The sequence below is a fragment of the Cryptomeria japonica genome, chromosome 6, assembly GCF_030272615.1.
Source record: "Cryptomeria japonica chromosome 6, Sugi_1.0, whole genome shotgun sequence".
Classification (NCBI taxonomy): Eukaryota; Viridiplantae; Streptophyta; class Pinopsida; order Cupressales; family Cupressaceae; genus Cryptomeria; species Cryptomeria japonica.
The window spans coordinates 170,664,160-170,732,327 of NC_081410.1; the positions used below are offsets into that span (position 1 = coordinate 170,664,160).

Sequence of the window (68,168 nt, forward strand, 5' to 3'; positions counted from 1 at the left end):
GCTTATAGAATTAGATAAGCAAAAGTATTTCTTCATGCTACCTAGTAAAGGAGTCAGGATCCCTACAGATTTTGACATAGACAATTTAAGGAATACTAATGAGAGAAACTCACGAACAAGGGCAAGGACCTATACTTACAATACCCAAAATCAAGAGCATTTGAGAGAGGAAGAGACACATGATCAAGACAATACACACAACCAAGACAATACCCATGATCATGACAAGCTTAGTGAACAAGGGGATGTTCCTCATCGAAGGTCCGGAAAAGGAAATATGGCCCTAGCTCTTCTTACACAACAACTCCAAAAACTCCAATGACAAATGCAAGATATGCAACAAGGGTATACAATGAGGTATTCTTTGGAGGATATTTGTCCTCGCCCTTTTGATAGGAGACTAAACATGATACCTTTCCTGCCAAATTCAAATATACCAAAGTATGATAAATATAATGGTAAAAGTGATCCCCATGATCACGTTAGGGAATTTTATACTATGAGTCTGGAGTTTGCTCACAATGATACGTACATGATGAGGCTATTCCCAATAAGTTTGGGAGGGCAAATAATGGAGTGGTTGTTAAAACTCACACCTCCCATTAGATCATTTGATGAGTTGGTAAACAAATTCATTACACAATACTCCTACAACATCCAACATGAAATCACCATGCTTGACATTTGCAACAGAAAGAAAAAGAACAATGAAACGTTCATGGTCTTCTTGCAATGATGGAGACGTGTGGTCTCAAGGTACCCATGTGACATACCTAAAAAACAAAAGATGGAGATCTTCATAGACAACTTAAATAGTGAAATGAGTTATCAACTCAAACTAAAATGTCTTCCTACTTTTGCAAAGTTGATCAAAAATGGCATCCAAGTAGAGGAAGCCTCCATCAAGAAAGGGACCTTGAATTTCTTCAAGGAAGGTGTTAGTTCATCAAATAATAACACCTACAACAACCAAAATAACAACAACAATTCAGACAAGTCAAAATTTTGGACAAGGAATAAATATATTGTTAATGATGGTGTGGTAGACAACATTAAAACAAAACTACCAGTGTTAAACCACAAAGTTCATACAAAATAAAAACCAGACATAAACTAGACATTTCACACCTCGAAAAATGGGCAATCAAAAAAGGGAATTTGCAGTTGTATCATCCCCTGCGAGAGGAGATCGCCATACCACCGGGACCAAATCCAACCTTTGACTCCCTCGGATGAAGAACATGCCTTCTGCTTCCGTCTCCTCTACCTTCGCTTGCTTGATCACCACTTCCAACTCCTTAATCTCAACCAACAACTTTAGGGCTTCCTAGCCCTGTTGCGCCTCCAAACTATGGTGCTATTTACATTGTCCTCATGCCCATATCATCAATGGTTTGATGAAATTTTTGAGGATTTGTTGGTGGAGTAATGCCAGATAGGTTTACAATCAATGTGAACCAACAATCCAGGAAAAAACAATCAATGTAATATCAACCAAGAGAATAACAATAACACTAATCTGAAACCAACACCATATCGATGAAAGTTTGCACCTTTGGGACAAACCCTTGAATCTGTGTTTCGAGAGCTATTGGCAAATAAGGTCATTACATTACCAAATGCAAGAGATTTTGACCCTCTAATCAAACCACCATGGTGGAACGATACACACTATTGTGATTATCATAGAAACAAAGGGCATTGCACAAATGATTTCCTAAGATTGAAGAACTTGGTTTAAGATCTAATTGATAATGGTGACATAACGATAGATGGTCATAAAATCAATGATGATCATGAAGCCTTAAAAAATCCTCTTCCTAATTATGACAAGGGAGGAGCATCAACGTCAAACAAAGGAGCTCGTATCAATCACATATACAAAAACAACATCAATCACATATCGACATATGACAATCAAATAAATATCATAAAGATCAAAGATAAACAAGAACATGCATCGATAAATGTGACAACAAGGGCTCAGAAATATGTCTTGAAGGGGAACACATCAACGGCAACAACTCTCCCCAAGACTCAATATAACTTAGTCGATCAACTATGAAGAACACCCGCTCAGATATCAATACTTGAGTTTCTCAAACTCTCACCAAAACACAAAGATATTTTGGAGCAAGCTCTTGTCAAAACAATTGTTCCAAATGATCCGGATGTCAATTTATTCCAAGCCATGGTGGTCCATATGACGATGCCACATAACATATCCTTTTCTGAACATGATGACGTCTCTTTGAGTCATCCACATAACACCCCACTCCATATTGAAGTCCTAGTCTATAAACATTGGGTGAAAAGAGTACTCATAGATGGAGGAGATGGTCTCAATATATGTACCCTAAAGATTATGCATGCATTGGGCTTCTACAAGCAAGCTATTGATCCCAAAAAGAAGATCACCATCAAAGCCTATGATGATGAAGAAAGGTCATCTAAAGGAACAATGGTACTACCCATTTAGGTAGGGCCTATGCAAAGAGACATATTATGCCAAGTCTTGGACTAGGACTTGACATACAACATACTATTGGGTCATCCATGGATCCATGAAATGCAAGCGGTACCTTCCACGTACCATCAATGTCTCAAGTTCCCCTACAATGGACAAGAAATTTCAAGATCTACAGATAATAACCCTTTTTAGTACTACAATGCTATGGGGGCATCTCAAGATAGCCTGGTTCCACAGAACAGGGAGGCCCAAGCTTCCTCATCATTCAAGATCAAGAAAAACTCAAATCATTGTCCATAAACTTTGAGAAAAAGATGAAAATAAAAGACCAAGGCATAGGGGATTACTCTTTTGAACCCCTATGTCTATCTAAGTTACCAACTTCACCAAGGTCTCATGGACAACCTTCCACATCAAGACATTAGGCAACACAACCCATCAAGAAGTTTGATGGTAGATTTATACAAATAGGAACACTAGCAGAAGAGTTAGAAGACAAAGACATCCTCAGTTGGCTATACAAAGACGAGGAATAAATCAAAGTTGTTTCCCTAGAAGTGGTCATTCCAATCGAACAGTATGTCAATGGGTTCAATTTCATGCAATGCATGGGGTACAAAGGAAAAGGTCCTATTGGCAAGTGTTAAGAAGGCATCATAGAACTCATACAACACCATTCATAATTTGCAAAAGATAAAACAAGACTTGGGTATGGCCAACATGTTCCACCTGTGCAAAAGCGAGATCAACATCAAAAACCTCAATGGAAAGAAAAGATAAAACATAACGAAGATTCATGGCAAGAAGCACTACATCAAGCAGCTACAAAGACAATAAAAGACCAACAGCATGAAGAAAAAGAAAAGCAACAAGAAGAACTCGCTATCCAAAGGGAGGAAGCTTCTAATAAAAAAATACATCATATATCCTGACCTCATAGAGTGGGAAGAACCTGAACCTGATATATCCATATTCCAAAATGATGAGGCCATTGTTCAATACCTCTACTCTATTAATCCGAAAACTTGCTCCAGCAGTGAATCACATGACGATATCTGCAATCAATGGAGTGCCAAGTCTCTCAGTTGAAAAAGGAACAAAATTGAAAATCAATCTAATAGTGAAAACCATCTAATGACATTATTAGATCGCAAAAAAATAAAAACAAATGACACATCTAATGATGAAAACCTCTTTGAAGCACATGAGGATGGGAGACTTGACACTCTTCCTGAATATTACTAGGAGTGGTCACCAATATTGATTGAGCCAACTCAATCAATAAACATTAGCATTGAAGCAGTAGCCAAAGTCATACATCTGGCAAAATCACTCACAAAACAAGAAAGATTGAACTACATCCAGTTCTTCAAGGAGAAGCAAATAAATTTTGCTTGCTCTTATGCAGACATGCCAAGGGTAGATCCATTTCTCCTAGAGCTAAACCTATAAAATAGAAATTAAGAAAGATGAACCCGCATGTGGCCATCTTGGTAAAAGCAAAGCTAAAGAAATTACTTGATGTAGGATTCATTCGACCCATTGATTATGCAGAATGGATTTCTAACATCGTGCTAGTGTTCAAACCGGACAAAAGCATCAGAATTTGTACAAACTTCAAAGATATCAACAAAGCTTGTCCAAAGGATGATTTTCCTTTGCCAAGCATCGACACCATTGTGGATCTAACAGCGGGACATGCTATGTTATCCCTCATGGATGGATTTTCTGGCTATAACCAAATCAAGATAGCTCTTGAAGATCAAGATAAAACTGCATTCACATGTTTGTGGGGTACATACTGCTGGAACGCCATGCCTTTTGGCTTGAAAAATGTTGGGGTAACTAATCAGAGGGCCATGACAACAATCTTCCACGACATGATGCACACTTTTATGGAAGATTGCATGGATGATTTGCTAGCCAAATCATTCACAAGAACAAAACACCTGGACATCTTGGATAAAATCTTTCAAAGACTGGAACAATTCAATGTCAAATTGAACAATATGAAGTGTGTCTTTGGGGTAACATCTAACAAACGTTTGGGATACATAGTATCAGAAAAAGGCGTCAAGGTGGATCCAGCAAAGGTTCAAGCTATCATGGAAATGCCACCTCCTAAAAATATCAGCCAATTGAGATCTCTACAGGGACGACTACAATCTATCCGACGATTCATTGCTCAGTTAGCAGATAAATGTCTTCCATTCAACCACCTACTTCATAAGAATGTACATTTCAAGTGGGAAGACAAATGTGCAGAACCATTCCACTAGCTCAAACAACATCTAATGAATCCACCAGCTTTGGTACCACTAATAGCAAGAAAGCCACTCATCCTCTAACCCTCTGGGAGGGCCCCCCTTTAGATTATTGCAAATTTTCATCTGTTCAAATGGATATGAACTCAACTATACATTCTGTTGTACCCTTCCTCATTTGAACTTATTAGACTCATATTTTATTATTGTTTACTTTCGGTGGATACATTACCATGACATGTTATTCAGACTTATATGACATTATTTCATGCTTTATTTGGATATGAGATGCATAATTTATTTACAGTATTTCAGTACTTGTGATTTATGGTATTTTATGGATTATTGCTATGTACTGACACTTTACTTTATCTATGCAATGTGGAATTATATGTTGTGTGTTTGAGAGTGTATTGGATGTAAGGGGACAATTTTTCTTCACTCATTTTGGTGAGATAGGGAACGTCAAGATTCTCCTTCATTGGTGTGTATGCCGTGTTTTCTATATTGTATATATGCATGTGTGGTTCGGTGATGCAGGATATTGCAGGTATAAGTACCGAGTAGGTACATGGTATCATCTCCACCTGGCTTCACAGGTCTAAGCGTACCTTATATTTTCCGATGGAAGTGGAGGAGATAGTAGTTGACCCTATTTTACTCAGTTACACTCGTGTGAGTGTCGTCAGTTGGTCATCCTGTCAGTTTGTTCGACCTTCGTATTTTGTCGTTTGATCTTTTATGAGTATTTGCTTGAGGTTTGTTTAGTTGTGTGTTTAGTGTTTTTAATTAATTAATTAAATTTATGGATTTATCTCATAGTTGGTATTCTTGGGAATTATGTATTTTATGCATTGAGATTATAAATTTAGTTAATTAAAAGAAAATTATTAAATTAAGTTGCAAACTGCATGATATTAGAAATATATTTTATTTAAATTTAGTGGAAAAATAAATTAGATTAATTGCATTTATTGTTTCCTAGAATTTTAAATAAATAAAAGAATAAATAAATGAATAAAAGAATTCATTAAAATTATAGCATTGCTTTAATTTCTTTATTTAGAAAATTAATTAGAGTTGCATGAGAAAAGAAAAGAAAGAATAATGATTTTTAATTATTGCATGTTAACTTATCCTTGATTAGAATATTAGAAAAGAAAAAAAAATGCTTTTATTCTAAATTTAGGTTTTTGGAGAAAAGATATTCAACCTAGAATTTTAGTTTAAAAAGGGGAATAGGTCATTATTTTAGGATAGAAAGGAAACATGTGAGGGATTTAGGTGAAGAGAAATTTATTTGGAAGCTTGTTGAAGGATTGGTTCTCTTCTACAAATTTCTTCCAGGAAAGCTATACCAGGTTGGGTGGCTTCATTTGATTGTTTGTTTTAAAGAAAATATTTCATTTCTTTCATCTTTCTAAATGATGTGTGTATTAAGATTTTTGTCAAATCTAAAATCCTATTTGATTATTTCTTGTTCTTGGCTAAAGTCCATTCCTGAAGTTAATTTTTAGTTATGGAAAGAAGTTATTTTTTGGGTGTTTTAGATTAAATTTGGAAAAAATTGTGAAAAGTTAATATGGCAAATTTTGCCAAGATTTTTATTGTGCATGGAAATTGCAAGATTTGGGAGGAATGAGATTTACCAAAGAAATCATTCCCTCTTGTAGTCCTTTTTAATATTTGTGTATCTTTGTGGAATTATTTAGTTATTTTAGAAATAAATTTAATCATTAATTAAATTTATTGTGTTATTAAAAGTTAAGGGAAATTGTTTTATTATATTATTTTGGAGAAATTATGTATTAATTAATTTCCCTTTTAATAAATTTGATTGGAAATAAATTTTGGTTGAAAATATAGTTTACTGGTTTTTAGGTTATTGTGTGTTAAAAATTAAAATCAAAATTAAATTAAAAACAAAAAAAAACAAAAAACAAAACAAAACAATAATATTAATAATATTATATATATGTATATAGTATTTTCTGTGGTTTTAATTATGTTATTTTGGAAATGAAAGATATTTCAAAATTAAATCTTCTTTTTATTATATATTTTAATGTCATATAATTATATAATATTATATTCATAGAATATATATATATATTTATGTAATTATATTATATTATTATATATAATTTTTAATTTGGAGTTTAATTTAGATTTTTTGATATAATCTAATCGGGTTTATTTGTAAATTAATCATGAATATATAATTAGAGGGTTAATTTTTATGTGATTTTATTTAACTTTATTGGACAAATGACAGATTGATTTCTTTGTATTAAAATAGTTGTATTTTCTTATTGTCTCGAAAATCTTTAATTGCAAGTTATTTATGCTTTTGGTTGTTTTAAGAAAAGATTGTCGGTATTAGGATCTTGTGTAAAGGGTGTTTGTAGTCAAGCTTAATTTCGTTGCAATTCTGGTTGAGTTGTCATTGTGTCCTATGTTATTTTATCTCCTTGGTTAGGTGTTGTTGTATAACCTTATTGATGTGAGTCATTGTGTGTTTTGTCCAAATGGTCAATCTTGGGTTAGCGATTGTGTATCCTTCACCTATGGTTTGTCTAGATTAGTTATGGTTGTTTGTTTCGCCATAGATTTCTCGTAGAGAGACCTTTCCTGTTAGTGGCCTATGAGAGAGAGTGGCTTTCGAGCGGGGGCCGTGCCCGAAGTGGATGATAGGATAACCTATTGAAAGTCAGTTAAAAAATGATAACCTAATAATATATTGGGGGGAGAGATAAATATTAATTAAGATAATGTACCTCGTGCATAGGTGTAGTGCTAGTACAGGGCTCATAATGCTACGAGAAGGCCTGGAATGACAAACTTACCACCTTGTCTTCACGAAAGGATTGGTAGGGTCCGCATGAGACTTAGTTGGAGTCGAGAGTCGGGAGAGGTTACCAGGACAGAGAGCCAGGACCTAGGAGGCCTACCATGGTAACCATCAAGCTATGCGATGACACTCTCTCCTTAGAGTCACTAGTGTTTGTGAGTTGAGTCACATGGATGTTTGCGGAGTCTTGTAGTTCTTTTGTACTTGTCTTACTTTGCTTGCTTGAGGGTTTTCTACTATCTCCTAGCACGGTGGGGTGGTTCCATTTCGGGATCACATGGTCGGGTGGTAGTGCCACTTCCCATCGGATGTTCTGGATTGTACCTTCAGGCGAGGAAAGGCTTCACTAGTGTTTCTTGGTTCGTGGTTCATGTACCAGCTCATGTTCGAGATCATTGTTCAGTTGAGACCTTATGGTCATTGTATCAGACTTTTATGTAACCTTGATATTGTAACTTTTGGATTCAGTGGTATTTTTGGAAGACATGTAATTATGGATATTGTAATATTATGTCAGTGGAATGAATGTTATTTTAGTTGCTTTGAACTTATGTTTAAATGTTTTATGGAAATTGGATACATTGGAATACTTTAATTTCTTCATTATGGAATTTAGATGTATGTGTAGTTTTGAACTTAAGCATTTATTTTATCTAATTAAATGGACAATTGGATTAACCATGATGTTAATATAGTCTACGATTAATCTTCGTTGGTAACCCTTAGGAAATCATGTGTTAATTTTCTGCTGTGTTATTAGACGTGCAATGGTTATAATTAATGCACTTAATCTTTAAAAAAAAAATTATTTCACCCTTTAGTTGCCTAGTTGTGTTGTTTTCCTTTAGGGTTCCTGGCAGGGCATTACACATTCATTGAAAAAGCTTGTTTGGCTGTGGTGTTCGCCTCTCAAAAGTTTTGCCACTACATTCTAGCCCATACAATCAAGCTAGTAGCAAAGATTGACCCACTAAAATATCTACTTAGCAAAGCCGCTCTCACAGGGAGGTTAGCTAAATGGGTTATTATCCTAAGTGAGTTTAACATTCAATACATAGAACGACGAGCCATCAAAGGATAAGTGATTGCAAATCAACTAGCAGAAGCACCTTTACCAGACAAAAAACCCCTACAAGTGGAATTTACATATACAAATGTACTCACTATCACACCCAAGCAATGCACCCTATACTTTGATGGATCTTATACCCAACATGGATCAAGTGCCATCATCTTGTTCATCACTCTAAAGGGGCACACACTTCCAAGATCCTACAGATTAATGTTCTCCTACACCAATAAAATTGTCGAGTATGAAGCCTTGGTCACTGGTATCAAAATAGTTGTGGAATGGAGAATCACAGAATTGAAAGTCTATGGAGATTCTCAATTAGTCATCAATCAGGTCAACAATTATTATCAAACAAAGGATGATGCCCTACAAATGCATGGTGGACGATTTCAAGAAGTATTTTGTGAACATCACCTTCGAGCAAATTCCAAGGTTGGATAACAGAGCAGCTGATGCAATGGCCACTATTGCCTTGCTCCTACAACTTCCAGATAAACATAATCATTATGAAATCCTGGTGGAGCAATAATTTTCCCCAGCCTATGATAATTCAGAATCCCAAGTTATCTGTGCCCTGACTGGTTTCGATTCCCCTCTATACAGGAAAATCCTTGATTATCTCAAAGACAATACCCTCTCACCTTACTTACCTTGTAACCAAAAAATAAGCTTTATTCGACAAGTAGCTCGCTACACCTTAACCACTGACACACTTTATCACCGAGGTCTTGATGGTACTCTTCTTTGATGCATCGATCATAACGAATTTGACTCTGCCTTACATGAGCTTCATGAAGGTATTTGTGGTATGCATTCAAGTGGTCCTACTCTTGCTAAGAAACTCCTAAGGATGAGATATTATTGGCTGACAATGGAGAAAGAGTCTTATTAGTTTGCTAGGAAATGTCCTAAGTGCCAAATTCATGGCAACCTCATACATGCACCATCGCAAGATTTGCAACCATTCACCACATAATGGCCTTTCTATCAATGGGAACTTGATCTAGTGGGAAAAATTCATTCTTCCTCGTCAAATGGGCACAAGTTCATCATCACGACCACTGAGTACTTCACCAAATGGATTGAAGTAGTTTCATTGACTACAATGACTGTCAAACAGATTGCTCCCTTCATCTTGAATTACCCCATTTGTTGGTACAGTATCCCTAGGTCCATTATCACAGATAATGGAAGACCCTTTAAAAATCAAGATGTCCAAGAGATTTGTGAGCGATTCCATATCCAACATCATTTTTCAACACCTTATTATCTACAAAGGAATGGTCAAGCAGAGGCCTCAAATAAAACAATTTTGAAAATCCTTAAGAAAACTGTGAATGATGCTGGCAAAGATTGGCATGTACAACTCAATCCTGCACTTTGGGCCTACAAAACAAGTATCTGCACACCTACAAGATCTACACCATATCCATTGGTGTATGGATCAGAAGCTATTTTACCTATTGAGGTAGAGATTCCATCACTCCAGGTATCCTTGAAAGGCCTCATTCCAGATGAGGAATATCGAGTCAACATGTTACAAGAGCTAGAGTTACTTGATGAACATCGCCAACGTGCCTTCAATCATCTCAAGGCATATCAACAAAGAATGCACATTAGCTATAATCATAAGGCCATCTCCAGGGCTTTCAAAATCAGTGATCTGGTTCTAAAAGAAAATCCTAGAAATCAACAAGATCGGGAAAAGAAGGGGAAATTTGAACCTAATTGGTTGGGACCCTTTGTCATCATATCAGCCTATAGATTAAGAGCATACCAGTTATCAAATTCAAAAGGGGATGTGCTCGACGAACCAACCAACAACATCCATCTGAAGAAGTTCTACACTTGAGTCGTCCAACACACAGATCAAGCGAAAAATAAAAAAAGTATCAAAAAATCGTCACTATGGTGAAAACCTGGCAAACAGGCACCTTGTGACACAAAAAAATAAAATAAAATCAGAAAAATACAAAAAAATGAAAAACAAATAAAAAATGCAATAAAAACAAGTGGTCAAAACCTGGCAACAGGCGCTATTTGTGAGATAACAACTCCTCTATCTATCGGTACTCGCATCATACATTTACTCCTTCTGATCTAAGCCCATAGCCATCGTAGAACACTTATACACACAACATTATCCTAGACATACTTAGCGTAGTCATTGTCCTTGATTATCTAAATAGTTATTCGTATCATATCTCACCATGACTCGGTGATCAATGTATATATCCACATCGACAAGCATCCATAATTGGTGGTAACATTCATCTCGCTTTAACATTCAGACAACAAACAAGGATCACAACATACTAAGGAAACCAATGTCAAAACTGCTCATTGGACTAGAAAATAAGATCATTATCCAACTACAAATGTAACACACACACGATGGATGATATTTTTTGAATTATGATTTGTTTACATTTAGCATAAAGTTTTGACTATTTGTATCTTGATTTATGAATCATTAGATCTCCTGAGCTACTCAATGATGCATTGAGCTAGAGAAGCAACAAGGGAATCTAATATTTTCTTTGGTTTTTTGTCTGTGAGGCGATCATTCATATGATGCAAATTTGTCTCGAGACATGATTGGAATCATATCATTGAAGATATTTTTTATTTTGCACATACAAATAGTGAACTCTTATTTGTTTTACGCAAGCAATACTTAGGTCGTCTTGGTTCAATTATACCTCGATGCTTGTGTCATCTTGCAATATCAAAAATCATGTAAGTTATACTCAAGTCATCATAGTTTAATTATACCATGATGCTTGTATTAACTTTCAACATATCAAAAGCTCAATGATGACAAAAAGAGCACAAACAAAGTGACTAACAGGAATGACAATGACACGATTAATAAGATCATTTAGTGGCATTTCATACTCAGTTGCATTCATTTAGATGCATTTATACATCTCATATCATTATCATTATCATTATCATTATCATTTACATCTCATTTTCAAGATACATCTCACATCATACATCTCATTTTCAAGATACATCTCATCATCATCATCTAGTCACATTCATCATTGCATCCCTCACATGCATATCTATCACATCATCATGGAATCTTTCTTCACTTTCAAATCTTCATCATTCATCCAACTCTCATCTATCATGTCTTATACATGATGTATCTTTCCTGAAGCCAGACGTTTTGATCAAGTCTTATATAGGATATATCGTTCCTGAAACCAGATGCTTTGATAATCTTTGTCTTATACAGGAGGTTTCATTCCTAAAACCAGACTTGATCTCAATCTTATCAATTCTATAAATCCAATTCATCTTATCCATTCTAACATGTCTTATATAGGATGTATCTTTCCTAAAACCATACATTTTGATCAAGTCTTATACATGATATATCATTCCCGAAACTAGACGCTTTGATCATCTTTGTCTTATACAGGAGGTGTCATTCCTAAAACCATACTTGATCTCAATCTTATCAATTCTATCAATCCAGTTCATCCGATCCATTCTAACATGTCTTATATAGGATGTATCTTTCCTAAAACCAAATGTTTTGATAAAGTCTTATACATGATATATAGTTTTTGAAACCAGATGCTTTGATCATCTTTGTCTTATACAAGAGGTATCATTCCTAAAACCAGAGTTGATCTCAATCTTATCAATTCTATTAATCCATTTCATCTGATCCATTCTATCATGTCTTATACAAGATGTATCTTTCCTGAAACCAGACGTTTTGATCAAGTCTTATACAGGATATATCATTCCTGAAACCAAATGTTTTGATCATCTTTGTCTTATACAAGAGGTGTCATTCTTGAAACTAGACTTAATCTCAATCTGATCAATCTTATCAATCCAATCAATTTGATCAATCTTATCAAACCCATGCATGTCAGCAATTATCCACTCTTTTATCTTTCAAATATAATTATTCTTCTTTCGAGAGATCATTCATGTCTTTAGTGCACAAATGATCTCCTGAGGGGGCATTATCATATCAAATCTCCATATCAATTTCATATCAGTCTCATATCGACTTTTCAAATCAAATCAATTCTTCATATCTGGGGCATCATATCAAATCTCCATATCAGTCTCATATCGACATCAGCTTCATATCAACTTTTCATATCAAATCAATTCTTCATATTTGGGGCATCATATCGAATCTCGACGTCAATTCCATATTAGTGTATCATATCGAAATGCTATCAGTCTCATATAAGCTTCATATCGACAGATTGATGTCAGCGTATCATATCGAAATCAACTTTTCATATCTAGAGAATCATATCGACAACTTTGGTGACAACATCATATCGATCAAATTTTGGCAATCATATCCAACGATTTTCTTTGAATCAACATGTGCACACACGTCACTTCAAAGAGGGGCAAAATGTAGACATATAAATTTGACCACTTTCTTAAATAAATATTTAATATTTATTTTAATCCCATCCCTCCTATTAATTAATTCCTATCAAATTATTTTCTTCATTTTAATCTATTTGATTAAATAAATTATTTAATTTATTTAATTAAATTTACCTAAACCTTTTCTAGCCTTTAATTAAATAAATCACTTTATTTAATTAATTCCCCTTTCTTCTTTTTGATTAAATTTACATTTAATTAAATTGACCTTCTATAAATAAATCTAATATATTTATAAAAATCCCCCCACTTGTATTTATGCAAGTTGCATCTATTTTAGTTGAAATAAAACATTTTATTTTAATTAAATTTTTTTTTCTCCCACTTACATTTTCCTACATCTCCCACTTGCCTCCTAAACCTCTTCTAGAGCCTTCTAGATTCTTCTAAACTATCTTAGTTGGTCTAATCAACTCCTAATCACGTCCTTTCCCTAAATTTGAGGAAGTCACTTCTCAAATTTGGAGGAAAGTCTTCTAAATGCATTTAAGGCTATATTTCTTCAACAAGCTAACTTGTCGAGTTCCCCCAAATTTGGAAGGACTCTTACAAATTTGTCCCTAAAGTCTTCCAAACCATTAATGGTTAACTCACCCTTCCCCTCATGGTTAGAGAATTTCTCTCTAACTTAACCCTTATCTAACCCAAGGGTCTTATCAAGCACTCATGGCTTTAACCTTGGTTATCCTATTAACCCTTGCACAAGAGTTTACCCCTTGGGTAAAAGCTTTATCTAATGGATGACCCTAACCTAACCTCAAACTTACCTCCTAAGGTAACCTTCATGTCTCCTCAGGCATTTAATGCCTCTTGCATCTCCTCTCAAGCCACCTCTTGTTGACAATTGTCACCATTTCATTAGTGAAAATTGTAAACATGGATTGAGTAACTTTTAATCCTAACCATTGTTAAGATTATTCAATGTTAACCATCCATTGCCCTATTTTCCCTATAAATAGAGCTCTCATTCCTCATTCTCCATATCCAAAGTTTCATACATCTATATTATAGTCTAATTGTATTAAGCATTTTAGCCTCTCTTTGTTAGAATATCATCATAGCATTTAGAAGCATTTTCATATCAATAGTATATCCATGCTAGTATATCATGTTAAGATAATTTAGCAATATCTTTATCATATCACTATCTTCATCTTAGCTTAATCATCATAGCTTTTAACATATCATATAGATCTTAGAATGCATTCATGCATATAGATCACATTATCGCTTGTTCTTGGAGTTGTCATTCCTAATTTATTTGCTCAATGATCTAAGAGCAAAACATTGACTTTAGGGATCCTGTGAGATAAAGAAGAATGGGACACCCCTTGGGAAGTTAAACTAGTTTAAATATTTTATACATGCACTAAGAGTCTCATTGGTATGTAGATCATTTGATCTCGGATTATTCATTTTGATCACCACATTTTCCTGCGTACACAATGTATTGGTCTATTAGGTAAGATTAGTGGTTTTATTATCTTAATTGGTGAAACCTTAATTTTCTTTTACCATTACATTTTGGTGAACCCAACTTCTTTCATGCTTATTTCTGATTGATTGTCTTGATATAATTTGTATGCACTTAAACATTAATATTTGCACTCAAATAATATATGCAAATTGAATTGCATAAATTTAGAGGTTAATTTCACAAAAAAAAGAATTTATTCTTCTAAATTTGACTTTTGGGTTGCATAATTTATCAATTGCATTTTTCAGTTCTTATTGCTATGACATGTTATGTTCAGATTTAGATGCATCTAATAGTCAATATCATAATTAACATTATTTAATTCATTGGTTGATCAATTATTTTACAAAGAAAATGTATTGTTTAATCATTGTTTCAAATATTTGCATTGAATTTTCTTTCTTTGTGCGTGTGTTTTGTTACCCTTAGTCCTACATACAATATTCCTTTGAGAAGAAGTTATAGACTTAGGCCTTCCCAAGGTTTAAACACTAAGGATACGGAGCCTCAGTTGACTAACATTTTCCATGTGAATGTTGGTGCTTCATTTAATCTAACAAATGACATCACATATCCCCATTCACCTCATACTTCCAATGATGAGGATGAATCACTAGCTAGGGTTATTATTGACCAATTGGAGAAGATTGATAAGGAGTGAAAGTATTCAAGAATGGATGGGTCAACAATACCCAGATAGTGATGCAATCCCCTTGATTGAAGGATTAAAAAAAATGTGCAAAGTGATAAGATAGGTGTGGATTTGTTGCATGGCCTTTCTCATATTGTTGATACCAATAATATGCCAATCAAAAGTTGTGTTGATGTCCTTGGTTACTCTCAACCTACTAGCCAAGTTAACAATTACATTCCTATGCCTACATCCTTGCTTAGTGTGCCTACATTTGCATCTTCTATCATTGACTATTTCCACAATAAATGTTAATCCTATACATGTTAGTCATGGGGGTAATCCTTTTAATCAATATTCTTGTATACCTCATTCTGTAAGTCTCCTATTTGTTTCACAACAATCTCCCATGCCGACATACCATAATGTTCCCCCTCCTTATTCTCAACCTCCACCTACTTACAATAATTATGCTCCTCCATCACAATCCAATATGTCCAATTCCAATCCATCAACTGAAACAACTATTAATTACCTATCTCAAATTATTTTATCCTTACAATACCATTTGACTTCTTTAACTCAATTAAAGTTAAATGTTCCCACATTTGATGTAGCGAGACCATTATTTGATGAGATTGTCTGTGCGCTTCCTCCTTATCATATGGAAATTCCCCAATTGGAGTTATACAATAGAAAAGGTGATCCCTTGACACATGTGAAGGCATTTCAAACTTTGTGTAGTGATTTCTCATGATCACAGACTCATGACAAAATTATTTGCATGAACATTTAGAGATAAATCCTTACAATAGCATTGCTCTTAATTGTCTCCTTAGTCTATTACTTCTTTCAACAATTGGCTATTGCTTTCATTTAACAATTTTAAAATAGCATTGATCATAAGATTACTTTGACTGATTTGATTCATTATAAGCAAGGAGTTAAAGAAAAAGTGATTGGTTTTATTGGTAGATATAAAAATTTGTATTCATAAATTTCTTATCCTATGCTTGATCATGATGTTCAAAGAATTTTTATTGCTAATTTACAAAAGGATGTTAGAGAGAATCTTCTATTTTTTGAGTTTATCACTTTTACGCAATTGTGTGCAATGCTTCATAATTATCAACTTCAAGTGAGTCATTTTGAATCATCCTGTTCAATGGATTTAGTTGATAAGAATGAGAGTTCTCAACAATCGTTTATGAAGTTCAAACCCAACAAAGGTTTCATCAACATCAACACTTAAGCGGTAGCCACGACATTAGGTGTGGCCCCTTTATCCAAATACTTTAGAAAATAATTAACCCCTCTTAATGAGTCTTTGCCTAGTATAATGTCAAGGTTTATGAATGCTAATGTGTTGCAACTTTCTCCCATAAAACCAATTGACCATTCTAAACCATTGTTAGCTTCCCATGATCCTAAAGCTTTTTGTCAACATCATCATCAACCAGATCATGGTACCAAGAAATGTTACTAGTTAAGGAATAAAATTCAAGACTTTATTGATAACGATATTATATCTATAGCTAGTGTGAATGACAAAAGGGAAAAAATCCGTACCTCCTCCTAACCAAAATCTCCAAATCTTCACCAATCCATTCCCTTCTCATTATACCAATGTTGTTGAGTTTGAGCCACTTGCTTTCTCCACTAATGACCTTGGTGTAGAATCTAATAATGTTGTGAACCTCATCGACAAACCTGATTTATGCATTACCTTCGATCCTAGTGAGACTATTGTTGCTCTTGATGGCTTGTTATATATTACTACGAAAATAAAATATAAAATCTCACGAGGAGTGCTCATTGATCCAATATGTATGGTGAATCTGATTATTGGAGAACATATTTTTACTCAACAATTGCATCAAGTAACATATGATAAATACGATGCTATGGTTAAGGTGTATGATGGTTTTTCTTGCCCTACGATTAGTTATATTACTCTTCTTGTTGAGGTTGGTACTAAGTGCTTAGATGTCACCTTTTCTATTATTCCTACATCGGATCAATTTCATGTGAAGTTGGGACATCCTTGGCTCTCTTCCATGAAAGCTATCCCTTCTACAATTCATAAATGTTTAAAATTTCCTCATAATAGCACTATTATGACAATCAATCATAGCCTTTACCAACCCACAATGAAGCATGGAAATTTCACTATTGATTACTTTTGGCCTAAACAAGCTGAGCCCTTAAAGCCTCAAAATGACATCCTTTTCTTATTTTATCAAAAAAGGAAAAATGAGATGATAATGGCCTTGAGTAAATCTACAGACGATACACCCATGGATATTCCTCCTCCTCATAATGGACTTGGTCTTCTTCCCACTCCCCCTATTCCTCTTATATATGCCACAGTCCCACCTCCTACGTCCTATAAAGGAAAGCACTTGGCATCATGTATTTCTCAATCTATTGGGGTTTCTTTGATTCCTCCCCTTATAAGGGAAGAAAAGAATCCTATGTAAATTGATCCTCAACCTTCATAAGTGTCGACTAAAACTAAAAGGAGTCGTTGTGCAAGAGAATGTCGACAAAGACATCGTGCTAAGGCTAACGAGCTTGCTTCCCTAATCATTTCCTCCCTGAAGAAACCAAATGTTGACTTGGTCCCATTTGTCCAGCCTTCGCCTAACCCTAGGGAGGAAGTTCAACTCAAATCACCTAAATTAAAAATGCTCAAGAAAAATGAGGGTTCAACTTCTTTTTGTGTTAAAGATACCTTTTTTACCAATCTAGATGATGATAATAATGTTGTTCATACTAACAATGTTGATCCTTATGATTTTGATGATATGTATGAGCTTGTTGAGATTAATCGTGAGTTATCTTCAGATTTTTCAAAAGAATTAACCCTAGTTCCTAGTGACAAACAAAGTGATTCATCATTAGAGCACGGTCCTTGTTTGGAACTTGTAGTAGCTCCATCTATCATGCTCAATGTGGCTCATCTTGCATCTTGTCCATCATCCCTAAATAATGTTAAGCAATATTGGGAGGTAGATGATTTGCTTGGTATCATGGATTCTCTTTTGTGTATTTGCTTGTTCGTAATGTGCTTCACCTGTGATGTGTTGCTTGATATGTTTTGTGTAATGTTAAGTTCTCTTTGGATTACCCTTTTTACTCTATAGGTACTAGGTAATATAGAGGTTGAGTCCATTATTACATTCTTCTATTTGTATCTCAAATCTTCTATATGTCATCTCTGTGTTATATCGTGCATGTGTTATTGTTTGTAAATATACTCTTGTGTTGTCTACTTGGGGATAATGCAAATCGTTGAGATCTCCTTTTGGTCCCTGCCATGTTGACTCAAAAATACATTTGATTGCTATCTCTCATGCTCCTCTTCCATTGTGTTCATAGTTCCACTACCTTTTGGGGATGAGGTCAATTCAATACAAATATTCTTGATATACATTATCTATCAAAAGAACATTATTGACTCTAGAGTTAGTGGATCCCTTATGTGCCTGTTTCTTATATATTTTGTGACCATTATCCTTTAATTTGTCCTTTCTTTGAGGCATCTCATTGTGGTAACATGCTTGTCTTTTGGAAGCATTCTACCTAAAGATATTGCTCCTGATAAGGTATACACAATCACTTTAATGTGGGGACATACACTCTGCTCAATGTTACACTTTTTACACACACCAATGAGATGTTTTCAATATTTAAGATACTTTACAAACTAAGCTTTTTGCTTCATAATTTGGCATTTTTTTTTTCATGACTCATAGTAAGAAATTCTTACTACGCTAGTATAGTCATGCTCTCTCTTATCCTTTGATGTGTTTTCCCTTTTATTTCGATATTAGAGTAGTAATATTCTAAAGTCCCTAGGGCCTTGGTGTGTCTTGTCTCTTTGGTATCTTGGTGAAATTTTTTCAATACAACTTTGTACTTTACCATGAGTATCTATGTAGTCTCATACTCATGCTAAAGTTGGGCCTAAATGTAGCGTCATAAATTGTATTTTCATACAATTTTGTCCTCACGTAGACCTCACCTTGGCACTCTATCTTTTGATGCTCGATGACTTGTTGCAAGGTGTGTGCCCTTGGTCTCCCTGTGTTGTGCAATGTGGCTTGCTTGGGTTTATGACATGGTTTAACCGCCTCCCGTGGATTCATTATCGAGATTTAACAAGTTGATCTTTTGGTGCAACGACAATCGTGTTTCCAACAAATGGTATTGGAGCCTGGGTCACGGGTTCAAACCCCTCACTTGCATTGGGGGGATTGTTGCAAGGTGTGTGCCCTTGGTCTCCTTGTGTTGTGCAGTGCAGTGCTTAGGTTTGCAACATGGCTTAATTGCCTCCCATGGATTCATTAAGTCTCACACTTGTATCGGGCTTAAATATGTCGATCTTTTGGTGCAATGACAACTATGTTTCCAACATGACTACTTTGATTATGGTCACACCTCCCATAAAACTACATTTTCACTTTCTCTTTTGTCTCTTCCCTAAAGCTAAGTCCCAATTCTTAGGACCAGGGAATTAGGGCAAATTAAGGATGCACAAGTGGCTTTAGTAGCACATCCTGACAAGAGAATCAAGTTGAGGATTTTGGTGGCTGACATTCTTGCCAGCTATGGAATGTTATTGAGTCGTACCTTTTGTAAAGACATGGGTGGGGAAATTAGAATGGATTGGTCTCAGGCAATGATCACAGTTGGAAAACAGAGAGTTGTCCTGCATCCTGAAACAAAAGCCAAATACACAGTCTTTCCTTCAGATGATCCGAAAGCTCAAATTTTGTATCAAGATTGTGGCTTTGGAAATTATATGATATCAACCAATCTTCAAGGTGTCGATAAGACCGTAGATTCAGGTATGTCTGATGAACTCTGGTCTATGGAATTTGATGGGAGTTGTTCATCTTATGGTTCAGGGGCTGGGGTAGTATTAATACCTCTTGAAGGTAAAGTTATTCCTTATGCTTTCACATTGGAGTTTGAAAACACTAATAATACGACTGGATATGAAGCTCTATTATTAGGTCTTTCCGAAGCGAAGAAATTGCAGATCAAAATGTTGAAAGTTAAAGGTGATGCTGAACTTATTATGAAGCAAGTGAGAGGTTTATTCACTGTTAAAATGAGAGACTGGGCCATTATAGAAACTATGTTTGGGATGAGATTGAGGCATTCAATGCTTCCTCAATTGAAGCAGTACCAAGGGAGTTCAACTTGAAGGCTGATTCTTTGGCGGTATCTGTAGCTTTATTAGTGCCTCATCCCGATTTCACAACTGATACCTATAGGGTAGAATTGGTTTATAGACCGAGCGTGTCTGACAATTTTGAACCCTAGCAGGTGTTCGAAAATGATAAGCAGATTCAAAAAAATTTTACGGGGTGCTGAGATTTTCACTTCCTTGTTTTATGAAGGATCAAAAGCAAGTTGTAAAGAGTTTTCTCCCGATTCACTAGAGGAACTGCATGCTGGGGTGTTACAGTTGAAAGGAAATAGAATCCCAAAAGGCTTGGTTTCTCTTGAACATCTTTTTGATAGAAAGGATGGGTATGTTAAGCAATGGGAGAAAGAGACTCCTGTAATTCAAAACTCTAGTGAGTATAAGCGAATCAACATTGGTACTGAGGAGGATCCTAAATTTGTTAATTTAGGAAAATGTTGTTCTGAAGAGGAGAAGAGGAGGTTCATCAGCCTGTTGATTGAGTTCAAAGATTTTTTTGCATGGTGCTACAACGATTTAAAGAATTTCAGAGATGGTAAGTTCCAACATCACATTCCTTTGAAACCTGGTGTCAATCCTTTCCGACAAAAGTTGAGGAACTTTAATACAATGGTAGCAGAAGCAATCTTTCACAAAATAGACAAGATGTTGAAGGCCCGAATTATTTATCCTATACACTATTCTACCTGGATTGATAATCCCTGTTTGGAAGAAGAATGGTGAAATACGAATCTGTGTTGATTTCAGAAACTTGAACCTAGCAAGCCTGAAGGATAATTATCCTCTACCAGCAATGGATCATATTTTACAAACTATTTCAGGACCAGAGATGATGTCCATGTTGGATGGCTTCTCCGGATATAACCAAATCAGTGTCTTGAAGCAAGATCAACACAAGACAACCTTTATAACTCCCTAGGGCACCTTTACATATAATAGGATGCCTTTCGAATTGATTAATGTAGGGGCAACGTTTCAGAGGGCAATGGATCTTTCCTTTGGGCTTTTGAAGGATAAGATCATTGTAATATATTTAGATGATTTGTCTGTGTTCTCTAGGAAGAGAAAACATCATTTGCAAGATTTGAGGAAAGTTATGATGAGATGCAAAGAGCATGGAGAGTCATTAAATCCTAAAAATTATGTTTTTTGGTGTCACAAAAGGAAAACTTCTCGAACATATTGTTTCAAAGGAGGGAGTAAAGGTGGATCCGAAGAGAGTAAAGCAATACAACAACTCAGCCTTCCTTCCAATAGAAGTGGAGTGAGGTCCTTCTTTGGACATGTGAACTTTCTAAGACGTTTTATTCCCGATTTCGCTGAGACTACTAAATATATTGTAAATATGATGAGTGAGAAAGTAGTTTTTAAGTGGAATGAGGAAGGTAAAAGGGATTTTGAAGAAATAAAAAGAGCAATTGCACATGCACCTACTCTGGTTAATCCGGATTTTAGTAAGGATTTTATTATTTATTGCTATGCATTAGAGCATACTATGTCTGACATTTTAGTGCAGAAAGGTGAAGCTAATTGGGAAGTCCCAATCTCCTTCATGAGTGTACCTCTGAAGAAGCACAAGTTAAAATACTCATAGATAGAAAAGCAAGATTATGCAGTAGTGAAAGTTGTAAAACAATTCAGGTACTATATACTTCATTCACATGCAACTGTCTTTGTTCCAAACTCTGCAGTGAAAAGTATTTTAACCCAACAGGATGTTGGTATCAATAATAGAGCATCTTGGGTCTCTAAGATTCAAGAGTTAAATTTAGACATTAAGCCCACTCAGCTGGTCAGAAGACAAGGCCTTTGTAAACTAATGGCGGAGAGAAAGATTGAAGAGGAGGAGAATTTGCCCTTAACTTTATTTGTTAGTCATCAGGATTCCTGGTTCACCGATGTTGCCTATTATCTCACTTATGGAGACTGTCCAGATCATCTTTCTCCTAGGGAGAAATGAAATTTGAAGCTAAAAGCTGCAAAGTACGTTATCTTTGATGATATACTGTACAAGAAGGGTTTGGATGGCACCTCTGTCAGGTGTGTACATAGGCCGCATCAAGAAGCTTTACTGAAAACTTTTCATGATGAGGTGTGCGGTGGTCATTTCTCTTCTACGGTGACTGCATATAAAATATTGAGGAACTGTTACTATTGGCCAAGAATGTTCAAAGATGCGTATGCTTGGGTGGCGAAGTGTGAAAAGTGCAAATTGTTTACAGGTAAACCCTAGTTGGCTGCCTTGCCTTTAAGACCTGTAGTGGTTGAGGAACCCTTTAAGCAATGGGGATTAGATTTCATTGGTCCTTTGAATCCAACCTCTAGCGCAGGATACACTCACATATTAACAACAACAGATTATTTCACTGAGTGGGTGGAAGCTATCCCTGTGAAAAAAGCCACTTCAGAGATTGTGTGTGCGTTCCTTAAGGACAATATTCTTGTCAGGTTCGGGGTTCCTCAGAAAATAGTCACAGATAATGCATCAAATTTCTCTTCATCTGAATTAGTTTTATTTTGCTATGATCATGGAGTTTCTTTGGTGCATGCTTCTGATTATTATCCACAGGGTAACGACCAAGCAGAATCAAGTAACAAAAACTTGATTAACATCATGACGAAGTTGGTTAGTGAAAATTTCAGAGACTGGCATAAGAAGTTGCTTGAGGCACTGTGGGCAGATCGAACCTCACTTAAGCAAGCTATAGGGATGTCTCCTTTTGAGTTGGTATATGGCATTGGTGCCCAAATTTCTCTTCCTCTAGAATTAGCGGCTTCCAAATTACAAACTGTAGTAGAAGACACATTCTTTCAAAGCTTTTTTGAGAAGAGAATTATGTACTTAATTAAGATCGAGGAAGAAAGGGAAAAGTTGGTCGACAAGATTACAGAACATCAGATGAGGGTGAAAAAGATTTTTGATCAGAAGGCAAGACCCAAGAAGTTCATGAAAGGTGATCTGGTGTTGTTATGGGATAAAAGGAGGGAGCCAAAAGGCGCCCATGGTAAATTTGAGTCACTGTGGAAAGGACCTTATGTAATTCATGAGGTAAAAGGTCCCAATTCTTTTAAATTTGCTTATCAGGATGGCTTTGAACTACCCCTGTCCTATAATGGGCAAGACTTAAAATTGTATCAATTGTAAGTAGGAGTCCCTTGCCAGTTTGTGCATACAATTTTTGTTGTGTTTAGCTTAGGTGTGTGAGTTTTGGTGTGAGTTGGGCCTTACTTTTAAGTCATTTGCGAAACCAGGGATTCTGGGATTCATTGCTCGGTACTTTACAGTTCTAGTCCCCATGCAGAGCCACTGTTGGCGGTACATATAAATTTCCATTTTTATATCGCCTTATTGAGTCATGTCCCTAACTGGTCCTTGGTCGGGTTGTGTTTCTCGAATTATCTGTGTAATTCAGTCTTCGCAGTCTTCTTTATTTAAGTTTCATTGTGCTAAACTTGAACCTTGAATTTGAACCTTTTGGGTTCACGGTTCAAAGTTCAACGGGTTTCATGTTTAACTTTATTTCCTTGCTCAGCTTTGTAAGTCTTTTTCAGTGTTTGTTGGTGTTTAGCATTGGTTGAACCATGAACTTGAACCTTTCGGGTTCAAGGTTCAAAGTTCAATATCTGTCATGTATATGTTTTTGCATTGTTGTTGTTCTTCAAGGTTCAAAGTTCAATGTTTGATTTCTTGGAAATCATATGACTTTTCATAAGGTGGCAACGTGGATTTTAAGGAATGGCTAATGACGGCAGGAAAGGAGAATATTCTTTCTTAATGATTTAAAAGTTGTCATTTATAGCAAGTATGGCGTGGGAATCCGTGTTTTCAGATATGAAGTGACTTGTTATCAAATGCATGATCGTTTGCGATCATTTCAGAGTAATGTCACACGAGTGAAGAGTAATGATGATAACTTATGGAAATCATGAGTAAGATTTTCTTGGCTGTTTTAAATTGAGCAGTTGTTTTGTCAAGATTGTCATTTGTGAAACATAAGTTTTAAGGAAAGTTTTTGGAGCAAAAAAAAGAAGATTGCGACAGGGGTTTTGCAGAGGACAGAGGAAGGTATGTTCAACAACTTTCCTAATTGCTACAATTTTTAAAAGATCTGGGTATATTGTTTAGTTGCTTGTTTCTGTTTTATCTGTTTTCTGCTTTTTCTGAGTTGAGTGGGAAAAGATTATGGGTTAAGCATGAGGCCAACTTTGCCTAAATTAGTGAGCTCTTCTTCTCTTGTAAGTTCCTTACCAGAGCTAGCTGATATGACTCTAGTTCAATTAGATTTAGATGTTTTCTTAAAAAGAGTGAGGAACCCAGCTGTTGATTCTATGCTGAAAGATATTGCACAAAGTGGTTTGTTGGAAGCGACGACATTTCCCACAATCACCCCTTGTCCTAAGTTGGTTTTAGAGTGCATGAATCATTATGACAAGTTTAACAAGTGCATTAGGAGAAATAATGGTGAAATTTTATTGTCTATTGATAGAGAGACAGTAATGGCGACCATGGGTATCCCATATCGGGAACCCTATGAGGATTGGACTATTGGAAAATCTTATGGCATTTATTCCGAGAAGAAGCAATATTACAGAACCATTATTGCACGAAATTGGCTTCTGAAGTATCAAAAGGGTGGCTCAAGGCTGCCAAGGCCATTAACCCGAGAGCATTTGATTCCTGAAATCAGGGATTTGGTAATAATGTTGAGCAGAATTAGGGGAAATTCACACTCCTTTTATTGGGAGGACTGGATGTATTTCTTCATCCAAGTCACTCTCGACAAAAAACGGTTCATTGACTGGGGCACAATAATTGCAAAAAGGTTGCATGACGGTTTGGGCCATCACGCTGGGGTTTCAAATTTTTATATTTCTTCATATTTGTTCTACATGTTAGCCTGTGTGAGGGAGTGGCCTGGACTGTTCCATACAAAATGGGTTCAGGGTATTAAAATCTATGAATACCACCCCCATTTGACCCAAAAAGGACATGTTGACAATTACCTTCACTGGAATGATATATTTGCTGGGAGGTTAACTTTTGAGCTACAAGGTAATTTGCACAGGAGAATGTCGGTTGAAGCTGTTGAACTAATTGACAACTATGGTAGCTTCTTTATTCAGTTTAATCACTTCACTTATATAAGGGTTGGAGGATTTAAAGGCGAACCCTTTAGGTTACCTAGATATGTTTCAGATTGCTGTGTTTTGATTGAAGTTTCCAGGCAGTTAGCCTATGTTGTAAAGGATTCTGGTGAAGATTCTGGCACAAGTGGAATTTTGCCTATTGATTTAGGCCATTACAGTTGCAAGTCTATTTCTGATGCACTGAATCTTGAATTGGAATTTCAAAGGTTTCATTCGAAAACTTTCGTGAAAACAGATAATTTTGACAACAAAGGTTTTATTGCTCATTATGCGAAAACGATAATGCCTAATCTACATGTGCCATAGTTGGAAGATTATTGGGCAGATTGCTTAGATGAATTTGAAGTAAAGAAAATAAATTGATCCAGGTTAACTCTGAAGTAGATTCTTGACATGAAGTTACAAATGGATACCTCTGGTGTGACTATTGATAAGGAAAATGTACTAGATCCAGAATTCATGAAACAAGTACACAATGAACCTCTTCCAGAGGTTGATTGGAGTAGAAGGATGGAGGATAATGTACAGGCACGCACCTTCAGTATAATTCGCAGAACGAAGAATTGGCTAAGGAATTGCAGATTTCATCCGAGAAAGGCAACCAGTTCAAGAAATAAGGGTGGAAATTAGGAGATTGTAAGCAAAACCACTATTTTAACTAATATTCCTATTTCTGTTGCAGGAAAGAAGCAAGCTAAGATTAAAGAGGAAAAACTTGACTTTGAAGCTGCACATTCCATTGGTGGCCGAGTTACTAGATCAAGATACAAGAAGAATTTTCAGCCACCTGCCGCTCATCTCATTCTTGATTTGGATGTTGAGAAAGTACAAGGCAATATGAAAACCCCTGTTTTTGATGCTAACAAGGTTGTAACCGATGTTGATGCTAATGTCGAGGATTCACAGGTGCTGGATGTTCTGTCTAATACAGATAATGCTATGCTGCTGACTTCGGGAGGGCCTCCGCCCATGCAATCCAAAGATCTAACTGTGGCTCCTAAATGGTTGAGTGATTCAATTACCAAGAAGAGGAATGTTGTGCCTATTTATGTGTCAATGGAAGATGTCGTGAGTAAATGTCTAGGAAGAGCCACGAAGCCTAAGCGCTAAAAGTAGAAACCATGATCGGTTTTGATGAGGGCACAAAACATTGGACTGCAGATATTGTTAAGCCTACATCCGATAAGGATGCTGCTATTGCCTTAGAGGTTGATTATACTATTGAGCGAGTTGATTTGGGGGTAGGAACTAGAGCAGTTGATGTGAAAAATTTAGAAACTTCAACCAAAAGGATTATCTCTCGTAGTTGGAAGGATGAAAAGGATAAAGCAGAGTTGAAACAAAGTTTAATGCAAATGGCTCAATACATCCATGCTCTGCAAAATATTCTGCTACCATTGTCCCAAAGCTCTGTTCCCTTTAATCTAAAATCCTCTGATAATAAAAAAAAATTGGATGAAGTTCAAAGGAACAAGATGATCGCAAAGATTTTCTCTGAGTGGCTTACATCGATTGTGCATCAAGGAACTAATTATATATCGGATTTAGTTCAAATTTTCAAAGATGCCAATGATGTTACCAAGGAATTGGACACTGACTTAATTGCATGGCAGAAAGAAAAGACTAAATGGGCGGTGATTTCAAGGCAAATGTGCGATATTCAATGCTATGGTTTAATGAATTTTCTTGCCGAAAGACAAGTGCCAGGATTAGATGAAGATATAATGTTCATATGCAAAGAAAGTATAGAGTGGCATAACCAAATCATTGAGCAAGGTCATAATGAGTCTGTCAGTCTGCAAGGTGAACTAACAACCCTGAGAACAACCATGCAAAAGGATCTGCGTTGTGTAGATGTTCAGTTGCTTAAAGAAGATGGCCAAACTCTGGAAGATACAATAGAAATGGTCAATCTTTTCAGCAGTCGCATTAAACAGATTAAGGTGGAAAAGTCCTTAGCCGTGGAAGATTTTACGAAGATTGCTAAAGTGGAGTCGATGCTTACAGTATGTCTTGATCATTTGGACTCTCACAGAGATAAAGTGCAGCTGGTGAAAAGGAAGAAGGAACTCTAGAAGCAAAGGGTAATTCATATCAGCTTGCCACATGTAGCGATAATCCAGGAATTCTCAAAGGTTCATCGAGAGTGGAGTGCAGCGAAAGTGGTTATGGTGTCCGCCCAGAATAGCAATCCAGGCAATCCGACTGAAACTGAATCGACAACATGACTAGCACTGCTGGCAGTTGTATGCCAACGTGTCTAGCTTTCTTTTTATTTTTTGTTATGCAGTTAGGACAGTTGCTCATTAACTCATTTCGAGTTAATTCTACCTTTGGTTGAACTATTGGTCTGGGGGCCTATTTATAAGCTTTGTAATGACTTTATGCGGGCTCGCTAAGTTTTTGAAAAATTATCTCTTTAATTTTGGCTGAATACTTTATGTATGTGTTGGAAGTTAATGATCATTTATGAATGAAAATCAAATGACAATTTATCTTTGGCTTCAAATATGCGTGTTTGATGTTTGAAATTTGATTTATGTGAGAATCTATTTCAAGAAAGAATCTATCATAGCTTTCTATATGTGCAAAAAATATCAGTGAGATTCATCTTTAAAGGTTTTCATTTTGTTTTAGCATACATGTGAAGTCTATCGGCTTTACACAAAGAATTATATATGAATTGATGCTTGTGTTCATTTGGTATTGACTGGTGAATACAATTACCTTTTTGTACTTTCTGGTGAAAAGTATAATATTGGTTGTATGTAATTTGGAGCTGATTGAATATCTATTAAAGGGAGTTGTACCTTAATTCAGAGGTTAATTAATACGATGATTTTCCAACTATATGGTGAAATTTGTCTTTCATTTCTTGGGCTAAAGAGTATAAAAGTTAAATAAATTGTGAGAGAAAAATATGTTTACTAACACTAACATGGTACCAAAGCTTCTTGTTTCCAATAAGAAGAGGTAAAAAAATAAGGATATAATATGAATACAAATTCCAAGTTTCTTTTTGAGTTTAAAATATCACACTCATGTGAAGATAATGATTATGTGGTTAATTTGATACATTTTAAGACAATTGAGATAAGTTTCCTTTTAGTTTTTATAATGGGATTATATTAGTCAAGAGGCAAAGGGGTCTTGATTCATATTAACTTTAATAAAAAGTAGGCTTGAAGAGCGTGTGACCAAGTATGGTCAAGATGAGTTCCTTAGATGATGCAGGGAAATTTAAATTCCTTTCTTTTTTGTCCAATAGCTTTTGGGGATCTAAATCCTCCTAATGTGGGATGCTTTATTTGTAAATTATATTATATAAGTTTGACCAATAGAGTTACAAAAGTTCCACTTAGTCATATTAGTAACCTAAAACATCTTTGAAACATGAATTTATCATACTGTAAAGTATTGAAGTGCATTAGAGATTGACAAAACTATTAAAGGAATGTTTGGTGTGAGCCTTCAAAATGAGTTATATGTAGACCTTATAATGACCCAAAACTTAAATTGGTCAATTCAACAATTGTAGTAGGCGATGTTTTGTGATTTCATTTCTATCATGGTGATTTCATTCATGACTAGTGAAACACAATCCCTCTTGTTAGATGCAAAAATTTCATCACTAGATGCAAATAAAACATGGAATGCAAAGGGTTTTATCATTTGATCTTGAATTTTGGATGTTTTTTCTTCCATTTTAAAGGTTGGGGAGGCTATAAGAATGACATGAATTTTGTAAAAGAAGTTAAATGTGTTGATTCAAAGTGATAGAGTTTTCGAAGGTGCAAAGGAAGTTGTAGGTGCTAGGAGTTGATGATTTCCACCATAGTGTTTTGTGAAACCCATAGAATGATTTTTTAACCTATGTACCATGGGTGTGACAATAGAAAAATGATAAATGTTCACTCTTGCTAGAGTTTTCATCCATTGAAAGTTTATTCCAAGGTAAATTTGTGTGTTGCAATATTGTAAAATGTGTGGCCTTTGTCATGATTTACCTCTCTAAGGATTTTCCTTTATGGCTAAAATAACATGTATAGACATTATTAGTTGTAGAAGATACCTATTGGAGGTAGATTATCATGTGTTTGAATGAGTGTTGATGAGTTGAAATAGAAAAATTAATAGATGATAATCTTTCTAGAAGAATATCTTCAAGTATTTATAAATCATCTATATTAATTTTATTGAAAATGTGACACACATAAGAACTAAAGACTCAAGACACGACAACTTAATGCTTCTGCATTTACATTATTACATTCTATGATTTTATAAAACCTTTCAACTTCTAGCTACCCAATAACTAATTTTTAATTAATTCTGAACACCCCTTTGGTGCTCACATATGAACTTTATTCTCAAACTACATTGATGTATGACTTTGATCGATCATCATTGCCATCTTCTGAATTGCTACTAAGGTCATCTCATGTCTCCTCTATCATAGCCCGGGTAGTGAAACCATTAAATTCTCAAGAAACTATTAGTCAGGCAAGGATTGCAATAAAGTTTTTAGCATAAGTTTTTAGAAGCCCCTTAATGATGAAGCGGGGAGGTTCAAGTTGCTTACACTAGGGACGTTCAAAGCCTTCTACACACATCGATTTTGACATGTATTCTTTGAAACTTTCAAAACAAGCATTCATATTTAAACCTTTGGTAAACTATAGAAAAGATAGATAATTTATTGCTAACATCTACCAAATTATCTTTTGCTTCTCGACTATTCCTCCAACCAAACTAAATTATTTTTTAATTTTTTCCTAATTTTTGATATGAGAAAACAACTAACAAAATGGAGAGGAAAACAATAAAAATATCGAACAAGATGAAGAGAGAGGAAAGGTTGTCAGTTGTGTTGCATGTGCTCAACCCTGCAACACCATTGACAAAAATGCAACAACAAAAACATCTAACAAGATGGAGAGAGATGAGAAGTTGTCAATAGTATTGCATGTGTTCGACACTTTAACATTATTGACAAAAAATCAAGAATGGTGGATGGCAATGGCTATGGTCTTTGCTACATCATCATTGTGAATATCATTTTAGAACAAAGTCAATTGAATGTAAGGTGACTTGAGTGATCCAAGATACATGTTCTAATATCATATTGAAAATGTGCCACACACAAGAACTAAAGGCTCAACATGATAATTTAATCATTCAACACATACATTCACCTTATTACATTCTATGGCTTTATAAAACCATTCAACTTTTGAATTTCGAATAACTAACAACTAACATCCTAACTAATTACTAATCTCTAATCAATAAATTAACGCCAACATGCTAATTTATTATTTATTACAATATACTATGTCATCAATTGAAGATTGAATCTAGACCTTGGGAGTGAATAAGGATGACATCAAATTAGAATCACTTTATTTCTCAACTTTTACAACAGATTCAAATCATGAGAAAACACTCTCCAATGAACCACAATATTAAAAATGAATTTACTTATCATTTTCAAAGAACTTTATTATCAAGTGACAACTTTTTATGTGAAACCTAAAATATGATAATCTAGAGTTCACCATTTCATCGAATCATGACACCAAACAAATTTTAGTCATTCTTTCACGTAACCATAGATTTATAAGAAATAAATGTATTTATCATTTTCAAAAAATCAAATGATGACGTTTTTACTGAACGCTGAAATATGATATTTTAAACTTCACCATTTCACCCAATCAATTATGACACCAAACAAATTCTAGGCACTCTTTCAACTAGCCATAGATTTACTAGATTTAATTTTTCCTTTAAAAACTTATCTAATTATATTTTTCTTTCCCTTTACAATGATGGTGGTTTATCTTCAAACTCTATTTTTTAATAACTTAAATTAAGCATTTTTATATAATATTTTTTATTGTTTAATCTAATAACTAAAAATATATATTTAATTTTATAATAATTACACAAATTAAGATATATTTAAAAAATGATCTTTTGAAAATTTTATAAAAATACAAATAAATTTATTATTAAAAACATGTTATTTTAGATAATTTTATAATGAAAACAAAAATTTATAATAGATAGTATTTCTTTTCAACATCTATTTTTAGTTATTTAAAAATTATTTTTTCTATTAATATATAACTTGCGTTACAATTTAACTTTTAAAGTTTCATAAATATATAATTAGTAAATAATTATTGTAAAATGGTGGTGAGTATAAAAAGATCCAAATTATTATAAACAATAATATAATATATAAGATGTATTAAACATTGAAAAAAAAAAATCAAATATAAATTATAAACAACTAAACATCATAGATTGTGGAATCTAATATCATTAATTTCATAAATAAATATAAATAAAAAAATAATTAAATAACAATATATAAGCTACTAAGGAGCTAGAAGTTGGCTCAATTGACAAGAGCTTTCTGTAGTCGACGTGAGGTCATGAGGTCCACTATCCCCAACACATAAAGTAAAGGAAAATATATATATAATCCACTAATTTTTTTATATAATACATTCCAAAAATTCAAACTTAAAAACGATAAGAATAAAAACATTACGAAAAAGTGGATCCTTATATTTAAATATTTATTGACATAATTAATTAATTTTCAAACAAAATATTAAAGCCTCAAGGAATTCAAATATGTAATATTCTAAACAAGTGTTTTATTAATTTTTGAAGAGGAGGATCATGATGTAGCCACATGGAGTTATGTCATCTGCTAGGGTTTCTACGGGAGCTGCTGGTTTTCCTGTGGAGGCCAAGGGTTTTGGGCAAGCTTTGCAGTGTACGTCCACTAGTTTGGATGGAGCTTCTCCTGTCGGTAGCTTCGGATCTTTTGGGGGTAATACAAAGTTCGTCTCTCTGCATGGTGGGAGTTCGTTGTCGTGGAAAGGCACTCGATCAATTCAAGGTATTAGGGCATGCAAGGGGTTTGGTAGTTTAGGTAGAGATAGAGGGGTTTCTGTGCCCCTCCTTTCTTAGACTGATCCACACCCTAACAGACCACTAGTGGGATTTGATGCCAAGATCATTGAAGAAGTGAAAGAGAATGACCTCTATTTTGCAAAGATGGGGTTGACTGGGCATTTTCAAGGTGTTTGGCCAAGTCTGGCCGAATTACACAAATGGAATATAGAAAGTTGGAAGCCCATTTTGAAAGGTGATGTGCAGATTTACCCTGGTGCTCGAGGCTTTTTTGTGGTAGTTTTTGACAATGAACTGGATAGGAATAAAATTCTTTGTAAACAATTATGGTGGTAGGATGATAAGCATATGCTGTTATTAAAACCTCGATATCCTACCCTTAACCCTACGATAGAGGCTTTTGATAAAATTCCAGTTTGGGTAAGGTTACCTAATTTGCCTTTGCAGTTTTGGTTTGAAGCTTGTTTCAAAGCTATTGGTAACACCGTAGGTCAGTTTCTAGGGGTGGGTGAGGGTTCTTTGGACTACTTACATACCACTTATGCACGCATTTTAGTTGAGATGGACTATTCAACTGCTCCTCCTACTGAACTATCTTTGCAACTTGCAAACGAGATTTGGGTGCAGCCAGTAGATTATGAGAATATCCCTTTTAGATGTAGAAGGTGCTTTCAAACTGGTCACATGGCAACCAATTGTGTCAAGCAGAAATCAAAGAATGTGGCTTCTTGGTGGAGGGAGGCCTCTCCCCATCATTATTCTGTGAAGAAGGAAGATGGAATCGTCCAGGAAGGGGGTTCCGGGAAGGAAGCTGGCAATAAGGCTAAGGTTAAGCCAAGCCAGTCTATGACCAAGGTAGTTGATGATAAACTTAAGAAGAAAAAATTGGGTAGGGTGGATAAGGTCCCAAGGGAGCCGAGACTTGTAGATATAAACAATGAACCTGCTGGTGTTTCTGTTGAGGGAGGTAGTCATGATGTTTCATTATGTGGAAGACAATTTACTGTGGCCTCTTCGAGTGAATCTGTCAAGGTGCCTTAGGGTGTTATTGAGGAGGAAGAGGGGTGGATAGAGGTGCTTGAGAAGAAGAACACGAGAGCAATGAAGGATGTTTCACTTGTTCAATCAATTCATCCTCTTGTTTCTTGTGGAGTTAGTGGATGATCTATTGTTTTTGACTTATTGATGAGTTTTGGATCTTGTTACTTTGTAATTTAGAGAAATGGCTCCGTGTTTGTAGCCCCAACTAACTCGAGCCAAGATTAAAACCTGATTTATTATTAATAAAATAGTTTTTACCGATTAAAAAAAATAATAATATTCTAAAATAACAAAATAAAATTATTCCTAAATTATTTAAAATATTACAATTCATAGCATCTAACTTCTAATTTATTATTGTATCTTAATGCTTAAACAACCATAATTGTGCGCATCTAATATATTAACACAACATTTCAATTATAAACTGACATGTTAGAACACGTTATATGATAGTAATAATAAAAGCATTACACTAATGAACATTCTTATGACAATAGCTGAGAATATGTAAGATTCTCAAATTTCCTGTCGGCAGCCTTTGATGAGTGTTTTCCTCGTGCTTTAGATTGGCTAATCGATTTACAAATTAAATTTCAAAAGAAGGAAAAATTCTCAAGTTTCTCATTATGTATTTTTATTATTTTTATTTTGTTTTGATTTGTTTTGGCTTTCAATTTCATGCCTTGGGTATAGCTCTAGTCGCTGAATATAATAACCCTGGACCATCTATAAGTGAAAGTTGATAAGACTGTAATATGATACAGAAAAAGTATTTTCTACAGACAAGTTTTTTCTACAGTACAGCCACGAGATGAAGTGTATGGGGAGCGAACTTTGCTGCCATGGCTTCAAATTCTTTATCAAGATCCTCAAGACCAGGTATCCGAGAAACATTTCTGTAAACAAGTCCTCTGGTGATCTGGACTAAATAACTCATAACACCCACTAAATTTTTTTGAAGGGCAGCAGCGCAGATACGGTAAACTGAAGGGCAGATAAACAAACGATACGATTTTTGTGGTCAAATCCCAGAACTCCAAATGTAACAAACATGGTTTTCTGATTATCTCATAACAAGCCCAATAAAGATCTCTACTTGTTTCTTTCGACAGTGCCTAAAACCCATAAGAAACCGTATCTTGTTTACAGAGTTCCTTTCTCAATTTCCTTGAAAATAGCTGGCATGCATCCATGCTCAGATCAACTGCTGCTGCCAAAGCCACAAACAGTGCAGCATCTTGCATGCAAGTAACATATCTCCTGGCTATTTGAACTACAGGCCTGCTGCTCTGGTGTTCTCCTTGTACTGTAGAACTCATCACAAAGCCTCTGTAGGCACTTGGAGGGAAGGGCCAGGGATTATAACTAAAATCTCCACTGCTCTGAGGGCTTGGAACAGGAGAATTAACTGAAGAAGTCCCTAACTTGCCAGTACTCATGTCAATGAGAAACTTGCCTCCCTTTTGAGAACTAATCACTGATTCTGCAAGCAAAATTCCATTGTTAGTTCCCACCAGACCACCACCCTCCGCCAAGAGCTCAAATCTGAAGCCCAAACCTTCGTTGTTGCCACGTTCCCTCCAAGCTTCCAATCGACCCCATGGTCTCCAACTGTCGTCCATGTTTCCTGGTTTAAGAATGAGCCAAGCACCGGGATTGGAGCGGCTTACTTTATCTGTTCCAGATGAAGGAACAAAGGGGGTTATCATTGATGCAGCTGCAACAGGATAGCCAGAAAGGTCATGTATCATAATCAACCATCCCTTTCGCTCCTTTCTATCCCTCTCCCTACTGCTACCAAAAGAACCCAGCCAACTTCTGTTACTGTGGTCGAATTGGAGTTGCCTGTGGGCATATAAAAATCACTAATCAGTATGTCAATGCACCACAAAATGACATTCATCTAAACCATACATCGCCATGAGATCCTACATGCCATTTCAGTAACACCCATTTCCAATTATACAAAAAAGAAAAGAAAACGAGATAATCTGTGTATTATCACTCTAGAAAAATGCTCCTAGCATGACAATCTGTACAAGGATGATGTCCATAAGACCCACTTCAGATGATTAAAAAAACATAGTAAACTCCAAAATATATTTATGGAAAAGCACTCCTAACATGCCACTGCAAAAAGACAACCTCCATGACGCCCACTACAACTACAAACAGAATATATCTCTCATATTAGGATCTGTACAGTGGATTTCTTAATATTATACTACAACAAGAAAACGCATGCCAAATATGATTATGCAAATGCACTCTTAGCAAATTAATAAAGTATAACACCCATAACACCCACTTCAGATGACATAAACGCAAATGAACAGAAAATGATAATTTCTATATTGCAATTACAAAAAATTATCTCAGCAAAACAATCTGAAAGGATTACATCCGAGATGCCCACTTCAGATAATACAAACGTAAAAATTACAATAACCTCTTTATAATATAGATAAGCACTGGATAATCTGTAGAGCCTCAGGAAGGCATTCAATGCAACATGTAGACTATCTATATACATAATCTAGAAGTAGAGTGGAGAAGTAACGGTCGCGGTTATTTTGGTTTCAAAATGGACCTTTCGTACCGGGTGATAGCGACGTGTTAGTCAATCGCAGAATAGACGCGTCCATGTTGAACCAGGTTCAAACATTATGGTTGTACTTGTGATATTTATATGGGTACGTGTAAGCTCTGGGAGAATTTCTTTGGAGACAACTGTACAACCAATTTTAACTTGTGCATGTGCATTGTCATTAATTTGAAGGTGTTAGAGGTGGATTGTAATAGATGTCAATTAAGTCAAAGTTTGTTGGACTCTCAAATAGCATATTTAAGTTTTGATTTGTTTAGGCGGTTCATCTAAAATTACATTAATAGTTTGATTCTATTGAAAAAACTCTTTTTCATTTCAGATGAACCACTGGAAGAAATCAAAACTTAAAATGAACTGTTCAAACCAACTCCAATCCATCCATGATTATAAGAATTTATTATACTTGTTTGAAACTATATATTGCATTTCTTATATTTCTTTGAAATAAATCAAAATTTAGAGTGTATTCTTCAAACCAACTCCAATCCATCCATTTATGATTATAAAAATTCATTATACTTTTTCGAAATTATATATCATATTTGTATATTTCTTTTAAAGAAATCAAATCTTTAAAGTGTGCTATTCAAACCAATTCCAGTTATACAATTCATCATACTTCTTTGAAACTATATATCGTATTTCTTTGAAGCTTTATATTGTATTCATCATTTTTAATTTGTTGCTTATATTCAGCTGCAATTTTCTTAAGTAGTTTGTTAAATTTTACCGAGTAGAGATAGTGCTTAGATGCTGCCAATAGCTATGATCACCTCGACAGGTTTTTGAGACAATACAAATCATATCCGAGGTATTGTCTGGTCAGAAATTTCATTGTCCAGCAAAATATACAAATTAAAGCAAACCTTATACACAAGTCTTGGTTTGCCAACCTAATCTTACAACTTGTCTAAAACCAAGGAGATAATATAACGAAACTGCTCACAGAAGTATTTATCACAGTGAAAAGCTGAAAGCTACCCTGATAAAACAACAAAAAAAAATGTTCGCAAACAAGATGAGTCCAATTACAGGACCCCAAATGCACCAAATAAAGGGATTCAGATAACACTAACCGTGATCTGGAATTCCTCTCGTGGCTAAACTTGCAGCTGAAGATGGGTTGGCGAATACTATCCTGAATCTGGAAAATCTGCGGACTGCACTCAGGCTCACCATCAAAGTGGAAAACAAACCTAGGATCAGGCTCTGCCCTTACATTCAAATGCAGCTGAGTGCCCGGTTTCGAATCCCCGCCCTTCCCAATTGAAACCCAACCACTATGAAAAACAATCACCTTTTCAAAACATCCTCCAAGCTCCAAGGCCACCGAGAATTTCCCCAGCATCTTTCCCAGACCAATTCCACAGGTGGAACCCTGGCGGCCAGTGTAAATTGCGATCTCAAGTCGCGGTTTCGAACCCCCGAGGCAGGACCCCTGGGAAAGCTTAATAATCTCCGCCTGCTCCAAATGAAAACTTGCCGCCACATTATGCACATCCGGGGAAGGAGAATCCGCAGAAACAAGTGGTACTACGGTCTTCTGAACAGAAAATTTATCCAATTTCATTTCACAGAAACAAGGGATTCCCCAAGGATGGACGCCCGCACGGGTGGGCTTTGAAACCACAGGAACTCTTAGGGCAAGCCCGCCCACCAAAACCTTCACAAACGGACACGGATCCATTAAAACCCAGTTGATCTTTCACCAATTCACAAACCATAAGCCCGCCATTTTTAGCAATTAATCTGTAAAATTCGCGTTGGCCGGGCGATCAAATCCGTTTAAGTCCCCCATCACACTTAAGGCGCTTCAGCTTTAATCATTGGATTCGGGAGTGCTGCAAGGGGGATGCCCGCCACGTGTCGGTGTCACTGTTGGGTATTTGATTTCTAATTACGATTTGTGTGTGGAGACATGAGCTGTGAAGCACTGTGGAGACTGGTGATTGTGGGTATTGCTGGTGTTGGTACCGCAAGCGAGGGAAACTTTGCTGCGGCAGCAATCAAAGAGAATTTTTTGTTTTCCGATTTGGGCTGTCGCTTTCCTTTTCCTGCCTATGAGCTGGATCCTCTCTGTCACAATCTAGCTGTCAGTGATGTTGACTGCTCTCGGATTTGATACAGCGACAGCTCGAATCCAGGCAATATTATTATTGGGAAATGGAATGACGGTGGATAGGGACTTCGGCTTTTAAGGTTTGTTGGGCAGCGGCCATTGGCGGCAGCGTCAGCTCGGAGTGCATGTACACCATTGTTTACAATAATTCTTGCAGAAATTTGCTACATACCGACATGGGCTGGCTAATTATTATTATTATTATTATTTTTAAAGGTGAATTTTAATTTGATGTTTTTTGGTGTTGAGTTTAATTAGTTGAAATGTAAATTTGAGTTCTATTTTTTATAGGGACATCTAAGATGGAATTCTAAGTTGTGACTCGGGTTTTCTTTAAGGGCAGCGTAAATTTAAGCACTTAAGTGTTCCCATTCAACTTTAAAATTGTGAAAAAAAGAATAATTTAGAATCTTTCCCTATTTTGGTGGAGCAACTATTGTTTAGGAATAAAAAATAAGCCATGGAAGAAAAGGGGTTGTGACTTCTTAGGGCATGTTCCCATGCGGCTGCTTAGCTTATGGCTTATTTTTAATTCCTAAACAATAGCTGCTCCACCAAAGTAGGGAAAAATTCTAAATCATCTTTTTTTCACAATTTTAAAATTGCATGGGAACACTTAACTGCTTAAATTTAAGCAGAAAATAGAAGTGGATTTCTAAGTTGTGACTCTTGGTCTTCCATTGATGATTTCTAATGAGTTTGCTTGTAAGGAGCTTGTATTGGTCTAATGTTGATGCTTGCACAAGCAAGATATTTGTAATTGATATTCAATTACAAAAAAAGGTAGTTTAGATTGTCTACTTGATGATATTTTCCTATTTGATATGGATGTAGGTTGTTCATTTTATGAGATGGTGATATTTTATCTCCACCATCTCTTTGTTATAGAAAAGGCATGTTCTTATTTCTCACTCCTCTTGAGTGTTGTACCTTTGTTGATCTCGCATCTAAGATGATTTGAATTGGGTCTTGATTGAGCCATTAATGTTTTCACCTTCCATTAATTTCTACTCTTAATGAAACTTTTTTGTCATAGTCTCAAGTAGGGTTAAGCTCTTATATAGGGTGAATTTCATTTTATTTTTTCAAGTAAGATAGTTAGATTGTCCACTTTCAAGTTATTTTCATACTTGATATTAATATAGGTTCTGCACTCTACGCTATGTTTGTTCATCTCCACCATTTCCTTGCAATAAAAAATGCATGTTATTATTTCTTGCTCCTCTTTTAGTGTTGTGTCTTTGTTGATCTCGCATCTCAAATGATTTGAGCTAGGCCCTAATTAATTCGTCAACATTTTTTCCTTGCACTAAACTTGTTTTCTTATGGAGACTTTTTGTCATAATATAAAGTGGGGTTAAGCTCTTTGATATAATATGCCTTTTCCAACTAGTTTGTCTTATCCATGTTAGGGCCCTAAATTTTCCTCACATACTTGTTTAATTCCTCATTAGTGTTCCGACACTCTTGCATGTTAATGTCCCATTCACCCATCCATTTCTAGTTATATTACATTGATGTGTTCTTCATTTTGCTTAGATTTTCACCCATCACCATTCTTATCCAATGGTGGTTTTCTATACTTTGTGTCCTTTTAAGATAACTTAATATTTGAGTCATCATCAATGCCTCTAATGGGAAAATACATATTTTGTTTAATAGAATCTCACATTGAACTAAAGTTTGGATTTGGAGGCTCTTGTTATTAAATGCTTTTGGATTCTCTCTATCTACCCTCATCTTTTATTTAACACATTATAGCCCTAAACTTCAGACCCATATAGGACAACTAATGTGGCGAGCAAGTCAAATACATTATCTTGGTTTTCTAGTTTGATAGTTATGCATTCCTACATCTTATTTTCAGTGAGTATAAAGATTTTCATTCTCTTGTACTCTTTTCTCTCTACATGTCTCCCAACAAAGCCTATTGTGAAAATCAAGTTAGACATGAATGTCTCCCACTAATTCCAACAGGCTTCCTTTGAAAATGAATTTTTTAATTTTTTTTTCTCTATAATAAAAAGATCACGACTTTCATTTTGTAGGTGCTCATTTGCATCCCCACCCCCTTGGAGACCTATAAAGCCCTCAAATGTTCTCTATCAAACTACAAATTATTTTTGCAATTAGGATGAGATCATTTACATATAAGAGTAACTTTATTACATATGTAGTATATTGAATGGCCACCACCAATTTTGTTTATCTATTCTTCTAGCATATCAATATATATCTCAAACAAAATAGGGGAGATTAGGCATCCCATTTGACACCAATGTTGCTTCCAAAGAATTCTAACATTCCTCTACTATGTTGGTTTTTTCCTTGACCTATGCATAATGTTTATGAATTGTTGCTTTATATTAATATGTAACTCTAGCTTCCATCATCTTGTTTAAAAGAATTTCTCTAGGCATTGTGTCAAATATATATTTTAAATAAAAACAACATAAGATTTCTTCTCTTTAGGTCGTCACACAATTTTTCAATTAAGTACCCAAGGATTACATAGTGGTCAATAGTGGAATGCTTTGGTCTAAAACCTACCTATCAATTTGTTCCTTTTCCTTCTTTTTATGCTTAGCTTCTAATTACATACTAGATACCATGTTGCAATTTTTTTTTAGAAAGAGGATTCCATAATGGTGTGGTAGTTTAATGAATTTTCAATCTTTGGTTTTAGAGGGATAACAACATTAATCATCCACTTTGTTAGGAATCCCTCTAGGATGACATAATTGAAAATCATTTGTTGTGTTGTATGAGGACCTTAATTCCCTATTTAAAATATTTTACTTGCAACCCATATATCTTGCACTTTACTCCTTGCTAGACTATTTATGCCTCGTGTCATTTATTCCATATATAAGAGTTCAATCATAGTGTTGATTATAGGGGGTGGGGGATGGATCATGCAAAGAGTGTGTTTATCCGGAACTCACTTGTAGAGTAACTTTGTATAGTCTAACCATTGTGTATGTATGATATTATTTTCTATTTATTTTCTCTTTAATTGCAATTTCTTGTAAGAGATTTTGGTGTTGAGTTTTCCAAGAGAAATTGGTCCTTCCATTCTTGTGTTCACATAATATATCAATTTTCACAAGCCTTCTTATTTTATTTGTCTATCTTAAGTTCTCTCAAATTTCATTGCTACCTTGTACTCTTCATCATACTATGTTTTTGTTCAAAAAGTCCTTATATTTCCTCTATTAGGCCTAGATCTTTTACATGTACTAAATGCTTCGTGAAGTAACATAATAAACATACTTTATTTTATTGGATCACTTGTCCTACAAGATGTACTTCTTTCTATTTTTGAAAAATGTTTGTCAAGGATTGTCTCAAATAATTATCAATATTCACGAGTCATGAAGATTTTACCTTGAATGTGTCTTTTGATTGGGGGTGGGTTTGTTCTCTTTGTTGATTGTTTATGTTCATGCCAATCTTTAGATATAGGACTATGATCTAATATTGACTCTAAAGGACAGTGTCCAATATCTAACTCCTTTAGCCTTGAAGTAGAGCTCTATGAGTAGATAAATGTGTAATGCCCCAATTTCTTTCCTAAGACACTAATAGACAAATTTTTTTTTTTATAATATAATTGCAACATCAACATGCCACATTAGATGCCAATTGTTAGGCCTCTTTCTCAACCAATAAAAATTAATGCCATTTCTATTATGGACTATTTGTATGATATGTCTATCCTTAATTAAACTTTATCTATATTTTTCATTATTTTAGGTGTTTAGGTGTATATTTTAGGATCTATTTAATTTTTAATTAATTTTATCTCGGTTGTTTACTATTTTGCAATGTACGTTTATACTTTAGGATATATTACAAAATCTTATTCTATTTCTTTATAGAGGAGCACACAATATAATAATCATCGATCATGTGAATGCAATTAGTTCAACAATTTATTAATCTAGTAAGGATGTTTCTTTAGTAAATGAAACATATTTGCAAGAGAAATAAAAGCTACAAAAATAATCATCAAAGATGAATATTCCATTAAGAAGTGGTTATTGAGATTTGAAAAATGAATCATGGTGATAGAGAACTTCAAAACCAAAATCTTCAAAGGGGCATATAATATTTTAAATAAAACACTTACGAGCACATTAAGAAGGAACCAAATTTTAAAAGGAGTGGATTTGGGTCTAGGAGAAAGAAGTCACAAATTTTGTAACATGAGTATACAATAGATAAATTATATCTATGTGATGGTCTAAAATGGAAAATGGATGAATTTGTTAAATATCTGGGCAACTGGGGGGGATGAATCAATTGTCAACTTTAACTTTTTCTTCAATTCTTCTACACATCCGGATTAACCAATAAAGTTAACTAATGTAGATATAACATGAAAACATATACACACAAAAGATCACATATTGAATGACAAATATGGCATGGAAAACCCAAGAAGGGAAAACTCATAGAGAATGTTAGTTCTCAATATATAACATCGGTTAAGGTGATTTTTACAAAGAGTGGCTCACTGCGGGAGGGCTCACTACCGAAGGAAGAAAGAAAGATAATCCAGCACTGTAACACAATTTGCAATACCAAAACTATTTCCGGTGCCTCAGCAACAACACACTTCATACATCATTAGTAGTCAAATTTTTCTTTTCAATCTTGCACATCTTTCATATCTTCGTCATTCAATTCATGCTCTTATTTATACTGTCTTAGACAAAATAATCTTCTAAGTCGGCCAAGACGAACATTCTAAAATAGGTCAACCCTAAACATTCTGGTGGTGGGAAGGAATGAGAAGTAGACCATACCACAACACACATCAACGGTCAAATCAATGTGTTACGTCCATCACATATTGCAGACTCAAATCATGACCCACACACTACACCAATGTCATTACTCATCTTTTAATTTCAGACTTAATCCAGACCCAAAATAGCGCTACCCAATACAACAAAATAAGAGTGAAAATAAGATACTAATAAATACAAATGATCAACACCATATCCAAATTCAGATCACCATCAACTCAATCAATCCACGTTGAATATCAACTGAAACACATCTTCCAAAGCACCAAAGATTCTGAGAACGCAACTTCCCAATCACCAATACCAAAACCATATGTTGACATCAATGACAACCATTAATGACAACCATAAACATCACATTATTGTTGATATAAGCTAACTTCCTATGCTCATTATTGTGAGGGATAAAATATGTTTAATAATTCAAATGGGTAAATTGTCAAAATAAAAAATAAAAAATAAAAAAATGAAATAGTAGTTTATATACTTGTTTCGATTCCGCACATGATTTCAATACATAATAGTCTCCATGTATTTATATTGCCAAATGATGTATTTTGTTTGACCCAATTCTTTTTAGATGGAGATGGGCCATGATAGTAAATTTCAAGTCAATCCAACTTGATTATAATTGAGAAATTCTGAGGATGATGATTCATTAGGGGAGAGAAAGCAATAGTCTATCATTCTCAAATTTTAAAAAGGCTAGTGTCTAGATAAAAATGTGAAAATTGAGAAACATGAACAATATTAATTAATTTTGACAAACTATAATTCCTCTTAATATGAACATCTCTTAATGACATTTATGCTTTTCAAGGTCTAGTGATATTTGAATAATTATTCAGACATGTGTTTTTTTTACCTTAAACAAGAACAAGGCCTTCTATTAAGGATCAAGAGGTTTATACTAATCTTTAATTAGACTTGTGATTATATGTATGTATGTAAGTGTGTGAGTGTCTATATATATGATTTCTAAGAAACTTGATATTTTGACATAATTTAATAACTATGCAAGTGATGTTGATATAGAGACTAAGTTGATGGGGGTACCTTATTTCATGAAATTGAATTGGTGTTTGGTAATAGTAGTGTATGTATAGACCAATAGGGAAAGACAACCTAGATTGTTGGTATAAATAGCCTAATAGATATCTACGATAAGCTAGTCGAGAAAATAAGGATAGGATTATTAAGGAATTCCAATAAACCAAAGGTATTATTTAAGAAGTTTTGAATAGAAAGAAATAGGGCATTGCTTAGCAATGAAATAAACAATACAAACTAATAAAATAAGAAACATCAAGGAAGAAATGAAGTTTCCAGCTAAGACATACCAATGGAAGGAAACCCAAGCCAAGATTTTGAATGGCTTAAAAAGATCTGCAAAATTTTAAGATTCCCTAATACAAGAAGTTCTTGTATGACTATTCTAAATTTAAAGGTATCACCCAAATAGACCCTTAAGATTAGAGGAGGAACTAAAAAACTAGTAATAACATGGAAGTTGGAAACAATGGAAACAAACCATCATAAAAAGGGGAACTAAATAATCTTTGATAAAATATATGCATGTCTTAAGAGTCTAATAATATTTAATTTCATGAACATTGTTATGTATGTGTACACATGTATGTACTATGTGAGCCCCATACCAACCTAGTCATTATGTTATGTATATATGGGTGTGTATGACTAAATATTCAATCAAATAGTACATTGGAGTCCTTTGGGACTCAAGGGAAGTTACCAAAAGTTTGTATTGACCAAGTGATATAAAGTAGCTTAGAGTATGTTTTGATTGAGTGATAGGGACAAGATCAAGGTATACATGTTATCTAGGTGATGTGACAAACTTAAAGAATGTGTTAACTAGGCAATGGGGACAAACCTAGATAATTTAATTGTGTGGTGGGGATAATATTACTCTATTGTTGTATTGAGTGATGAAACAAGCTTAAGGTGAAGTAGAAAAGTTAGGAAGGTATTCAAAGATTATTATTGTGTATGTGTGTTCTTGTGACATGTGTGCTGTAGGATTTGAGAAATACAAATCCACAGAACCCAAAAGAAACCTGCATGCAAGAAACCTGTCACAGAGAAAGAGAGAGAACGAATACAAGGGTTTTGGCTTTGACAAAGAGAAAAGATGTATTATCAGAGAAAAAATGAATCAAGAAAAATGAATAATATAAGAGATCAATCCTTATAAAGGAGATCAACACCAAAAGGAAAACCTAACCCTAAGGTGTGAGCATTTAATAATTAAATATTAATTATTAAATGACTAATGTATGCATAAAGAGAAATCTTAAGAGGAGAGAAAAGTTAATTAATTACTTTACTCTAACACCCCCCCTTAAGATGAGCTACAATGCAGCTACAAACAATGCAGAAGAAAGCAAAGGAACTACAATGCAAAGGAGGGTCCCGACAACAAGGCCTGATCAGGTACCCGAATACAAGAAAATCTCTATAAAGCGGAGTAAAGGAGAAAACCTAGTGGGAAAAAACTCCTCTCCAAAAAGAGATAAAGAATCATGCTGAAAAGAAAACATGAAGGAAGGAAGGCCTCACTGAGACCCCCCAAGGACAACTTCCTTCACCCCAAGCATTGAGCGCAACTGAAGATAGCGCGGAGATGCCAAAGGTTTAGTGAAGATGTCTGCAACCTGCTCCTCTGTAGGAATATACTCCAAGATGAGAGAACCATCCTGAATCAACTGCCTGATGAAGTGCATGTGGATTTCAATATGCTTTGTCCGCTGATGCTCCACTGGGTTGCGAGAAATGTGAATGGCACTCTGGTTGTCACACCAAAGAATAGTGGGACAATCTGGAGGAAACCCAAACTCTGTCATTGACTGCCGAAGCCATAAAACCTCCTGACTGGCTAACACTGCTGCTCGGTACTCAGCCTTTGTAGATGATAATGCAATAGCGGACTGCTTTTTGCAAGACCATGTAATAGGACCAGAACCAAGGCAAAAAACGAAGCCAGAAAAAGACTTCCGATCATTGACATCACCAGCCCAATCGGAGTCAGTGAAGCCAATGATATGAGGGGATCCTGAAGAGTAGTGAATGCCATAATGTGTGGTGCCCCGAATATATCTCAAAATACGTTTGGTTGCTTGCCAATGGCTCTCATGAGGATCATGGGAGAACCGAGAGACAAGGCCAACCGCAAAGGAAAGATCAGGACGAGAATGTGTTAGGTACAACAGACTGCCAACCAACTGCCTATATAAAGTGGGGTCTACTGAAGGAGTAGAGCAAGTGGAAGACAAAACAACACATGACTGAAATGGAGTGGGAGCAGACTTGCAATCAAGCATGCCAAATCGCTGAAGCATATCAAGAGCATACTTCTCCTGAAAAATGGAAATCCCATCCGAAGACTAAATAACCTGTAGACCCAGAAAGAAGTGCAAGAGACCAAGATCTGTCATCTCAAACTGCTCCATCAAAGCTCTCTGAACACTCTGAATCATGGAGGATGAGCTACCTGTAATGATGAGATCATCTACATATAGCACTAGAATCAAAAGATCACCCTCCTGACGCTGAATATAGACTGTGTGATCAGAATGATAGCGTGTGAAGTGCGAGGAAAGCAAGAAGGAGTCCATCTTCTCATACCAAGCCCTGGGGGCTTGTTTGAGACCATACAATGAACGTCGAAGTCTGCAAACCAAAGAAGTGTCCTGCACAAAACCCTGAGGCTGCTCCATATAGATCTCCTCATGTAGGTCTCCATGCAAGAAGGCACTCTTCACATCCATCTGAAACACTGTCCATCCCTGTGAAGCTGCAATTGAAAGTACCAGGCGTATAGAATTCATCTTGGCGACAGGAGCAAAGGTCTCAGAGTAGTCAATACCCTCTACCTGAGAAAACCCCTTCGCAACAAGACGGGCCTTATACTTATCAATAGAACCATTTGCAGCATACTTGGTACGATACACCCACTTGCACCGAACCAACTTTCTTCCCTTAGGAAGAGGACAAAGATCCCAAGTATGATTCTTCATCAAAGAAGAATACTCCTCATCCATGGCCCTATCCCACTCTGGGTGTCCTGTCGCCTCTGAAAACTTTTGAGGATCATCTGAAAGGGTATGAATCAAAAGACTAGAACCAGATGTCTGAGCACGAGTGCGACGAGTATCTGAAGGATCACCTGCCAAAGAACCAGCTGCTTCAACAGTATCACGGGCCCACTTCGGCAAAGATGGAGCAACTAGTGGTGGTGGAGATGGTGGATCATGATCTAGATCATCCTCAAGAGATAAGTAATCCTCAAGAGATGAAGAGGAAGGAGTAGGCAATGAGGGAGAAGCTGGTGATGGAGAATCCATCTGAGGATAGCACTCATCAAACTGGACATCCCGTCGAAACAAGACCTCTCTGGAATCAGGATCAAACAACCTGTATGCCTTAACATCCTCACAGTAGCCAACAAATATGAGTGGTCAGCTCTTCCTCTCCATGGCGTTCCGCTGAGCATCAGGAATAAATGCCCAAGCCTCACTACCAAAAACTCAGAATGTAGAAACATCAGGCTTGACATGGGTCCAAGCCTCCTCAGGGGTCATATGTCGTAATGCCTTATGGGGCATCCGATTCTGAATATAATTGGCACAATTGACTGCCTCAGCCCAAAATGAAGAACTCATAGCTCGAGACTGTATCATACAATTTACCATCTCCTGTAAGGTTCTGTTCTTTCTCTCAGCAACACCATTCTGTTGAGGGGTATAAGGAACTGTAAACTGATGCTGTAAACCATGCTCAGTGCAAAAACCTTTGAAAGCCTGATTTACATACTCCCCCCCATTATTTGTGCGTATCCTCCTGATAGAAAGTCCAGATTGCTTCTCCACAAATGTCTTAAACTTCCTGAAAGAGTCAAAGACATCAGACTTGTACTTAAGAAAGTACACCCATGTACGTCTGGAGAAGTCATCAATAAAAGTGAGTACATAACGGGCCCCTGAAAAAGGAGGAGTCGGAAAGGACATAAGATCACTGTGTACCAACTCTAGGGCTGCCCTAGCACGAGAGGCTCGACCCTTAGGAAAAGGATCTCGATGATGTTTACCAAGGACACAACCATGACATACACCATCTGTACAAGAAATCTGTGGAAGCCCAATCACAAGTGCCTGTGTACTCATCTGCTGTAGATATCTGTAATTGACATGACCAAAACGCTCATGCCAAAGCCTGCTCACTGAATCTGCATGTGCTATAAGAGAGGAACCAACAGTGTCTGAACTCTCAAAGCCATCAAAACTATATAAGTGAGATGCAGAATCCACACTCCCAGTAGCCACAACCAAGTCAGGATCATGAAGATCTCGAATAACCACATCATGTGGAGAGAACTCAACTGTCTTACCAGAGCCAGAGTGGAAAATCTGATAAACGGATAGAAGGTTTGTCGAAATGTCAAGAACCAAAAGCACATCCTGAAGACAACCACCATCCAATGAAACAGTACCAGAACCCTGAACGGAAAGTTGTGCTGAGTCACCAACTGCAATATGTCTAGTGCCTGTAGGAGCAAGAGCGGTGACCAAATCCTGTGTGTGTGTCATATGGTGAGAGGCACCAGAATCTAGAATCCAAGTGGACGCTGAGGACAATGCTCGTGCAGAAAGAGCATGACCTTTCCCTATGGGCTGTGAAGGAGGCTGTGGTGCACTGATATTATGTTGCTGCATGGCTTCCTCCAAAGCCTCTAAACGTTTCCAACACCTGGAAACGAGATGTCCTTCCTTGCCACAAAAACTGCAAGGATCACCTGATTTCTTCTTAGTCTTGGAGGAAGACTCACCAGACTTTGAAGATTTGCCCTGTTTAGAATTGAATTGTGGTTTTGAATCAGACATAGGTGGTGGCTTGGAGGGATTCTCACTAGCCTCTGAATCTTTCTTAGGCTTCGGTTTCTGCTTCTGTTTTCCTTTGGAGGACTGGGCTACCAATGCTTGGTTCTGTGAACCTGAAAGTGAATCCAACTGCTTAAGCTTAGCTTGCTCATGAGTCAGACAATCACAAAAGACCTCAAAAGAAGGCATGACATGTCGAGCACCCAAGGCATCCATGGTGGAATAGAAGGTCGAAGAGAAGATCTGAAATGGACCCCGAAGCTTGGAGAGAATCAGGAAAATGTACTCTGTATCAGTCTTAGTCTTACCACAACCCTGCAAGATAGATCTTTGCTGTTTGAACTTCATCAGAAAGTCCTCAATAGAAGGAAATGAATCAGGTACCAAGGAAGTTAACTCTGCCTCAAGCTGCAAAGCTTTGAACTCGTTGACAGTACCAAAAAGTCCCTCAAACTTGGTCCAAATGGCTCGAGGAGTGATACAACCCTCAAGATGAAACTGGAGACTGTCGGAAATGTGTAAAGCTATCAATCCCATAGCCTGATCCATATTGTTCCTGTGCTGCATAATCTCAAAAGGACGTATCAACTGAGGCTAAACCTCATCCAAACAGGACCATAACCCTTTTTACTGGAGAAGAGTCATCATGCGACCCTTCCAAGTGTGGTAATTATGCGGTGTGAGAGATTCAATAGGTCTGTCTGCCATCCTTTGAACTGTGCCTCAACTGGTCTGAATTTTTAATTATTATTAAGTGGTCTTTCAGAACTAGACAGAAGATGCAGAAGGGGGTTTGATTTTTTTGTATTGGTGTTTGTAAATTCTGGTTTTCTGATGTAAATAACAGAAAGCAAGAGAAAACACCCCCCCACAATGCAAAAAACTAATCCCCAGTACAAACTGAAAGCCAGAAAATGATAGAAAGCAATAACGGGTTGAGACAAAATTTGGAGCACCTGAAGAATTTTCTAATGAAATAGACTATAGATCTAGAAAGAACACAGAACCACCTTTCTGACGCCTATTCCCTTGCGAAAAACGGAGTCCGTATGCAAAAGATATGGCTCCTGGAGTGCAAAAAACTTGTTCTGACTTTGACTGGCAAAAAACACTACAAAACGGCAAAATAAAAAAAAAAGTCCTATATTAATTAGATCAAGCTCAGAACTAGCTTTCCAACGCCTATTTGTTTTTGAAAAACGGAGATCGGACGCCCAAGTTATGCCCGATTTTGTAAAATTGCTCCTAAAGAGACCTAGATGGGCCTTTAAGCCCTCAAGGGCTTAAAAAAAATAAGCCCTTGGTCCTTTGGGCGACCAGGGGCGGGCGTAGGGGGGCGGCGGCGTGGGGGCGGCATTGTGGCAGTGGGCGGCGCGATGGCTGGGCGCGGGCTAGGCGCAGGCTGCGAGCAAGCGGCTGGCTGCGCGCAGGCGGCAGGCGGCGCGTGGGCGGGATACCGTCGGCGGCGGTGGACGCTGAGTGGCCGCCAGGCTGCTTACCGGCGGCGCGGCGGTTTACACTGGCTGCGCCCGGTTTTTTTGAAAAAATCGTGGTTTTTGTTTTTTTTATTTTATTTTTTTCGAATTTTTGCCTCGGTTTTCGTGCCCTAGGGCCGCACGGCCTTGGGGCAAAAAAAAAATTGCCTCCTGGTGCAACTGTGTCCAAATCGGATGAATTTTATATGGAAATAAGGGTTTTTGGGCGTTACGAGCTCAACGGTGAGGTCCGTTTGGGCTCAAAGTGCACCGAAAAAAAATACCCCCTATTCCAAAATAAAAAACAGAAGACAAACACAGATCTGATGCAACCAAAACCTGGATCTCAAAATCTTTCAAAAGTCTGAACAAGCTACAGTAGATCTGGCTCTGATACCATGTAGGATTTGAGAAATACAAATCCACAGAACCCCAAAGAAACCTGCATGCAAGAAACCTGTCACAGAGAAAGAGAGAGAACGAATACAAGCGTTTTGGCTCTGACAAAGAGAAAAGATGTATTATCAGAGAAAAAATGAATCAAGAAAAATGAATAATACAAGAGATCAATCCTTATAAAGGAGATCAACACCAAAAGGAAAATCTAACCCTAAGGTGTGAGCATTTAATAATTAAATATTAATTATTAAATGACTAATGTATGCATAAAGAGAAATCTTAAGAGGAGAGAAAAGTTAATTAATTACTTTACTCTAACATGTGCTTGGGGTGAGTCATATGTTGTATCATGCATGCAATGTTCCTATGTATGTGTTGTTGGTATTTTGGTATGGTTTTGTCATTGATGTCAACACCTACTAAACCTTATCAACTCTGGCACTTCAGAGAATCAACAACATTCACTGGCAAGTAAATGACTCATGCACAGTCACCAGTATCTGGTACACCGAAAGGATATAATGATCACCGACACTTGGAATGGCATGGAAAACACTTAGTCATGTTGAAGACATCGTTTGGACACTTTGTCTTGGAAAATCATTTATTAGCATATTCGTATTTGCATATTTGTTGTTACCGGGAAATAGGTCCAGGTTATACACCGACAGGTTTATCTTTTCTAGATCAGCATGGCATGCTATGGAGATGACTTATTATTGTTGTAAATGCATTAAGCCGACATGTTGAATCGATCATTACATCGGGCATTATTTTATTTGTAAATTGATTTTATTGTAATATCTCTTAGAGCCGACCTACTAAAATGGGTCCTAGGTTATGATATAAATGTAAGATCTTATTTGTAAGATCGGATGTGGAATGTGAAGAAGAATTGTGTGAAGGTATATGCGAGATTAAGCAGAGCTATACACGCAGACATCATTTGAAGGTGAAACAAGGTTTTTGTGAAAGCATATCAGAACTACACCAGTACTGAATCCAGCATATGAAGATGCTTTTTTGAGTTGGATTTAACCATCCAATTGTAGTCAGCGTGACTCCTATTTTGTGTTTGAGCAGTGAGCTCTAGGTGCTTGGCCTTTCTGCATGTGCATACCCCATTTGTATACACTTACTATCTGCAGTAGTATCATCTGATTGTGGGTAAGGTTTCCCACCATGGTTTTTCCCCTTACAGGGTTTCCACGTATAAATATTAGTGTTAAGTGTTGTGGATGACTTTGTCTTTTTGTTTCATGCATTAATCTTTATCGGTATTGCAATTATCTGATAAAACTGTCCACCGATATAAAAGACTGGTTCACCGGTATTAAGCAGTAAGTTGGTTAAGTTGTTTTTGTTTTGAATTTATTTGACAACTGATTCACCCCCCCCTCTCAGTTGTCTCCAGGACCTAACAATTGGTATCGGAGCCTACTCCTCTTTTACATAAGTTTAACAGCTTGAGGAGATCCAATGTCTACTAACTATTTCAGGAAGGACAATCCTAAACTTGATGGAACCAACTATGGCATATGGAAGATCAGAATGGAGACACATTTAAATTGCATTGGAAAGGACATCTGGGATGTTACAAAGAATGGCTATACTACTCCTACTCAACGCCAGCCTAATCCACCTAACTTGACTAAAGTTGAAGAAAATGATTGCAAAGCAAGAGAAGCACTTTTGAGCGCATTAATAGATCAACAAATCATGGGATTATCAGATAGATCAACTGCTAAAGCTATTTGGGATCATTTGGAAACATTGAATGAAGGAGATTCCACAGTCAAAATTGCAAAGCTTGAAAGCTTCTGGGTCAGGTATGAAAATCTGAAAATGGAAGAAGATGAAAGGATTTCTGCTTTTATGGAAAGAGTTAATGAAATTGTTTTGGGTATTAAATGTTGTGGAGGAACCTTAAGTGAAGATGAAATTGTTTCAAAAGTTTTAAGAGGATTTCCACCGGCATATAAAATGAAGGTCATTGCTATAAATGAGTTAAGAACAATGCCTAATACATCAGTAACTAGAGATACAATTATTGGAAAACTTTTAGCCTTTGAAATTGAAGAATTTGGTCCTGTTGCTACTATAAAGACAGATTTAGCTTTTAAAGCATCAACATCATCTGCATCATCATTTGAAAAATTTGATTGGAAAGCCTTTTATGCAAGACAACTTGAAGAAACCAGGAAAGAAAATGAAGAACTCGAAGAACTTGAAGCACTATTTGCAAGGAAAATGCCTAAAGGCCCAGTTGGAAGTAAGTATGAAGGTAAAGCACCCTTTAAATGTTTTAGCTGTAATAAGATTGGTCATATGGCTTCAAGATGCCCTGATAGACACACTAGAATAAGAGAAGAAGCTAGAAGAACATACAAGCCTAACCCTGAATATCAGAGATACAAATTTAAGAAGAATAAAGATAAATCTTGTTATCTTGCTGATGAAGGAGTGATTGATGATTCTAATGAGGACCTGACAGACAATGGATGGGTTTTTGTTGCTATAACAGAAGATCAACCGACACCTACAATCCAACAGGTAGAGAAGGCCTTAGCAGCTAAAATTGAAGTAAAGGATGAATGGATCATTGATTCAGGATGCTCACATCATATGACAGGTGATAAAGGTAAATTCTTGAACTTTCAAGAATATAATGGAGGTCTAGTGAGATTTGGAGATGATAAAGCTTGTTTGATCAAAGGTAAAGGTACAATATCTCTTGATGGTAAGCATAATACTGACAATGTTTACTATGTTGAAGGTTTAAAACATAATCTTTTGAGTGTTGGTCGATTAGTTGAGAAAGGATTTCAGTTACAATTCAAAAATGGAAAATGCAAAATCATGAATAGAACTAGTTTAGAAATTGCAACTGGTAATCAAACTAGAGGAAATATATTTCATTTGAATAACGGTGAAAAGACATGCTTGATTGCACATATTGATGAAAGTTGGCTATGGCATAAGAGACTTTGTCATGTAAACTTTGATTGCATGGTGAAAATCAGTACTACTAAGGCAGTTAGAGATTTACCTAAAATTGTCAAACCTCACAATACAGTATTTAAGGAATGTCAATTTGGAAAACAAGTTAGAACTACCTTTAAAAGTATTCCAGAAAAATCAAATAATGCTCTTGACTTAATTCATACTGATTTATGTGGTCCAACTAGAACTAAAAGCTTGCAAGGTGATAGATATTTCATGCTAATCATTGATGACTATTCTAGAATGTGTTGGGTTACTTTTCCCAGAGAAAAATCAGAAGCACTTGGGAAGTTCAAACTGTTCAAAGCTATGGTAGAAAATGAAATCAATAAGAAAATCAAATGTCTAAGATCAGATCAAGGAGGAGAATTTACATTTAAGGAATTTAATGCATTCTGTAAAGTGAATGGAATTAGAAGACAAGTATCAACACCTCAGACACCACATCAAAATGGAGTTGTTGAAAGAAAAAATAGAACTATCTTGGATGCAGCTAGAAGTATGTTATCAGAAGCAAACCTACCACATGTATATTGGAGAGAGGCGGTAAGTACAATGGTCTATACATTCAACAAAGTTCACATCAAAGGTGAAACTGGTAAGACCCCTCATGAACTATGGTTTGGTATTACTCCTACTCTTAAATATTTCAGAATATTTGGAAGCAAATGCTATATTAGAAGAGATGAGTATATTGGGAAATTTGATCCTAGAAGTGATGAAGGAATATTTCTTGGTTATTCATCTAAGAGTAAAGCATATAGATGTTTTAACAAAAGATTACAGAAAATTGTTGAGAGTACAAATGTGAAGATTGATGAACAATTCAGAGGAACTTCAAGGTATATAGATTCTGAGCCAGCAACAAAAATTCTAACAAATGAACCTACACTGAACCCACCGATACAGAATGAAGATCCAGTTACACTGGTATCATCTGAAAATTCCACTGTGATTGAGGAACAACAACAAACAAAGACACCCCGGTATGTAAGATTGAATCATTCTGAAGATCAGATAATTGGAAACAAGTATAAAGGAGTTATGACAAGAGGAAGATTGGCAAATGAAGAGGTATGTCTTATTTCTCAAATTGAACCATCATCAGTTAATGAGGCATGTGAAGATAAATATTGGATTAAAGCTATGGAAGAAGAATTAGAACAAATTGAGAAGAATAACACTTGGACATTAGTTCCCCAGCCTAAAGATAAAAATGTGATTGGAACCAAATGGGTATTCAGAAACAAACTTAATGAAGATGGTAAGGTTATCAGAAATAAAGCAAGACTAGTGTGTAAGGGATATTCTCAAAAAGAAGGAATTGATTATAATGAGACCTTTGCACAGGTAGCTAGAATTGAGGCAGTCAGATTATTTTTGACTTTTGCAACACATAAGAACTACAAAGTATATCAAATGGATATTAAATGTGCATTTCTGAATGGAGATCTTGAAGAAGAAGTTTACATTGAACAACCTGATGGATTTTCTTTGACAGATAACAAAGATATGGTTTGTAGGTTAAAGAAAGTTTTGTATGGATTGAAACAAGCTCCAAGAGCTTGGTATGCAAGATTGGATAAGTATCTTTTGAAGATTGTTTTTTCTAAAGGTAATGCTAACAACAACTTATATTATAAAGTGCCTAATGATGGCATCTTGGCTATATAAGTTTTTGTTGATGATATAATCTTTGGAGGAGAAGATGAATGATGTAAAGACTTTTCTATTGAAATGCAACAAGAATTTGAAATGTCTATGATTGGAGAAATAAAATTCTTTTTAGGATTGCAGATTTCACAGGCTGATAAAGGTATAATCTCGAGTCAATCCAAGTACTTAAAGGAGTTTCTAAAGAAATTTGGGATGGAAAACTCTAAACCGGTAAGCACACCTATGACTACAAATGACAAACTATCACTCAGGGATGAATCTACACATGTTAATCCAACTAGGTACAAATCTATGATAGGAGGTTTACTGTATTTGACACAAACCAGACCTGATATCATGAATGCAGTATGTATTGTTTCAAGATTTCAGAGTAAACCTAGAGAAAATCATGAATCAATAGTAAAAAGGATTTTTCGGTACTTACAAGGCACTACAAATCTTGGATTATGGTATCCTAGAGATGAAAAATTTGAATTATGTGCATACACAGATGCAAATTGGGTAGGAGATGTGGATGATACAAAAAACACCACCGGCGGAGCATTTTTTCTTGGAAGCAAACTAGTTTCTTGGTTGAGTAAGAAACAAAGTTGTACATCCTTATCAACAACAGAATCAGAATATGTTGCAACAACAACTAACTGTACACAGGTACTATGGCTTAAACAAATGTTTAAAGACATAAAGGTAAAATGCAAGGAACTTATAACTATCTATTGTGATAACACTGCAGCAATTGATATATCTAAGAATCCGGTACTACGTTCTAAAACCAAACATGTTTCCATCAAACTGAATTTTCTAAGGGAAAATGTTGAAGCAAAAAAAATAAAATTGGTTTATGTGAATACTAAAGAGAAGATTGCAGATATTTTCACTAAACCTCTACCTAAGGAGACTTTTGAATATCTTAGAGATCAACTTGTGGTCATACCCCCACTGATAGATACTTAGAGAGTTGATGTTTGTCATCAACTGACAGAATTAACAGAGAAATCTTTTACTCCGGCTTTGATGAGGAAGCTACTTCTCAGGGGGAGTAGTTAGTATACTAAATTGGTTGATATTTTGTAATGAACTTGGCTTTGTATTAACTTTGGCATTTGATGTCAAAGGGGGAGAGATTGGTATGTCAAAACACAAGGAAACACATGTCACTCTCAGGGGGAGAGATTATTACTCTGAGAGATTACTTATATTTTGGTAATTATTGGTATTTTGGTATTTGGCATTTCTGTTTTGGCACTTTGATGGTTTTTCCATCTTGTGTTGCCATCAATGCCAAAGGGGGAGATTGTTGGTATTTTGGTATGGTTTTGTCATTGATGTCAACACCTACTAAACCTTATCAACTCTGGCACTTTGAAGAATCAACAACATTCACTGACAAGCAAATGACTTATGCACAGTCACCGGTATCTGGTACACCGATAGGATATAATGATCATCGACACTTGGAATGGCATGGAAAACACTTGGTTATGTTGAAGACATCATTTGGACACTTGTCTTGGAAAATCATTTATTAGCATATTTGTTGTTATCGGCAAATAGGTCCAAGTTATACACCGATAGGTTTATCTTTTCCAGATCAACATGGCATGCTATGGAGATGACTTATTATTATTGTAAATTCATTAAGCCGACATGTTGAATCGATCATTACATCGGGGCATTATTTCATTTGTAAATTGATTTTATTGTAATAACTCTTAGAGCCGACCTACTAAAATTGGTCCTAGGTTATGATATAAATGTAAGATCTTATTTGTAAGATCGGATGTGGAATGTGAAGAAGAATTGTGTGAAGGTATATGCGAGATTAAGCAGAGCTATACATGTAGACATCATTTGAAGGTGAAGCAAGGTTTTTGTAAAAGCATATCAAAACTACACCGATACTGAATCCAACATATGAAGATGCTTTTTTGAGTTGGATTTAACCATCCAATTGTAGTCAGTGTGACTCCTATTTTGTGTTTGAGCAGTGAGCTCTAGGTGCTTGGCCTTTCTGCATGTGCATACCCCATTTGTATACACTTACTATCTGTAGTAGTATCATCTAATTGTGGGTAAGGTTTCCCATCATGGTTTTTCCCCTTACAATGTTTCCACGTACAAATATTGGTGTTAAGTGTTGTGGATGACTTTGTCTTTTTGTTTCATGCATTAATCTTTACCGGTATTGCAATTATCTGATAAAACTGTCCACCGGTATAAAAGACTGGTTCACTAGTATTAAGCAGTAAGTTGGTTAAGTTATTTTTGTTTTGAATTTATTTGACAACTGATTCACCCCCCCCCCCCTCCCACCCCCCCCTCTCAGTTATCTCCGGGACCTAACATGTGTTCACATATGTGATTGTATATGTGCTAATTATGGCTATCTAGTTTCAACCTTGATTTAGAAGACTAGAGGATGATTCTTTTGTAAGCTATACTTACAAGGATTGTGTAATGATAGGCTCATTGTAAGTACTCAACTGTGGACCTCGCCATCACCATTTTGAACAATCACTTCACTATGAGGGTGGTTGAGTGGAAAATTAACCTTGAGATTTGGATTGGCCTCAAAAAAAATTCCTCTACACATTGATGACAATTAGTTATACTCGATCTTCCAATTTGTGAATTATATTTAGTTCTACTTGTGAATAAGAAAGATTATTATATCTATATTTATGAAATTGACCATGATTGTGTTTGATTACTTGATTAATCTCCTCAATCATTGTGGTTAATGATGATTGTCAATGAAAAGGATTTAAATTCAAATTAGGTGGCCTTCTGTTTAATTATTCTTATTTTAAGATATTTTTGTTTACAATTTTATGATTGGATTGATATTGGAGATGAAATCTATGGTAATTGATATTATTTGGTATAATGGTTTGAGAAATTGCAATAATTTTTAATTATTAATGTCAATCCTAAGGTATGTCAATAATTAATCATCACTAATCCTATGATTCATGCATCCTCTAAGTAACTAGGAAAAGTGGCTCAACCTTCCATCCTAATGTTAAGAACAAAAAGAGTAATGTTTAGGCTATACAACATAAACATGTTATTTTTAGGTATTTAGAGGTTGATTTGGCTCAAAAATTTTGAAACATAGATTCTAGAACAACAACATGGATTTATTTAAGATCTTGATTTTTAATTTAAAAAGTGAGATCAATTGAATTGTTAGATCAAAATTTATGGACAATAGAAGTTGGCCTCCCATATCATAAGTGTAAGAGCATTTATGACATATAAGAGAATTTTTATGTGGCAGTTATACTTGTTGACCAAATTATGATGTATGGTATGGTGTATCATAATGCATCTTTGAATGGACATAATGGAGCCAAATTGGAATGCCCAAGGTCATGAGTGGATTGTAATGATATTGTGATAGGTGTAACTGTCATTTGATAATTTTATACATTACAACTATATATTGGATGACCAAGATGGAGGTTTCATAGTGATTTTTGCAGATACTAATATTATGCTACCATAATTGCTCTAGGTCTTTTGTTGGTGGTACTAATGTAAAGGCTTAAACTTTTTAAGTGTATAAAAAAAGTTTAATACTAAATAATACATTGATTTTCTTTGGAGTTTGGAATTTCTCCATAATGAGATTCCCAAATAAATAACCGTGTTATGGTATATTAATTTTGTGTTTATTTCCTTGTACACATATGACCAATTTAATGTTTATACCCATTTCCTCTAGTAGATTAATATAATAAGTGTATTTTATCTTTTCTTCCTTTCATAATTGACCCCTGAATTAATCCAATGATCTTTCACACCATTGGTCAAACAAGAATTTCATTGTTATGGTTGGTCCAATATGTATATATTCAATGCATGTATATTAGCAATGAAAGTGACAACATTGTTATAGGGTAGTCTCCTACAATTTGCAAGAGGTCAATATTTTATGCTCTTAGCATGGCATATACCATTCAATAAACATTCAATATGTTATCCCATGCAGCTATATAAAGTCATTTTTGTGTTTGTTAGAATTGTATTGCACTATTGGCCCAAGTAATTTAGGAAGATTATGGTGGGTCCTTTCCCATTTAAATGTACTACAGACATAAAGATAAGAATGATAATACCAATCAAATGTGCAACTTTCTTATTTCATGGCATAGGTTCTAAGTTGAACATTGATCCATGTGTAGTGATTATTTATGTTAATTATGAAAAGATAACAAGTCAACTTTATAGTCCTATGCTTCTATTAAGTCCTGGCAACATATGACCCTTAACAATTTGATATCAATGATGTTAATGTACCTCGTGAGTTGAAACCATGATAATATGTGTCTTAATTCAAGCAAATAATTTATGCAACAAAGCTTATCATTATATGTTGTCATGTCTTGATGTTTTGCAAGGAGGTTGAAAGACACATTGATGACATCTTGATCAAATGACTCTTGAAATTATCAATTTTTCTTGAATATTTCAAGCTCTTAGGAATTCAATATTTGTTGGTTCATGGTCATGTCATCTAGTGGTGTGATCCCTTTCATATATGCTTATGAGTGTTTAGTGACATCAACAAAAAATTTCATTGGTGAAAAGGAATATGGTGGCCCTATGAGTTAATATGTAAGAATGATGTCAACAAACAGAAAAACTATTGATCTACAATTATGTTGGAAGATTCTATGGCTTGCACAATTTCAAGAAGGCGTCCTCAAGCTCTTAGGAATTCAATATTGTTTGGTTCACGATCATGTCCTCTTGTGGTGGGACCCATTCCACATATGCTTATGAGTGTTTAGTAACATAAACAAAAACTCTAATTGGTCTAAAGGAATATGGTGATCCTATGAGTTAATATGTAATAATTATGTCAATAAATAGAAAAACTACTGATCTACAATCATGTTGGAAGGTTGTATGGCTTGCACAATTTCAAGAAGGCATCCTCAATCTCTTAGTAATTCAATATTGGTTGGCTCATGGTCATGTCATCTAGTGGTAGGACCCCTTCCATATATGCTTATGAATGTTTAGTAACATAAAAAAGAACTCTCATTAGTGTAAATGAATATAATGATGTCAAAAAATGGAAAAAATATTGATCTACAATTATGTGGGAAGATCCTATGGCTCACACAAATTAAAGAAGACATCCTTAAATTTGTCAAAGGCTTGTGGCATCATTAGCCAATTTAGATACATCTCATAGTATTGAGCACCTATTTTATGCGCACAGATATGCTTAGTACTATTCACTAGTGTTCCTGTTGATGTAAGAGATTATGGTGGGATCCCTAGGCCCTACGTAATATCATGATGTTATTGGAATTGTTAGTCATGAGAACTAGTGATAAGCTAGACAATCCAAGGTCCTAGAATGGTAAGATAATCATTCTGAAAGCTTCCTAGCTGAAGTACCCAATTGATTGTGAACCCACCTCCAATATCTTATATAGTGTGAATCTAGAATGTTAACTCTAAGAGATGTTGAAAATGACCCAAAAGAAATTTTAATTGTCATATGATCATTCATCTATTACTATAATTAATAAAATTACTAGATTGATATTTGTACAAAAAAATGGGTATGTTTTCTATTAGCTCAATCAAAATGTTACATTATCTTTCTTCGTTATTATTTTCTCTCATTTTTTCAATGTTTTGCAAGTTTAGGTGTATATTTTAGTCATTGACTAGTCTTTCTATAGCTTTAAAGATTCAACATACAAAATCATAAGACTTGATATGCTAAGAGATGGTGTGCATGATGTGAGGTATTTGTTGACATCTATAAAGAGTAAGAAAAGATGTCGAGTGATATAATGTCTAATGAGTGATAAAATAGAAGGTCAAGTTCCTTATGACGTCCAAGAGTAGTGCGATATTATTTGAAATAAGGATACATATTACAAAATAAATTCTACCCAAACTTTTGTGTCTATTTAATGAGGTAGCATCTAGATTTCTACCCCAATATGTGGTTCCATTTGTCATAGGTAATCCATCTAATTATGTGGTGCTAGGAACACTTCAAAAGGATAGAATCATGTGTAGCACATTCTCTTTTTTTAACCAGAGAATGAAATAACAAACTCCCATGGGATAAAATTACAAAAGTAGGAGGGAGATTGATCAAAAAAATCAAGTGAAATATTTTAAGACAAAAGGAACTCATTCTCCCAAGTATAACTCGATTTGTTACTTCTTGATATTGGAAAATTTATTTCCATGAAATATGAAACTAAAATATTGATGATTTCATCTAATTGGTTTGAATCTATCTTTTGTAATCTTATTCATGGCACAACCATTACATGTCTTTTTTCTAAGTCTTTCTAGATGGAGGTACACAAGATGGTGCAAATTTAAAAGTCATTGGATAGAGTGTTGAGATTGGTTAATGGTAACAAAATTTCACATGGGGATTTTTTACAAACTCATGGACACAAGATGGGATCAACAAATACATTGTCACCTCAATGAAATGGAAATTATTTAAATCCACCATTATTGTAGAGAAAAGTATTCAAGCATGATATAGAAGTGACAAAGGACTTTTTCAATTGCATTGCTACATTTTTCCTTGATGCCAGGGTTTGGAGAGTAGTTATAATAGAGTTGTAAATGTTCTAGAAAGCAAATGAATGCTACTCTTGTGTGACTCTTAAATAAAAAAGAAAAGACAAAAGTGATTCAGATAGTGCATTTTAAATTGATAGTTTCAAATCAATTATCACATTAAATTTACTCATTGAAATATTGAAGTATATTATGAATTTATAATATTAATAAGTTTTAATTTTGAAAATAATCAATGTCAAAGTAACTCTAGGAAAATTTAGAAAAATTGTAAAATCACTTTCATAAATGACTACATATTTTTGAGCTAGCCTTGTAATTATCACACTCGTAAGCCTTTAGATGTTTTTTTAGAAAACATACTATAGACACATAAATCTGTCTACTAAATTAAATAAATATTTAATATTTGTTTAATACACTAATGTTCTTCTCTTAATTAGATTTACATTTAATTAATTCATTTCAATCTCATTCTACTAATTTAATTAAATAAATTTCATAAATTTATTTAAATTAAAATTACTAACTATAGTCCAAATATTAAACAAATTAATCAATTTATTTGATTCCCCCTTTCCTCTCATTTAAATAAATTAATATTTATTTAAAATCCTCAATCAAATCTAAATTTAAATAAATAAATATTTATTTATAAATCCCCCGATCCACTTGCATTCTCCTACAAATGCAAGTTGCACCATTATTTTGAATAAATAAATTATTTATCTAAAAATCCCTAAATCCTCACCCACTTGCTCACTAACCCTTCTTCTAGATTCTTCTAATCTCTTTCAAATTAGCCTAACCCCCCTTCTAATCACTTGCACAATCCTAACCCCAAATCAACCCCCAACCCATCATCTCACCCATTTAAGACTCTTACAAAGTCTTAAATGCTTCCCTTCTTCATCACACTAACCCACATGGGTTTGGCCCCTTTAGTCAAGGCCTAACCATGGGTAACCCTTGCACAAGAGTTTGCCCATTGGATAATAGCTTTATCCAATAACCCAACCACATGAGGTTACCCTCATGTCTTCTCAAGCATTAAATGCCTCTTCCCTCTCCTCTCAAGCCCTCTCATGATGCTACTTGTCACCATTACATTGGTGAAGGTTACAAACATGGATTGAGGATCATGCAATCTTGGCCCTTGCTAAGTCAGATCAATTTGGACCATTCAATCAACCATTTTTCCTATAAAATGAACCCTCATCCTCAATCAAAGGAGAGCATTTTGTGAGCATTGCTACTATAGTTGCATAAACATTTTACTTAGCTTTCTCATAGCATTTCTATTTGTGCATTTGCATAGCAATAGAACTACATTTTCAACCACATTTAATCCTTCATTTAGCATCCATGGCTTCATGCTAAAAACTAAGGGCCATACTCAAGCAAGCTTTGGATCTTGGAGAGGAGACGAACAAGAGAGAGGCAACAAGAGCATCATGGGAACATCTTAGGGAGTCTCTTCTCCCTTTATTTTCATTTGTTTGGTTTCCATTTGTGTGCTTTTTAATCTCTTTTGATATGTATGTGAAGATTTGAAGTTCATTTGTTTTGGGTTTTGGGTTGAGGCTAACATATTGACCACTTGAGTTTTGTTTTTGGCTTGTTCCACTTTCATGTGCATCATTTTGGCACCCACCATGGAGCTTGAGTCCCATCATCAACACTAAGAAGTGAAAATTTTAACTAAAAATTTTGAACTTGCAGATTTTTCACGCACAAGTCATGTTTTAGCATCTTTGCTATGAGTTTTAGTGCTTCTGCAAATGCCCATTCTAACACCCATTCTAACATTTGTCTGCGGGTTTAGTGCTTCTATTAATTATTTTAGTGCTTCTGCTTTGTATTAGTGCTTGTGTCGCTTATTATAACATTTTTTCTTTAGTTGGGCGCTTTTGCTCTTTGTTTCAGTGCTTTTGTTTTCACCAGAATAGTGATTTTGATTCACTGGAGTAGCGCTTTTGTAATAGGAAGAGAGCTAATTTGTGTAACACAAAAGAAATTTCTAGGCTTGTGAGCCCACAATGTTGACTAAAATTTCAAAGGTTTTGTAGGTGCTAATGTTTCTTGTAGGTTCAAGGGAGTTAGATTAAGTTTAATTGACTTTTGTTTCAAAGTTTTCTTTTTTGTTACAAAGGCACTTAAAAAGAATCCACCTTTCATTTTTCAAAGGTTTCAAAAAGAATCACACATTTCTTTTGGTGCTCTCTAAAAAGAATTTCATTTTTCTTTGGTGCTTAAAAAAAAAAATCTTTCATTTCTTTCAAAAGGTTAAAAAGAACAACAAACAAAACCTTTATTTTTGCAAGTAGATCACACTTATCTTGGTGCAATCTAAAAATAACAAACAAATTTTATTTGTCGTCGCAAAGGGTAAAAAGAACAACTCACATTTCAATTTTGCAAGGTAAAAAGAACAAGACGTATTTCCATTCTTGCAAGTTTTTTCAAAAGTTTTCAAGGTTCAAAGCATTGCGATTTTTGGTTAAAAAGAACACTTCATTATGCTATCTTGGTTAAAAAGAACACCATGTTTGTTGGAGCAACATATCCAAGTAGCAATTAGATCACATTTCAATGAAGGGATAAAAAGAACAAATCATGTCTTCTTTGTCTTGTGATAGGCTTATGCTCTCCCCTTAATTGGGTGATCAAAACGCCAGACTCACTTTCATTTTTTGCAAATTAGGATAAATCCTTTAGCAGGCCTGCCCTCCTGAGAAGCCCATAAGGTCGGTGAGAGGGGAACGACCTAAGTAGGGAATGACTAACGCCAAGTATTCCAACCCACTATAATCAAATGTGGATTTTGATGAAAATCACATCCAATGGTAGTTTGCATTGATAGCCTTCCCCCAGTATCTTAGTGATATGTAATGATTTTGTTTTAAAGGTTGGGAAGCCTCTTGAGGGAGCTTATCATTGGCACACCGAATGAAATCCTTACTATGAACCTTAAGCATAGAGGTCAAACTAAGTCAGTTATCCAAACATTTGTAATATCATAGTACAAGGGTGGGGAAGAATCTGCCCCCAAGACACTCACCATACATCTCCCAAGAAAATGATCCAATTGAGGAGCAATTCTCTTTGGTTCAACTTTTGGCAAAATGCAAAAAATAGGCGCACCCTTTGGTGTGACAAGGTTATTTGAGCTGAAGGAGTATAATGATGTGGGCTATGATATTATGAATGACCTTTTTGACAATAGAAGAGTTTGACTGATTTGTGTTTCAACTGTTCAAAACCTATGAAAAACAAAAGAAGATTTGAAAAGATCCTAAACATACACATTTCATCGAATTCAATCCAAAGTTATTAAATAAAAGAAGTGTTTATATGTGCTTGTGTTCTTCACGTGTCTTCTTGTCAAAGAAATCAAACATTTGAAACAAGTTACACCCCAACAACGATCTAAAACAAACCAATCACCACAAGGTTTACAAATGAGTCATATCATCAAATCTCTAAAGCATATCAAAAAATCCATCTATCGTCATCTTGAGAAAAAGAAACCTAACCAAAAAGAGATCTTAAAGAAGAGAAAATTTCTCTACATCAATCACAAACTCTTGTTCAAACATCGAACATTCCTTCACCATTTTCATGATTATTTACATGGTCATGGAAATGAGTTTGATGAGGAATATTTATAAACACGTGCCTTTCAACAAAGATCCGCCTTATCCCAATCCCTCAATAGAAGTGCTAAAATCTCATTGTCATATCTACCTCAACAAGAAATCACCTATTGAGTCATTTTTCATCTAGGGTAGTCTTTCATCAACTCATCTTCTTAATCTCATCCACTATCTTATTTTCCACAACTCATAATCATTTAGAATAAATTCGAAGGTTTCACATTGCCTGGCTCATTGCACGGACGTATTCGTGTCACATCTGCATCCACGAATTTGTCAAATTGGTCAAGTTGGTAACACCTCTGGGGAAGATAACATGGATTTCTTTAGTGGAGAAAAGGACAAGTTGGCAAACCTGTCCTCCAAGCAACATGGGGGAGGCGCCACATGTCGCAGTTGCCACTAAAGGTGACGATGGCGATATTTTTGACTCTACAAGAGTATAGCATGGAGAAGTTTGAGGCATTCATGTTGGAGAGCAAAGGAGTCATGCCTGAAGAGATAGTTGAGCAGGTGGTGCAAATTGGGGAAGGGATCAAATATTTGTATAATTGAGAGAAAAGATCTCTCATATGCTATTTTATACTCCTTTATGTAATGTTTCATGTTATAGGGTACTACCCCCTAGGCAAGTCTTACTTAAAAACACTTCGTCAAGGTATTGTTAGATATTGTAAACTATAATCAGTTTTCACTAGCTCTTACTTACAGATCAAATGATGGCTTTTCATGTATCTTCAGCCCAGTTTACTAATTTTTTTCTTATATGTAATAGAGATTTCCATGGTTGACATTACTAAGTTAAAACTAATGAATGTGAATAATAGTTAAATGGAGGGGACAATATTTTTTCTAAATACCTGATTAAGTATTGTTCCTTGGTTGTTCCTCAATCCTCTTTCACTGTGAATCTTGAAAAGGGCTCGAAGTTGCAGGTTTTCATGAGGTTTACTTCCCGCCTTCTAAATGAACACTATTTGAGATGTGTTTGACTCAAAATGAATATATTTTAAATTTAAAAATGTATTTCATGCATCCAACATGTCCTTCACGATGCCAATTTGTGCATATGTTCAAATTCTTCTCACTTTTTGGAGTCAAATTCTGAGTTCTAACAAAATTCAAATCTCATCTTGCCATGAAAGTGGATGTCCATCAAGAAAATCTTGTTATAGTTAATGATTTTGTATTTTTTACTCCCATGATTCATTGATTATGACACGTTGAATTCCAATGTCCAACCCCTACTTTTGACATTTAACGAATAAAAAATACCTTCGAATATTTGTATCTAGGATAGCAATTTATAAAACCCCTACGTATTTAATATATCAACAGTATATTGCTTTTGATTTTGGGAATATAAAAGCCCTGAATATGAACACATGTGATACCATATTGAACTAGTGGGTGAAGCCCCCGTGCATAAGAATATCCACTTTAAATGGGAAGAGAACTACCAACAAGCATTCCAGTAGCTTAAGGACTACCTGATGACACCATCATTACTAACACCACCATCTCCAGACAATTCCTTGTTATTATACATATCAACTACGACTATGGCCTTAGGGGTATTACTAGCACAACATAATGCAGAAGGAAAAGAATGTGCAGTATACTACATCTCCAAGACACTAGTAGGGTATGAGCTCAATTATACACCTATTGAACGAGGTTGTTTCACAGTGATTTTGGCAGCAACCAAATTGAGACACTACATACTAACGCATTAGATACAACTTATTGCCATGATAGATCCACTCAAGTATTTACTCAGTAAAGTAGCACTAACAAGCAACTTGGCAAGGTGGGTTATGATCCTCAGTGAATTCGACATAGAGTATGTGGACCGTAAAGTAATTAAAGGGCAAGTCATTGCAAATCAGTTGGCTGAAGTGCCACTCATAGGATACCACCCTTTCATCTGAACTTTTCCATATGAGGAGATATTCACAGTCATGCCAGCACAATAATGGAAGCTATATTTCGATGGGTCATACACTAGGCATGGTTCAGGAGCTAGCATTCTTTTTATCACACCTCAAGGTGATAGCATTCCAAAATCATATAGACTCACATTCCCATGCACAAACAACATTGTAGAATATGAAGCCTTGATCACAAGATTACGAATGGTCATACAATGAAACTTGAAGGAGCTACAAGTATATGGTGATTCACAACTTGTAATTTGATAGGTTAATGATGATTAGAAAACTAAGGATGATAAGCCCATGCTTTACAACAATATGGTTGATAGTTTCAAGGAATTATTCACAGCTATCACCTTTGATCAAATTCCTCAAGAGCATAACAGAGTTGCAGATGCAATTGCTACAATAGCCTGTCTTATTGATCTTCCATAGAACTCAACAAGCTACAAGTTCTTAGTT

General features: G+C 35.5%; 1 protein-coding gene across 1 annotated transcript; it reads right to left on the reverse strand.

Annotated features, from left to right (window-relative positions):
• Positions 1-34,251: 34,251 nt before the first annotated feature.
• LOC131071792 (uncharacterized) lies at positions 34,252-38,149 on the reverse strand. The gene is made up of 2 exons (XM_058007745.2): positions 37,233-38,149; positions 34,252-35,393 (listed from the first exon to the last, which is right to left on the reverse strand). Exons 1-2 carry the CDS (start codon positions 37,841-37,843, stop codon positions 34,664-34,666), a joined length of 1,341 nt encoding a protein of 446 aa, XP_057863728.2. The 5' UTR covers positions 37,844-38,149; the 3' UTR covers positions 34,252-34,663.
• Positions 38,150-68,168: the final 30,019 nt, after the last annotated feature.

Bases quoted from the DNA above. Each gene is read 5' to 3' on its own strand.
- LOC131071792 (XM_058007745.2), bottom strand. From the start codon at position 37,843: ATGGATCCGTGTCCGTTTGTGAAGGTTTTGGTGGGCGGGCTTGCCCTA. The intron at 35,394-37,232 runs GTTAGTGTTATC...ATATGCCCACAG, and splicing joins GAGAGGAATTCCAGATCACG to GCAACTCCAATTCGACCACA.